Genomic DNA, 70,409 nt, shown 5'->3' with positions numbered 1-70,409 from the left:
ATCAATTGAATTAATTCAACATAACATATGCGCTTGGACATAAACTGAGTGATATTTTAGAAAAAATAAAATTAAAGTTGAAGTTGAAAATGATATTTAAACGAGGAGCGGGATTCCTTTGTCATCAAAAATCGCATTTGAAAACTGAGGTCTCTTTGAAAATGCATTTACTTGAAAAAAAAAAAGTTAATATTTGTGACTGAGAAAAAAATTTCACATCTTCAATAACTACCCAAAAATCATTGTAGTGTATAACCAAAAAATCATCCTAGTAAAAAAATATTAAAAAAATCAAAACGGGCCCTAAGAGTTACAAGATAAAGTAAGAATATACAATAGTTAACCGTAATTGAGTGAAATTTCTAAATTCAATGCATAAATCTACAGTGATATATAACTGTTGTTGGCGTAAATGTTCGTTTCTGAGTATTTTCTTTTTCATGTATGCCCTTTAAATATTTTTGCTTGGTGTCTACGTGCTTAGGAATTAGGATGAATAAATTATTCAAGATCAAACTTAATGATAGTTACAATTCTTGTTTTTGGTAGATACGTATATTAATAGCTTGAAATACAAGAAGCCAAGACATCTAAATATTTACCCTTTTAAATCACATTTTGCTACACATACTTCTAATTATTATATTCATCTTATTGTTTTCCATGACTTTGTTCAACTGCCCCTTCAGTATTTTTGGGATTAAAATTGTTGATAGTGTTTTTATCATGACATTTCAATTTTTTTTCTTATAATCCTTAAATTGAAAAAAGAAATATTCCAACTAGAACAATTTCTCGCCAGGTTCTTTGTCGGTAAAAATATTCCGTACTTATTCAGTCACGTCCTACTTCACATTTATAATAATGTCCCACAAATTTATAACAATAGAAAGATGTTCGTCTACCTAGTATTTATATCTTAATAATTCTATAAACTTCTTGTAGTTGAAACAAAAACTTCTAACTTGCCTCCTAAAGTTGTATCAAATTCACAATAATGGTGTACCAATAATAGGTGACCAAAACATATATAGTGTTATAAATTTGATTAATGAGTTCTAGTTATTATTCATAATTATAAACGTTGTACAAATAGGATTAGATGTACCTTCTTTTGTCAGCTAATAGTGTAATTCAACCACCAGTAATTATGTGTTCATCTATAGTTCTATACCTATTTAAAGAAGACATTTCTAGCCATTCTATATCACTATCCAGGGTGTACTGTCTTGATTCCAAATCTACATTACATTTACATATATCTTCTTCTAAGTTTTAATTTCAGTATATTTTATGATTTTAATTCCTATTCACTGCTTTAGCTATTGGAGATGGCCTTTAAAGTATCAAGGGGTAAGTTGGTAGGAGAAGTACTTTTAGGGGGTAAAATTAGTACGTACTTCAAAGTTTAGGGGATGTGGAATTGATTTAATGGGTTCAACTCAACTTTGCCTCTCCCATTTTTTGTTTACTTGAAATACCCCTGCCACTTCTTTAAGTCCTTCGGTATATTTTTAGTTAATAATGTCATTTTAATTAGTAGGGTAACTAGGTGCACGAAATATCTCGCGTTCATGCGAATGGGGAAATACTGCGGTCGAAGAGGTGTAATATAGGTTGTCTTCGTAATGTTAAAAAAAATGGATGACTAGGCTCATTATCCTCCTAGAAGCTTACATCGAAGTTCTTCCTCCCCTTAATCACTATCGTCGCAGTTCATTTTAAAAACATGTTTAAGTAGAGCGTAAGATATCGATAATTTTATGAGTTAGATTAAAGTCGCCACCTAACAATTACTAAGGTCGCGTGTTATGGTACTTAGATTAATAAATTGTGTTGTCTAACTCCGTTACAGTCTATGACGCTTAAAGACTAAGTAAGAGTTTCAACTTGTAGAAACTATACAATCTTGACTTGTTCCATTCATTCACCAAGAGAGAATATATATAGGATACAATCTTAAACCCTAGTGAAACAAGGAAACTAAGATCCTAGTGAAACAAGGAAACTAACTAATATATGGTAATTATCTCCCTACAAATATGCTACCAAATAATATCAAATAATATAAAGATATTATACCGCAATACCCCCCCTCAAGTTGGAGCATGGGAATAAAAAATGCCCAACTTGGAAAGCAAGAAGTCAAACTGAGTTTTGCCAAGAGCTTTGGTAAAAATGTCTGTCAATTGTGAAGATGTTGAAATGTGTGACGGAGAAATCAAACCTTCATTAATTGCATCACGAACAAAGTGACAATCTACCTCAATGTGCTTTGTTCGTTCATGAAAAATCAGATTTTTTGCGATGTGCAAAGCGGACTGACTATCACAAAACAATTTGATCACCTTGGGATGTTGTATACCTAAACTCAACAACAGACCTCTCAGCCACTTCAACTCACAAGTGACCGCAGCCATGGACCTATATTCAGCCTCTGTAGAAGATCTAGAAACTGTGTGCTGCTTCTTTGTCTTCCAAGAGATGGGAGATTGACCTAGAAATACTAGCCAACCTGTCAATGAACAACGAGTAAGCGGACAAGCCGCCCAATCAGAATCACACCATCCCTGCAAATTCAACTCACTGTCGGCACGTAATAAAATACCCTGTCCTGGTGTGCCTTTCAAATAACGGACCACTCGTAAGGCCGCTTCCCAATGTTCAATCCGGGGTTCTTGCATGAATTGAGACAAAATATGAACAGAATATGCCAAGTCCGATCGAGTGACCCCCAAATAAATCAAACGCCCGACTAATCTACGGTAGACCTCCGGATCCGACAACAAATCTCCATTTGCAAGGCCAAGTTTATGATTTTGCTCAATAGAGAACCCACTTGGCTTTGCACCTAACAATCCTGCTTCAGAGATAATATCAAGAGTATACTTGCGTTGACACAAAAACAACCTTGATGAACTACGAGCTACTTCAATACCCAAAAAATATTTGAGAGACCCAAGGTCTTTCATTTTGAAACAATCACTCAAATAGGCTTTGAAAGTTGCAAGTGCAGCGGAATCATTCCCAGAAATAATAAGATCATCAACATAAACCAAGATATTAATCTAAATATTCCCTCTAGTAAATGTAAAAAGAGAATAATCAGAATAAGATTGAAGGAAACCGTACCCTTTCAAAGCAGTCACCAATTTTGCAAACCAACATCTAGGGGTCTGTTTCAACCCATACAGCGATTTGCGCAAACGACACACCAACGTAGGATCTAGACTTTCAAACCCGGGAGGGAGCTTCATATACACCTCCTCATCAAGGTCACCATGTAAAAAGGCATTATGAACATCCATTTGGTGAAGTTCCCAATTTTTGGATGCTGCAATGGCTAGGAAGGCTCGAACAGTAGTCATCTTGGCGACCGGAGCAAAAGTTTCATTGTAGTCAATCCCCGCTTGTTGATGATTTCCCAACACAACCAAGCGCGATTTGAGCCGTTCCACATCTCCATTTGACAAAAACTTGGTCTTGTACACCCACTGATTACCAAGTGTTTTCTTACCCGGAGGAAGATGTTCCAAAGTCCATGTACTATTGTCTTCCAATGCACGTATCTCTTCTTTCATTAAATGTCTCCAACCTTCGTGTTTCATGGCTTCTTTGAAGGTCTTAGGATCCTTACCCGAAATAATAGCTGCAAGAAACTTACGATAATTTACAGAAAAATTGTCACAATTAATATAGTGTGCCAAAGGATAGGGAGTACCTCAGGATTGATTGTTAACAGGAGTTGTAGGGGACGGAGCAAAAACTGAGTGTGTCACATAATCACGAAGCACAACAGAGGGAAATTTCTCTCGAAAACCACGCCCCAAGCCACCTTCCACATTCGTGACTAGGGTATGATGTTGCTACCCCCCCCCCCCCCCGCTGCCAGTGGGCGCTGGGTTCCCAGCGGGCTGTGCAGTGGCTGTTGGCAGCCGCTCAGCCTCGCTGCCAGCTGGCGCTGGGTTCCCAGCGGGCTGGATAGTGGCCGCTGGCTGCCAGCAGGCGCTGGTTGGGCAGTAGTTTGCGGCTGCTGCTCGGCAGCCTCCGAACTATCAACTTCGCCCCCTAATTCATCCCCGTACACCATAAAATCACGATCAATTTCAGCACCCTCATCAAAAAAACTAGACGAAATATTAACATCTTCCGGACAAGCAAACGGAAACACATCCTCCACAAACTTTACATCACGAGAGACAAAAAATTCCTTCGTATCAAGATCAAACAACCGCCACCCCTTCTTACCAAATGGATATCCCACAAACAAACACTTTCTGCTCCGACTAGCAAATTTGTCACCCTGAGTTTTTTTATTATGAGCAAAGCACAAACACCTAAAAGTACAAATAGTATCAAAAGAAGGAGGTTTATTGAATAAAATTTTAAAAGGAGTTTTATTTTCCAATTTGGGTGTGGGGGTACGATTTATGAGATGAGATGCAGCAAGAACACATTCACCCAAAAAACAAATAGGCAAATTGGCCTGAAATCTGAGAGCCCTCGCAACATTCAACACATGTTTATGCTTCCTCTCTACCCTCCCATTCTGTTGCGGAGTACCCACACAAGAGGTTTGAAACAAAATACCAGTGGCGAAAAAATAATCGATCAAACAATTAAATTCTGTACCATTATCACTTTGTACAACTTTAATTGTTTGATTAAATTGTCGATCAACCATAGCAACAAAAGCCATAAACATCGGAAACACTTCTGTTTTATCAACCAACAAGTAAATCCAAACAGCTCGGGAAAAATCATCAACAATTGTTAAAAAAATAACGAGCTCCACACGACGAAACATGACGATATGGGCCCCACAAATCACAATGTATTTTCTCAAATATTCTAGATGCATTATTATCACTTAAAGGAAATTTGTCTCTAGGATGCTTAGCACGTAAACACACTTCACAATCATTTGCTAAACTACTCTTATCACTACTGACATGAGGAAGCAACTTAACTACTCTCTCAGAAGGATGCCCCAATCGTCGATGCCACAATTTCAATGCGGACGTTGCCACGACAGTAGACACATGTTGCACCACGTCCGGTTTGCTAAAATAGTATAGTCCGTCGGGTTTGCTAAAATAGTATAGTCCGTCCCTCCTAACTCCCGTTCCAATCAGCTCTTTCAGTGGGTCATGAATAGCACACATATAAGAATTAAAAGAGACAATAGTATGTAAATTATCAGTAAGTTGGGGGACGGAGAGTAAGTTGCAACGTAAATAAGGCACATAAAGGACATGATGTAAGGTGATTTTATCTGACAGTCGAACAGAAGCACCTTTTCACCATTAGGCAAACCAATAGGACAATCAACAATATGGACATCAAACAACCAAGATTTCTCACCGGTAACATGATGAGTAGCATCAGTGTCAATAATCCAAGAAAAAACATCAAACTTACCATTCAAGCGATTTTCGGGAATTGTAGCATTACCAAAAAATCCCGTAATAGCCTTCCATTGATCGGAAGTAAAGTGCTGACCGACAACAGCGGTATTTGATGCGCCCTTGAAACGAGTAGGCGTGATATAGTCCCCGGGTCGGTCTTGAGGACCGAGAAAATAGAGAGAATTAGACTCAATTTTGGGTGGTGGTGGAGGAGGTACGGCGTCACCGGCCATGGAAATTTACGATGAAGAGAAAAAAAAAACGTGTGGCCTAATACCATGTAGAAACTATACAATCTTGACTTGTTCCATTCATTCACCAAGAGAGAATATATATAGGATACAATCTTGAACCCTAGTGAAACAAGGAAACTAAGATCCTAGTGAAACAAGGAAACTAACTAATATATGGTAATTAGTGAAACAAGGAAACTAACTAATATATGGTAATTATCTCCCTACAAAAATGCTACCAAATAATATCAAATAATATAAAGATATTATACCGCAATACAACTAAATCAAAAGAGAAAATGTTAAGCACATTTTGAAATCCACATAAAATGGTTCCTTTTTGGGCTCTAATTTGATTTAGGCTCCGAATAAACTATATGCCGCAGGAAATAAATAAAGGATGAAAAAAAGGAGTGGACTACAAAGAAATAATATATCACAGAAGAGATTTGAGTACACATCTTTTTTTTTTAAATGAAAATAAAATTTGACTAATGCAATATGAAAAAACAAAACTGTTTTATAAAGATACCAAATATTTCATTTAAAATCTAAGGCACAGCAAAATAAACATTAATAGACCTAATTAATTAAGTGGGAATTTAATTTTTTTAAGCTTAGAAGATCTCAATTCGCTACAGGTCGAATACAACTTCTAATCCTTCTAGGAATAGAAGATCAGATCACTCACGGTGTTGGTCATCTTGAAAAGGTCATTTTCTTCTATTCACATTGTAAGAGAACAAGAGATTTTATTTCCTTTCTTCACTTATACAATTATTATTGATTAAATTATTTACCCAAAGCGCTTCAAGCCCAAATATTGCCTACCTGTCTCGTTCTATGTCTAGGAGGCATCAAACGTTTGTCTATTAAAACGAGGCCTTCTAAACATTAAGAAAAGGAAAAAGGACACTACTTAGCCATAAGGAGTTTGTTTGACCCATGTTTGGGCTTAGAGCCTGTTTGGATGGGCTTATGTCTATAAGCTGCAAACAGTTTATAAGCTAAAAAAATAAGTTGGGATAGTCTAACTTATTTTTTTTGGCTTATAAGCTGTTTTAGATAAGCTAAGTCAAATGGGCCTAATTATTTTTTTGAGCTTATTTTAAGCACAAAATGACTTTAAGTTGGCCAACCAAACACTCAAAAAACTGAAAACAGCTTATAAGCAACTTATAAGCCAATCCAAACGGGCTCTTAATATAGCGATTTGGCCTTTCGACCCAAAATTCCCAGACGCTAGCCTAGCAGCTTACTAACTACAAAATCAACCTTTTTTCTCGTGACTACAAAAAGATCAGACTTTTTTGTGGCGACCTTGATTAAAAGTCGCCACTAAAGATCGACGAAAAAAATTCATGCTGAGCCTTCAAAAAATATCTCAAAACATGTATAATTAGTAAGTATACGTTGATTGATGCATCAAGAAATATTCCAAAACATGTATAATATGTGTATAATTAGTAAGCATACATTGATTATCCATTTATTACACAAAAACTATACAACAATGATACATTTTCTATACATATAGAGTAGTGATACGCATTCTATACAATAATAATACAGTTTCTATACATATGCTGGAATTAATTAAAAAATGGCTAGAAAATTAAATTATTTTGAAAAGACCAAAAAATGTCTTTTAAAATTCTTGGGCCATCCGGTGTCAATAGTTTCATCCGATGGCCATTTATGTCCTTTTCCCTAAAGAAAAGCCTAAGGTGTTGCTTATGTTATCTTATCTATTAAGCATGAACATACAAAAACACAGGAAAGAACTTAAAACAGTTGGCGCATAATACAGAAAAGCCACCTAAGATGTTAAGCATTCATTAATTAAATTTAGTGATTGAGCTCATATAATGTGAGAATTGTGCCATGCAGGTCTCAACTCAAAAAAACAGGGGCAATTCGCACGGTTGGCCCTATTTTGGGGCGGTCTTTAATTTTTGTCCATCAAATTGGAAATTTTTAATTTTTGTCCTTCGCCTAAAAAATGATGAAAATACCTCTACGTTTTGGGTTTGAAGCCAAGCTCAGTTCAAAAAAAAAAAATCGCAAGACAAGTTTCGCAAAAGTTATGCCTTAAGGCATAACCAAGTTCTGCCGTATAAGACATAATTTGCCTTAAGGCATAACCAAATTCTGCCATATAAGGCAGAACTTTCGTGAAACCTTGTCTTGAATTTTATTTTCTTTTACTGATTTAGGGTTCGCATCAGAATCTTGAGATATTTTTGACCACTTTTTTAAATGAAGAATAAAATTAAAGACCAATAATTTGAGGGACAAAAATTAAACACCAGCGCCTTTGAAAGGCAATCCGCCCAAAAAAATGAAAAAACAGAATAGAGATTGACTGATGGACCAAGCCCACATAACTTTAAAAAATAATTATGTTTTCAGGAGGTGGGCCTGAGCCCAAATTCTGTCCAGACTTCTAAAGCTACTTTACATTTTTTTTTTTTTAAAAAGGAGTAAAAATTACTTCGGGTAGCTTCTAATAGATAATCATTGCTAATAACTACATTTGACAACAATTACATTTCGTAATTATAATTTCATCTCGTAGCTACATGATACATCAAGCAGCCGTGGCTGGAGTGGTTATTGGGTGTGGGCTCAGCCCCTGCCCGCGCAGGTTCGAATCCAACCGACCACATTATTTGGCTCATATGTCTGGTATCTCATATGTATTTGGCTTCTTGTTTTGTATCTGAATGTATTTTTGCTTCTTGGTACACTGATCAGTGCATTCAAATACAACGAAAATATCAAATGGTAGGTATAAATTATAAATATGAAAAAGATAGTTATGGATGATTAGTTTATCCTAAAAGATAATTATTTATGTAGGTCCCCCCTCCCCCCCAAAAAAAAAAAAAAAGGAAAATTTTATTTGTTATTTTATTTGTCTAACAATAATTTTTCAATGATTTGCGCATTCAAAATCATATTTTAATAGTTAAATATAAATTAGTATACAACCTAAAAAATAATACACTTTCTTTTAATTTTAAAAATTATTGATAATACACCATCTAAATTGAAGAAATTATAGGAGTTAATATATCTTGAAATATTAATATAAAAGAACAAATAAATTGATGCATTTAAAAAACATTTTATATAAAAGTCTGACACACGTTAATTTAAGCATAGTATATAAAAATGTATCATGTAATTCTATCAATTTTACATCTAAGGAGAGAATCACAAATATTTTTAAAGAAAATCAATCCTATATAAAAAGTTTCTAAAATATGTACAAAAAGTATATTTATATATCAGATGGATCAATTTTTTTATTTTTATTTACTCTATCCAAATCAAATCAAATCAAACTAAACCAAAACCTAGTTTTTTTTCTTTTTCTTTTCTTTTGTGAGTGATTTTTACACTCTATACCAGTTAGGGTAAACTAATTACCCGATTTAGCCAACTTTTCTTTTACCCACTGTAGCCGGCGGAGAGGCTGCCGGTGAGGTCGTCTCCTTCATCTTTTTCGTTGTACGATAGGATTTATACCGGATCTCCACTGGAGAGGTCTTCTCTTTCATCCTCTCCCTTGTATCGCCGAATCTCCACCGGAGAGGTTTGTCTTCTTCATCCTATCCCCGTACCACTAGATTTCCACCGGATCTCCGTTATTATACAATTTTATACTTGTAGAAGCGTGTATAAACATCTCTTGTATAAATTTGTATAATATTGTATACAAGGGTAAACGTATCTAGAAACACCTCTTATGCATTATTATACACTTTTATACAAGGTTGATACATTGTCTACGGTCAGTGTATAAAGTTGTATATCTTTGTATATTATTGTATATCGTGAAAAAGTGGCTATGCAGATGTAATTTAAACATATTGCCACGTGGATATAATTTTTTATTATTGAAATTTCTCCTTTTTTTTTATGGGTTTGATTTGTCTTTTCAATTGGGTAAGACTTTCGGTCTGATTTGATCATCCTAAAATATATTCAGTACTATAATTTTGAATAAAGTAGAGTTTTAATTATTTTTTCAAAATAAGTTGGTGATTCTATTTTTGCAGCATGGAACACCGCCTAAATTGTCCCTCTTTTGTCTGCCATATTTTGGACCTCTTCCACACAAAAGCAAAGTTGGAAAAAAAGAAAAAAGAGTGTCACTTCCCGTGAAATTTCCTTATTCAAACGCTACTCTTTATTCCTCTCTTTCTTCATTCAATTTCACCCTTCTTTTCCCGTGATCTCTAAAGCTTTTGTAATAATCACTTGTGGGTTTTCATTATTTTCAAAAAAAAATTTTTTTTTTTTTTTTTTTTTTTAGCTTGTATCCACTTTAAAGTTTTCTTTTTTATACTCAAGAAACCAACTTGTTATCATTTCAATGGAGTTTTGAGCTCTCCAGTTACTGTTGATCCTTTTTTCAGGTTTCCACTTCTACCCTTTCTGTATTATATAAAAAATTTGCACTTTTATCTTTTTTTTTCTTCATTCAATTTCACCCCTCTTTAATCTTTTGTAGTAATCTGTTGAAGAATGAAAAAAATAATGAAATGGATGGTCTTTTTATATTCTCATAAGCTAGCGTTGAGTTAGGCCATGATCCATTTTTTTTACATAATCATTTGTGTGTGTGTGTGTGTGTTTTTTTTTTTTTTTTTTTTCAATTTTGACTTTGTACTCCACTTCAAATTTCTCTTTTTTATACTTATATATACAGTTGAAAGAACCTTTCTTGTTTTCATTTCAATGGAGTTTTGAGCTTTTCATTTGCTGTTGATCCTTTTTTTTTTTCAGGTTTATGCTTCTACCCTTTGTGTATATCTGTATGTATGTATGTTTTTTTTTTTTTTTTTTAACAAAAAATTATGCACCCATATCTTTTTTTCTTCTGCTCTGCAAAGCTATTGTAATAATCACTTGTGGGTTTTTGTTAAAAAAAAAAAAAATCAATTTTGTCCTTGTATTCACTTCAAAATTCTCTTTTTCTACTCATATATACAGTTGAAAGAACTTTACTTGTTTTTTATTTCAATGGAGTTTTGTGTTCTTGATCATTTTTTCAGGAATCTACTTCTACCCTTTCTGTATCCCTTTATGTAATATATATATATATATATAATAATCACTTGTGGGTTTTCATTATTTTAAAAAAAATTCAACTTTGTGCTTGTATCCACTTCAATATTCTCTTTTTTCTACAGATATACAGTTGAAAGAACCTTACTTGTTTCATTTCAATGCAGTTTTAAGTTCTTGATCATTTTTTTTTAGGGTTGCTTCTTCAACCCTTTATGTAATATATTTCCTTTTAAATTCATTTTCACCCCTATGTTCTCATGTGTTCTTGAAAGTTTTTAGTAATTATCACTTGTGGGGTTTTATTATTTTAAAAAAAAAATCAATTTTGGCTTTGTAACCACTTCAAATTTCTCCTTACTTGTTTTCATTTCAATGGAGTTTTAAGTTCTTGATCATTTTTTCAGGTTGCTTCTTCTACCCTCTCTGTATCCCCATATGTAAAAAAAGAAAAAAGAAAATTAATTTTACCCCTATTTCTCATGTGTTCTTTAAAGTTTCTGTAATAATCACTTGTGGGTTTTCATTATATTTAAAAAAAAAAAATGACTTTGTCCTTGTAACCACTTCAAATTTCTCTCTTTTATACACATATAAAGTTGAAAGAACCTTACTTGTTATCATTTCATTGGAGTTTTGAGCTCTCCAGTTGCTTTTAATCCCTTTTTTCAGGTTACTGCTTCTATCTTTTTCTGTATACCTTTATATATTTTTCTCTAATTTCATTAAAAAAAAATATGCACCTTTATGTCTTTTCTTCATTCAATTTCACTCCTCTTTAAGCTTTTGTAATAATTACTTGTGGGGTTTTGTTGTTTTCCAATTTTTTTCAACTTTATCCTTGTATTCACTTCAAATTTCTCTTGTTTATACACATATACATTTGAAAGAACCTTACTTGTTTTCATTTTGAATTGAGTTTTGAGCTCTTCTTTTGCTTTTGATCATTTTTTTCAGGTTTCTGCTTCTATCCTTTATGTATCCCTATAGTTATGTTTATCTTTCTTAAATTTTAAGCATCTATATATTTTCAGGTATGTTTGATGTTTACAAGAAGCTACAAATTGGTTGTGTTATATTGGTTTTGTTCTTCTGCTCTTTTGTTAATTGCTGATGAAGTTTATTTATTTGTATTTGGTGAAATCGCTTTGTTGATTTACCTTGTATTAAGTAGGAAGATTTCTTGTTATGCTATCCGATTGAAGAGTTAAATTTAGATATAATTTTTGGCTTGCCCAATTTTTTTTTTTTTTGGTTCTGCTTCTTTTATGTTGTCTTTCTAATAAAAATTGGATGATAAATTGGTGAATCGTGGATCGTATTACATATATATACCTCCTTTTTCTTAATTATGATAAGCTTTATCTTGAAACTTTTGAGTTATTTAGGTGAACCTTCTCTTGTAAAATTGTGTGAAACAAATTAAAACTAAATTGCTTGAGCTTTGTAAATACAGCCAAGTGCCAACTAAAGAGAGATTTTAGATGAAGCAGAAAAATAGGCAAAATGAAAAGAATTCATAAAAGTAGGTATTGATGAATATGCAAGAAATATTAAGATAAGATGGAAAAAAATTTGTGTTTATTATGTTCTTTGAGGTGGTTGTGAGCATTAGTAAAAGATCTAAACTAACTAATTTATCAACATTTATTTGCTTTTAACTTTTGAACAGCTGGCTGTTCATGCTATAAAAGATGAACCACGGTAGACAAGGTTAATCATGTACTCTACCTACTTACAATCCAAGAAACTGCATGATGCTTTTATTCAGCTTGTTATTGCAGTAATGATACTCCCTTTGGTCCAAAATAATTGATGTTTTAGCTTCTAAAAATTGGTCCAAAATTATTGATGTTTCACAAAATCAAGAAGGTATTTAGTTCCCAAATTTGCCCTTAACACATTCCTAATCCCCTTGATAATTATGTCAACCTAAAAGGAAAAGAAAATAATAATTAAGGGTATTTTAGTCAAAACCCCTCTTAATTTTAGGAGTAAGTGAATTCCTCAATCCATGTGCCGAAGCCTAAGACATCAATTGTTTTGGGCTGGAAGCAGAGGCGAATCCAAGATTTCAAGAGGATGAGTTCACCTTGGATTTTTTTTTTTTTTAAAAAAGAAAAGACGCAAAAGTGCATTTTGTAAGGTTCGATCCCACCACCTTAAGGGATTAAACCCAACACTTAACCAGTGCTCCACTTGATCTAGTTTGACCATGTGTTCCTTCAGTTAATGTTAGATATATTTTAAGGATTTTATACATAATATACTGAGTTTAGTCAGGTGACCATGTGTTCACGTGACCCATTTTTAATGCATAGATTCGCCCCTGGCTGGAAGGAGTAGCAACAAAAATGGAGAGGAGATAACGTATTGCAATTAACAATGTTGACGCTTACTTTATCTTAAAGTGTCTGATTTGTTATCTACAATATTTCTAATATTCGCTGTTTGTATCAGGCGTAGGATGCAGGACGCAAGTACCCAGTAAAGTCGCTCTTGTTGATCTTTTGGAGTTGAACATGATCGCTCTCCATTTCGGAGAGTTTCTGATGTACTTTTTAATTTGTGTATTTCCATTTCATATTGCTTTGTTAGAAATGGGTTAGAAAGTTACTGGCCGATGCGTTCAACTTCGTTTTTCTCAGTCTTGTCTAATATTTTTCTAGTGAGAATGGCTAGTTTGCCTGGTAGCAGTGAGATTACAGAGTCAATAGAGGATCCTGCATATAAAATGAATGAAGGTGCACTTTATAACATGAAGCCTATAAAAAAGTATTGTATTGAAGATGATATTAATAAACTGTTTGAGGAGATGGAGATTAGGAATTCCAATAGGGGTGTGATGAGTAAACGTGCGATGAAGAGGCCGATGAGATCTAGCCCCTTTCATGCATCAGGCATAGGAATTTCTGGGCCTGCAAGTTTGAAGCAGGCCTTGAGAGGATTATGTATCTCTCAGGCATCAGAGCTGGCTGCTGTGAAGAAGCAATCATCAAAAGCATCCAGGATTATGCATGATGATGGAGGTATGCGGAATTTGGTGGAGATATCTCTCGTCCCAGAGAGTAGTATGGTGGATTCTTTGCATAAGAGTCCTGAATCTAAAAATGTGCCAGTACAAGAACAATGTACTTTTGCAACTCGTTCTTGTCATCTCTCTGAAGATGCATCGGAACATAAGGCAAGTGAAGTTCCAGCAGAAAGTGAGGTCCTTTGTCAGTCAAATGGCCAGAAAACGACATTGGAGTTACCACATTCTTCGAGTGGCAACTGTACTGATAACGTGGAACTAGTACTAGAACAGATCGTGCCTTCTGTAAATGAAGCTCCAGTAACTGCAATTGTAGCAGACAGGGAGCACGAGCAAGATTTACATTTTGCGTCTTGCTCCTCCTTTTCCGGTGCAGGAAATAAAGTCATTAACCCTACCTCTAGAACCTCTGGTAGTCCAAGTCTGACGAAACCAGTTTTCAGAAGCAAAACCTTTTTCAAGAAGAAAGTTTTATCTTCTTTATCCAGCCGTCCGAAACATTGTAATGGTGGAATCAATAGTGATTGGTCTTGTAGCACAAATGAGTTTCCTTGTCAGACACCTAAATATGCTCCGAGGAATAACTGTAAAGAAGAGGATAAGGAGAGTAGCATAGAAGTTAGTTCATCGGGTTTGAAGTCTGGTGTTGCTAAACTAGGTCTGAGCTCAAATAGTAACAAAGCAAGAAGTATACTTACAAAAGCTGATGAAAGACCGAGGTCAAAGGAAAAGGGGCAGATGTCTCAAAGTTCAAAGAGTAGTATTGGGGATTATAGCAGCAACACAAGTGTTAGCGATGAAAGCTATCTCAGTGGGTCTAGTCGCAGTGGTTATCGGCCTCATATGTCAAAAGATTTGAGATGGGAGGCTATTATTAGTGTTCAAAAGCAGCATGGAAATATTGGCTTAAGTCATTTTAAACTGATCAGAAAACTCGGAGGTGGGGATATTGGGAATGTTTATCTCTCCGAGTTAACAGGCACAAACTGTATGTTTGCTGTGAAAGTCATGGATAATGACTTACTGACCAGCAAGAGGAAGGCGACGAGAGCTCAGACTGAAATAGGAATTCTTCAAATACTGGATCATCCGTTTCTCCCAACTCTCTTCGCCCATTTTACCAATGACAAATACTCGTGTTTAGTGATGGAATATTGTCCAGGTGGTGATCTGCATGTACTGCGACAAAAACAACCAAGCAAGAGTTTCTCCGAACAAGCTGCGAGGTAATTTTTCCTAAATGGTGTACTTATTTCCTGAAGTTATTTCTTTTTGCCCCATTCTCAATATGGATTACAGAATGAAGTGTAAATAAATGAGCAAATGAAATAAAAAAAATTCCTATAAAAACATAACTCCGAGGTTCATTTTTCTTAAGATGTATTCTTTTTGTGACTGAATGACACCATGCACATTTTGGAGCCAATATTAGAGAATGTCTCTGTTCACAGTCTAAAAGAATCTCATTCCATGTCGCACAAAATTACTTTTACTGATAATTTGCTGATGAATGATAGCTTGGTTTTTGCTATCACAATTATTTAATGGATAAGAACTCCAGTGGTGTGTGCTGTTCAAAACGGTGTTCTATAACCTAGCGTAAGCAAGATGAATTGGAAAACTCTCTATTTTTTTTTATTTTGAATTTGAAGAGGCTGAAAACTTATAGTAATTGTTAAAATTCCTTTTAAAGGGGGAAATTTTTGTCCTTAATCCACAGGGCTTGGATAAGTGATAAGATGTCCTCTTCACAAATTTCCCGGATTAATCTATTAAGCCTTTAAAAAGGACTAAAGGTCTTTTTGCGCTAAGTTGTTTTATAAAATAATTGGCCAATCAATTATGTAAAAATCATGTGGGTCATTTGGAAAGAGAGGAATAGGAGGGCATTTGAAGGGTTGGAGCTTGACTATGTAAAAATACAGGGTAGTGTTTTGTCTTTAGTCTCTTTTTGGTGTACTCGCGAGGTCCCAATTTGTATAGAGAATTGTATCTCTTTTGTTGAGAACCATATTTTGTTTTAGGTTCTCTTCTTTTAGTATACGGCTTGTAGACGGGGTTTCCCCCAATTGTTAATAAAATTATTTACCTTATCAAAAAATAAATAAATTGGCCAATCAAAAGTATTAAGTAATTAGTTTGCATTACTGCTGTTTGCTTTTTCTGCTATTAGATTGAATCAAAAGTTGATTTCTTGGTTGCACAAATTGTAAAAATTGAGATGAAGATATTTATTCCCTATAATTTTGGATCTTCATACAAGTTGTGACTTCGTCACGGGAGGTCAATGAAACTACAAAGTCACAAATGAGGGAGGTTTTCTATATTACCTTACAAAAAAAAAAAAAAAAAAAAAAACGAACGAGAGAGTTTCTGCATCTTTAAAATTTTAAGGGTCAGTATGGAAATGTCAGAAAACCTAAGGGGTCCACTGACTTTTCTTAATGTTTGCACTTTTGTATCTTCTCCTTTTTGGTTTTCCCATTTTCTTCCTTAAGCATTGATCTTATGTGTTCGGCAGAAGTCTGTGAATTTCTGGTATTTGTTGCTTTCAGTAGAAGACAATATCCAGAGATTGCTAAATGGTAGCTAGTGACAGGACAGGTGCATATGATTCAGTTCAATGAAGAGGGAGAAAGGAGGAAATTGTAGGAAAACAAATGCTCAAGCAGTGTAGTGAATAAGTGGAAGTAATGAAAATGAGCTTCCATTTTTCCTGCATCCTTTCTTATAACAACACCATATTTGAGTCTTCATCTCTTCAGATATTAACATGGTTTTCCCTGATATTATTTCACGTTTTAAGACGAGAAATTCGAAATAGTCTTAAATATTTTGACCTTTGGATGTTATTTCGATTTTATGTGCAGATTTTACGTTGCTGAAGTTCTTCTTGCATTGGAATACCTTCACCTGCTTGGAGTTGTCTACCGGGACTTAAAACCCGAGAATGTGTTGGTTCGAGAAGACGGCCATATCATGCTGTCTGATTTTGATTTGTCTCTTAGGTGTGCTGTTTATCCTACCTTGGTAAAATCATCTTCACCTATGCTTGAGCTTCCGAAAAAGTCTAGTCCGTTGTGCTCAGCTAGCTGCATTGATCCCTTCTGCCTACATCCATCCTGGCAAGTATCCTGCTTCGGCCCCAGGTTTTTATCTACGGAAGCAAAGACACGTAAGCTAAAGGCTGACCTAGCTGCACAAGTCTCACCTTTACCACAGCTTGTTGTGGAGCCAGCCAACACTCGATCCAACTCATTTGTAGGGACCCACGAGTATCTAGCTCCAGAGATTATCAAAGGTGAAGGTCATGGCAGTGCTGTAGATTGGTGGACCTTAGGAATCTTTCTTTATGAGCTTTTATATGGTAGGACTCCTTTCAAAGGGACAGGAAATGAGGATACACTAGCCAATGTGGTTTCTCAATGTCTCAATTTTCCAGCTAGGCCTATTGTTAGCTCTCATGCAAGAGACTTAATCAGAAGGTTGTTGCAGAAGGAACCCGAGAATAGATTCGGAGCTGTGAGAGGGGCAGCAGAGATAAAGCAACATCCGTTCTTCGAGGGACTTAACTGGGCGTTAATCCGATGCTCTACGCCTCCAGAAGTACCTAGATCATACGACTTGGCAAATGTCGTCCCTGATGCCAACCGACAAAATAAGGAGAGTAGCAAGTGTCAAAAAGAGTTGAGAAATATAGGAGAAGATATTGAGGTTGAGATGTTTTAGCAACACTGTAGTCTGTAGGTATGAGAAGGGATAGGTCTGGCTTTACATTTTACAGATTGTGTCTGATATGTGTAACTAATAGGCAGTTTAACATAGATATAGTGTACATGTTCCACAAAGTGCAACACATGAAGAAACATATAATGTATACCATGTTTCATAAAGTTGTTGATTGTGCTATGTATCAGAGGATGTAACTTTATCAGCCCAATTGAAATGGAAAACTGGAATGTGCAGCGACTCCAGGAAGTTATCAAATATTCCTATTTGGTCATGAATCTTGATTTGTTCCTTCTGAATAGCTTTGCTCGAGTAGTGTTCTACATTTTCACCTCAATGTGAAAAAAGAATTTTACATGAGAGTAGACACTGAGGCACAACAGTCAACTGTAACCAAATGAAGGCTGATTTATACAAATGTTCCCTTTTCAGGCAACTATTTAAATTCTGTTCTATTTTTAAAAGTTGTGCAAATATAACTCTTGGGACTGACCTAATGTCCACAAAATTTCATACCGTGGTCTAGCATTTCTTCATAATTTTTCAGTTTGCTTAAAAGGGATCTCTACTTTGCAAGAGAAATAAAAAATTAGTCATTTATTAAATAGCTATCCTAAAAAGGCACAACTAGCGAAATTTTTTGTCGAATGAAATGGGATTAGAGTGCATTGTGAATCTTTTAATGATACGGAGCTCGTGAATTTTTTCAGGATTTATCCTATCATCAGATGACCGACTTACATCCCCTATATCTTGAAAATCTTACTACATAATTATTAGTTTGAACAATATTTTTATTTTAGAATGGTGTTTTTGATTTTTCAATAATCACTAGGTACTATCCGTAACTAAATATATTAAAATTCAATATCTAAATGACACATTAAAAATAGAATTTCACACATGTTTAAATTTACTCTTTTAAGTATTTTCTCATTTCTTTAATATCTTTAGCTTTTTCATGCCTAACCAGAACCAACCACCATTGGAGTAACCACCATTGGAGTTGAATGATGAGGTCCTTACTCAATAGTACACTCACAATTCCAACTACTTCAAAATTACCAAACTGCCATCACTCTAATTATGCTACTCATCACTCTCTCAAACTCCCATTTCTCAATATTCACATTCCTTCTAATAAATACACATTTCATCTAAAAGAAAGTCATAAAAGAGGAATAATTAAAGCTTCAATGGCATCAACAACAGACCAAAATACAAAACCATTTTCTGTTCTCTTTGTTTGTCTTGGTAATATATGTAGAAGTCCTGCTGCTGAAGGTGTTTTTACAGATTTGGTTAAGAAAAAGGGTCTTGATTCTAAGTTTAAGATTGATTCTGCTGGTACTATTAATTATCATGAGGTATTTTCACTTTGGTGTCTGTAAAAATTGTAAATTTAAGTCTTAAGATTGATTATCATGAGGTATTTCCACTTGGATGTCTATAAAATTTGTAATTTAAGTCTCAAGATTGATTATCTTGAGGTATTTCCACTTGGGTGTTTGTAAAAATTGTAACTTTTTATGGTTTTTGGAATTTCTTGGAGTTGATTCTGCTGGAACTATTACTAATTATCATGAGGTAGGTGTCTGTAAAATTTGTATTTTTTTATGGATTTGGAATGATCTGGCCTGGTACTATTGATTATCATGAGATATTTCCACTTGGGTGTCTGTAAAATTTGTATTTTTGTATGGTTTTGGAATGATTCTGCTGGTATTATTGATTATCATGAGGTATTTTCACTAGGGTGTATGTAAAAATTGGAACTTTTTATGGTTTTGGAATGATTCTGCTGGTACTATTTATTATCTTGAGGTATTTCCACTTGGGTGTCTGTAAATTTGTACCATTATAAGATTGATTCTGCTGGTACTATTAATCTATGTTGATCAGACTCAAAATGCCGCCAAGTGCATGTCGGATCTTCCAAAAGTAGCATTTTCGGAGGATCCGACACGGTGTGGCAGCTTTTTTGGAGAGTCCGAGCAACATAGCTATTTACCATCATGAGGTATTTCCACTTGGGTGTTTGTAAAAGTTGTAATCTGAGGTTGATTATGCTGGTAGTGCTGATTATCATGAGGTATTTCCACTTTGGTGTCTGTAAAATTTGTAGTTTATGATTGATTCTGCTGGTAGTATTGATTATCATGACATATTTCCACTTGGGTGTCTGTAATAATTGTATTTTAAGATTGATTATGCTGGTAGTATTGATCATCATGAGGTAATTTTCACTTGGGTGTCTCTAAAATTTGTGATTTTTTATGGTTTTGGAATGATTTTGCTAGTATTATTAATTTTCATGATGTATTTTCACTTGGGTGTCTGTAAAATTTGTAATTTTTTATGGTATTGAAGGTGTCTGTAAATGATTCTGCTATCACTATTACTAATTATCATGAGGTATTTCCACTAGTAGGCATAATATTATCTTTGTAGTTTTCTGCCCTTCGATTACTTGTTATTATATGCTGTCTCTTGTACTTCGTGTATTGTATTAGTTTGCTGCAGTTACTGCTACTTTTTTTCATAATTCTTATCTATAGTATTTTGCCATGGCTTCCTTACTTTCGTCAATTCTTATCTGAACCATTTTCTCATGTCTTTTTCTTGAGCCGGGGGTCTTCCGGAAACAACCTCTCTACCTCCCAAGGTAGAGGTAAGGTCTGTACACTCTACCCTCTCCAGACCCCACTTGTGGGATTGCACTGAGTATGTTGTTGTTGTCTGTAAATTGTAATTTGAGATTGATTCCGTTGGCATTATTAATTATCTTGAGGTATTTCTACTTGGATGCATGTAAAAATTGGTACTTTTTATGGTTTTGGAATGATTCTGCTGGTACTATTAGTTATCATGAGGTATTTCTACTTGGGTGTCTGTTAAATTTGTTTCTTTTTATGGTTTTGGATTGATTTTGCTAGTATTATTAATTATCATGAGGTATTTCCACTTGGTGTTTGTAAAATTTGTAATTTAAGATTGATTCTGGCGGTAGTATGGATTATCATGAGGTACTTCCACTTGGGTGTCGCTAAATTTGTAATTTTTAAGTTTGATTCTGATAGTACTACTGATTATTATGAAGTATTTCCACTTGGGTGTCTGTAAATGATTCTGCTATCACTATTACTAATTATCATGAGGTATTTCCACTTGGGTGTGTAAATTTTGTAATTTGAGATTGATTCCGCTTGTACTATTAACTATCATGAGGATGCTACGGTGGATGTGTGGGCATACTAGTAGAGATAGGATTAGAAGTGAAGATATCCAGGACAAAGTGGGAGTGGCCTTGATGGAGGACAAGATGCGGGAAGCGAGGCTTAGATGGTTCGGGCATATGAAGAGATGTGCGGATGTCCTAGTGTGGAGGTGTGACAGGTTGACTATGGATGGCTTTAGGAGAGGTAGAGGTAGACCGAAGAAATATTGGGGAGAAGTGATTAGACAGGGCATGGCGCAGTTACAGCTTACCGAGGACATGACCTTAGATAGGAGGTTGTGGAGAACACGGATTAGGATAGAAGGTTAGTAGGTGATAGAGCATTGCCTCACTTTTCTTTCCTTACTAGTAGTCGTAGTATTTCTCATGTAGTTTTTAATCCTTTGATTTCTGTTACTATCCACTGTCTTGTGTTATTTGCTTAGCGTACTGTTTTGCTGTAGTTTCTGTTCCTTTTTCCTTTTTAACCTGTTTTATTTTTGCTTTATCCTGAGCCGAGGGTTTATCGGAAACAACCTCTCCAAGGCAGGGGTAAGGTCTACGTACACTCTACCCTCCCCAGACCCCACTTGTGGGATTTTACTGGGTATGTTGTTGTTGTTGAGGTTTTTCCACTAGGGTGTCTGTAAGATTTGTGATTCAAGAATGATTCTGCTGGTACTGTTAATTATCTTGAGGTATTTCTACTTGGGTGTCTGTAATATTTGTAATTTAAGATTGATTCTGCTGGTAATATTGATTACCGTGAGGTATTTCCACTCGGGTGTCAATAAAATTTGTAGTTTAAGATTGATTCTGCGGGTACTATCAATTATCATGAGGTACATCCACTTGGTGTCTGAAAAATTTGTAACTTTTTATGGTTTTGGCATTTCTTGGAGTTGATTATGTTTGCTGTTTGTTTTTGATTGTCTTAAAGGGGAATGATGCTGACCCAAGAATGAGGGCTGCTGCTAAAAGGCGTGGAGTTGCGATAACTTCTATATCTAGGCCGATTAGGCCTTCTGATTTCAAAGATTTTGATCTCATTCTTGCTATGGATGAGCAAAACAAAGGTGGGTTTTTGCACAGCCCCTTTGTCAAATTCTGGGTTGTGGGTTTCTAGCTCTTCTTTCTTATTGGGTTCTTTTTTTTAATAACCGTGGTGTCGGGTCAACTTGCTTGTACCTGGACTAATTCCACGGACCAAGGCTTGGACAAATACGAAAAAAGTACCTTGTAGTTTTGCCTCCACTTGTTTTTGAACCCGAGACCTCATGGTTCTTAATCCACTTCATTGATCACTAGGCCACACCTTGGGTGCCTTATATTTGGGCCTATCTTGTACATATGTACTGTATCAAGAACTGATTTGTTTTTTTTAACTCACAGCTGATATACTTGGGGCTCTGGAGAGGTGGATCCATAGAGAGCCATTGCCAGCTGATGCAGCTGAAAAGGTTCGCTTGATGTGTTCCTATTGTAAGAAGCATGATGAAACTGAAGTTCCAGACCCTTACTATGGTGGAGCTCAAGGTTTTGAGAAGGTAATGTGTGATAATCTCATAACCCATCTATCTTGTTACGACATGAGAAATAACCCAAAAGCTGGATGATTTTCACATTTTAGATGGCAGAAGGCTTCTTGCTTCTAGCTATAGAGGAGAATCTCACAGTACTTATTTTGTAAACTTTAATGTTGGAGCATTTTCATAGTTATAACACAAAAGATTATGTTCAATTGGTTTGAATTAGGAAGTTAATAAGACTATGCCAAGTTATACCTCAGAAAATACAGCAGCATAATGTTTTTAAAGACCCAGAGCTCTTATACACTGTTGTTAATCACATTTTCATGGAAAGAGTGGATAATAAACAAGATAGATCATTGAGTTTGTCCTCAACACTTTAGGAGAATGAAGAAAAAAACTCTAATTTATGTGTTTTCCGAAATTATGAGCCAGTGACTTACTATGCTTAGTTTATATGTTATCTATCATATAGCCTGCTGTCCTTTTCTTATGGTAGAAGACTACTCTTGCAAAACTAGTGCCATTGAAAGGTGCACAGCATAGCCGCTGTACTTATCTTTACATGCATTAAAGCCCAATTCAATAGAAACTTATCCAGTTTCTCACCTCATATTTCCTTTCATCCTAATAACTTAGGCGGCACGGAGAACAAAAAACAAGGAATGGTCACTTGAGTTATAGCCCTCATATCTAACTCTCCCTTCACTTCTTACCTTCTCATTTTCCCATTCTTCTAACTCACTAACCCTATGTTGCTCGGACTCTTAAAAAATATTGCCACATCCGTGTCGGATCCTCCAACAAATGTACTACTTTTGGAGTATCCGACACGCAGCCGAAGGCATTTTGAAGAGTTCGAGCAACATAGCCCTAACCCTTTCCAGTCCCTCAATCTCCCTGAAGTCATTCATTAACTCCCTTGTCCTAACCTCAAGCCTCCGCAACACCTCCTTGTTCCATTCCCTTCAAGAGCTTCGGTTCCTTGCTAGACAGAATGAGTCAAATGACTTGATAACTGCCTCACCACTGTGACTTTCTACCTCCAGAGCCCCTCATTCAATTACATGTTCAAAAAACGTGAAAGGAATCATGTTCAAAAAATGTGAAAGGAATCTGTCTTCTTCTCACTTTGGTAGAGTCTAGCAAGATGGTAAATAGTCTGAAGCAAGTTTGAGTAAAGGTACTTGAACCATGTTCGGCACCATCTCCTAATTAGTAGAAACCAGGAATGTGTCAAATCCTGATTTTGACCTTGATTTATCCACCCTGTTCCATGTGAACTTTGCACCGCCCAATGGAAGGCTTACAAACTGAGACGTTGGAACTTATGTTATGTTTGCACGAAAGAAATCAAGAAAGTTATATCCCTCTCAATGGTCTTACACTTCTTTCAATATTGTTGTTCTTTTAGTTTGATTTCATAACAAATTTTTATATCTCTATTAGATTATGCTGGCTATGCATGTTTGCCATCTTTTAGAAGAATTTTTGTCAGTAGACTTCAGCCACAAGATAATAGACTTTTATCTCCAGGATATCTCTTCCAGCTTTTCCGCTTCTTGTAGTTCCGTAACAGCATCAGGTTTCTCTGCCATTTCTCAGTCTGATAAATCCCTTTGCTCACATTACGAAAGCCATTATTTTATTCAGCATGTTCTCTTTTTCTCAGGGCATCTGAAGGATTCCAAATACCCTTTTTCAACTTCAACTTCAAATACTCCTTTTCTTTTCTAACTTCAGCAAAATCATATCAAACGTCTTTCACTCCTCAATTTTAATTTAGTAGCTTCAGCGTCCTAGCCAACACATTATCAGGAATCCCCTATCTACAAACGAGTTCCACCAACCGTAAACCATGTCAGCAAACCCCTCGGGACTCCACCCCAGTGGCGGAACCAGGATTTTTATTAAGGATGTTCATACTTTTAGGCCAGGGGATGGGTGAGGAAAAAAAAAGCAGCGCATGAATAATTTGAAGGTGCAAGACTGACCTTTGCCCGAGCAAAGTCAAACACTAAATTCTAAACAGGAAAAAAAAATAAAAAAAATAAAGCAAATTGTAGGAGCCAAGGCGCGAACCCACACCTCTAAGTAAGATTTGAACACCCTTAGCTGCTGGGCTATCTCTCTCTTCTTTGTCAAGGGTGTTCAATAGTTAGTATATGCCCCAAATTACACCTTTGATATCAGGAGTAAGCGGTCGTTGTCAAATATAGAACCCAACAAGGTTGGGGTCGAATCCCACAGAGAATACAATGAAGAAATATACTTGATAAGTGTAACACCTGACTATTAGTCTATATTTCAAGGGGAAAGGAAATATAATAAGAGTTTGATTGTTGTTTGTTCATTAAAAACTGGGAATGGTTATACGATGTAAACAATTGGTAAATGGGACTAAGGTTGTGGTTCCAATGGAAAGTAATGCGATTAGGTATCAATTCAACTTATTTATATGCCTAGGTGCATTAAGCCAAGGGTTACGCGATTCTTGCCAAAAGTTTTCCAACCAAATCAGCAAATTTCATCCTAGGCTTTTCCAAGCCCTAGAATGTTTTATAAGAGAACACCCATGTAGCCTCAACTAGCTTTCCTATTCCTAGCTCAAGCTATTAGATGGATTTAATGACCCACATTGTTGCTATTAACTCTTTTCCTAACCTCTACTTTCTTTTCCAAGCAAAGTAATGGTATTAAGGCACAAGTAATGTTGTACACCATCACAAGACATTAATGCTTGAAGAGTTAATAGAAAACACCACTAGCATATAAATGTAGTATGAATATGAAACCCAATCACATAACTAACACATTTGATCCCACAGCCTTAGCTGAAAGATTAGCTACTAATATTCATTAAAGGTAAAGCAATCAAGTAAAATGTATTCATAAATCTTACAAAAGTGTTGGATGGAGAAGATGACAAAAGCCAAAGAAATCTCTTAAATGCTTCACCAACCAACAATAAATGAGCTCCACAAGAGTCTATGCTAAAAACTGCAGAATAATCTCATCCAAAACCCTAGAAAATCTATTTATAGCATGTCCAAAACGGAAACAATTTCCAGACTAAAATGGCCCTGCGCATTTGGTGCGGATCGCAGATGGTGTCGCATGTGCAACATGCGAGTGGCAGATTGCATCACATCCTCGCAGGTGTCGCGTCTTCAATCATCTGTTGAGCAACATCTGCGACACCAGATGCGATTCGCATGTGCCACCTGCGACTCGTATGTGGTGTCGCATGTGGTGTCTTCTTTGGCCATCTCTATCAACAGATGCTGCACCACCTGCGACTCGCATGTAGTACGTGCGAGTCGCAGGTGATGCCCTGGTTCAGTTCTGCTTCAAGTTGCTTCCGGCACATGTTATTCTACAAATTGACACAAAAACACGAGAAACGACATCAAAAGTATTTACAAAAGACTAAGTAGTTGGCGTCGAATGAGCTGTAATTTCACGACTCATCAACACCCCCACACTTATTCTTTTGCTTGTCCTCAAGCATTTAAAACAGAACTACAATATATGCCAATTGCTAGGTACTACAATGATGATCGTGATCAGTCAAAACATAATAATTCAAAATACGAGTTTCCCTCCCTCCTGTTGCGAGGCATGGTGCCTTTCCTCAAAAGGCGAGCATTAATCAACTGCAGCACTTGATGACACAATGTTATTCTATCTTTAAAAGAAACGACTTGAAATGAAGTGTCAAGAAGTAATTCTTTCGTTGAGCCTAGTAATCCACATGCCCTCACAAAAGACCAAAGAAAGTCCCACACACACATATTCACGAATAGCAACTGGGACAAAAGACGAATAAGGAGAGAACAACTCACACTCAGAAAAGAAAATGTACAAGTACAAAAAATGTGGTGCCATAAGCTTGCCCTTTAAGTATTTCTCCACTAATGTAAACACACTTTGTTCAAAATCAATTAGGACTTGCGGGTCATAGTTAAGGTTCGGGGTTAAGGTGGGGTGAAATTTGGGTAAGAGTGACTTGACGTCTCCCTAAGCATTTTCGAACACGCTTCCTTCACCTAATCCGTCCCTTCTTCAGCATTTAAGCCAATTCGTGCCTCCTTTTGCCAATATCGTTATTTCTTCTCTAGTTTCCCCATTTATTCCTTACGTCACAACCATTATTCACACCCTTGCGTTTACTGCTAAACATACAATTTATATGTACCTATACACACCTTTCTCTATACAAATATCTACATATACTTTTTTTTTTTGCCAGCTACCACCCCCAAACTTAAGCGCTTTAGCCTATTGTAGCGTATTCGATTTGCTTAGGGAGATAGGGTGCCAAAAGGTGGGTAAACAAGGGCAAAAGGAATGAGGCCTGTCACAAGGTTGTAATGAAAGAAAAGAAAAGCAAAGTTACGACTCAAAAATGGGTTAACTAGGATATCAATGCAATGGGTAGGAATTTTTAGGAGAGCCTAATATCCTTTTTCAAACAAGTGTAGTTTAGTATTTCGCCTTGAGATACTTTCCGGGCAAGTTCTGGATCACAATTTTGCACAAGACTAGGACAATAACCTTTCACACACATGACACATGGATTACTTTGCTATCTTCTTCTCAACCCATCATTCTAGGCTTGCAAAATATTTGTGTGTCACCAAATGAGTCATGTTAGTGTTGCTCCTCCCCTCTGAGTACATACGCAAGAATTTTGAGGGAGGGGTGTTATCAAAATACGAAACAAGAAAAAATTTATAAACCGATCAACCATCACTATTATACTTGGCAATGACACACTACAAGTGCACAAACTTAAACATGAGCTATCCTAAAACAATAAAAACAAACATATGACCTATCCTACAACAATAAAAACAAACATATGCAGCGTGAGCTGTCCCACCCCCAACAAAAGGAATATGCAGTGTCCCCAATGCATCAAATGTAGTACAAGGGATGAGTAACTCACGATGGACGCATCAGGCGTCCGATGGTGTCTGATCAGCAGGGAGGACCTCCAACGGAGGTACTATCAATGGGAGCGGTGCAATATCATCCTCCAGCCCGGGTGTCAATATCTCAGGCCCCACAGACGGGGGCAATCGTGTGTCAGCTGGAGGAGCGGTGGATGAACTGGCCTCACCCGCCCTCGGGGGTCGAGAGGCCCCTCTGGATTTCCCGCTCACCTCTAGGGATTGCTGCATGGCCACGTATGTGTCAATCTCAGCCTCAGCGATACCAGCAGCCCGGGCGGAAGTACGTGCCTCCTCAACAGCTGGGTCAACCTCCAGCTCGTCGTCAAACTCTTCCTCACTTTCTTCCTCCCCAGCTGGCTCCTCCACCCCTTTTCCCGAAGGCATGGCAGGCGCTGTGGGCCCAGTGGAGAATAAGGAGGCACCGAATGGTAGAATGGGTGCACTGAGCTCAATATCGGGGACTTTCAATACTCGAATGTCCTCCTTGACCTTAGCTAGGTCCGCCAGAATGGCAGGAAGGCCGCCCGCACTGCCCCCTCAATCTGCTCCAACCGACGATCAATGTGGCGAACATGCTCCTTAATTTTGTCCTGCTCTTTCCTAATATCTGTGATCGCCTGAGTGTAGGGTGCCATTGCTGCCTCAATCGCCTCTTTCACAAAATCGGGAAGCCTCTCAACCAACCAATTAACTTTAGCATCTGCTGCCCGGAGCACTCGCATACCCTCGATAGACACTCCACGAGCTGCTGTGGTGGATGGTGGAACAGGGGCAGCGGGAACTGTAGTGGAAGAACTCGGAGGGTCAGCCCCCGGAGCTTGAGGGGCAGTGCTAGGAGCTGTCTCCGCATCATCAGTGGCCAAGTCTTCGGGCTCAAGAATATGAGCATCAAGTGTTGTCCCCGAAGCTCTTGGCTCTGAGCTCACCCGCTTTCGCTTTCTAGTCCCCGGTTCTAACATGGTGTAATTGATTGTTTGTTCAACCTGTAACATTCTGTCCACCCGGGGAATATCGCGCACCTTTTTTCGGAGACATAATTCAGTGATCAAACAAGGAAAAGGGAGCGATGTGCCTTTTTGAGTGGACTTAGTCTTGATCTCGTCTCGGATTATCACCCCCACGTCGACGAGGTACCCGAACATGAGTGATGCGATGAGAATACACTTTGTAATGGGTATGTCAGTGTTATGCTTGGAAGGAATCACCCGCGATGATATTAGGGATAGCCAAAACTTGGCTTCGCGGTTGAAAGTGTTCTTCTCAATCGAGACAGATAGATCCAGCCATGGTGGAGTCCCTGAGGCAATCACTGAAGCAACCCACTCTCGGTGTTCCTCCGGGTTTTCCATCTTTTCTTCTAGAGGTGGAGGTTTGTCGTGTTACTCGTTTTCCTCCACCTTGAGCTTGATTTGATCGAACCATCCTGCACACATACAAAAATATATCCATTATTTATGGTGTTCGTTTAGCAACAATAAAGAGGTATATATAAGAAAAGAATACAAAAACAAAGCATTGAAGGGTGGCACCACCTGCGAAACACAACATGCGAGTCGCATGTGTGACTCGCAGGTAGTGTTGCGGATGACACTTGCTTACTAGTTCTTCACTATCAACACCTGCTGCAGCAGGTGCGATTCGCATGTCAAACATGCGAATCGCAGATACTGCTCGCAGGTGAGTCACTTGAATTTTTTTTTTTTAACACGCAACACAGATGCACACACACAAGAACATATTTACGTAACTTTTTCCCTCAAGAGCGTTGTCACCCCGTCTATCATTGGGAAAAGCTATATTACTCACTTCTATGTTCAATGGTTGTCCCTCACAAAAGACAATGACACTTTGTGACTCAGAAGGCATCACGGGTCCTATTTTACAGGTAATGTGCCATGGGTACTGCATAAAGTTGTCACCCCGTATCATCCCCAAACAAGTGGCCAAGTTGAGGTTTCAAATAGACAGATTAAGAGCATACTTTCCAAAACAGTGAATGCTAACCAGACTGATTGGTCAAAGAAATTGGATGATGCTTTATGGGTATACCGAACATCCTACAAGACCCCAATTGGCATGTCTCCATATCAATTGGTGTTTGGAAAAGCTTGTCATCTTCCGGTGGAACTCGAACATCAGGCATTGTGGGCCTTGAAAAAGTTGAATGTAGAGTGGGGTGATGCCTCAAACTTGAGGTTGGAGCAGATTAACGAGCTCGATGAATTTCGACTTAAAGCATATGCGAGTTCTTCACTCTACAAGGCCCGCATGAAACACTTCCATGACAAGAAGATCTTGCAAAGAGAGATCAGCATCGGGGATCACGTATTGTTGTTCAACTCCAGGCTCCGGTTGTTTCCCGGAAAGTTGAAATCCAAATGGTCCGGCCCGTTTGAAATCACACAAGTGTTCCCATCTGGAGCAACTGAACTTGTTTGCCCGAGTGGTAATAAAATCAAGGTGAATGGGCAAAGGGTGAAACATTACTTGGGATCTCAGAATGAAGCAAAGATTATCGAGGTCTTCCTCCTCAATGAGCCATGAAAGGGCTGAACCGGTATCAACGTCGTGCTGCGACGTAAAATCAAGCGCTTTTTAGGAGGCTACCCAAGTTTTATTTTCATGTATTGTTGTTTTTACTTTTTTGATGTGTGTAGGAATAAAGTGTGTGCACAAAGAAGAAGATTTTGAAAAACGCCAATTGGCATGACATGCTGCACAACCTGTGATTCGCATGTCGTACCCGCGATTGCACCTGCGAATCGCAGGTGATGCCACAATGCAGCCCATGAAGCCGAACTCTCTGTCAGCATCTGCGATGGAATGGCACAGCATGCGACTCGCATGTTACACATGCGACATCATCTGCGAGTCGCATGTTGTGCAGGTAAGTGAAAATCGCGGGTCGACCCGGCGCGATTCAGTTTTCTTTTAAATAAAAGAATGTAACTGATGAAAATCTTCACTCCCCCTTCTCCTTCTTTCCTCCTATATCACCCCATAATTCCATTGCATTCCAATCATATCTCCAAACCCTAACTGGTGCTTTACTTCTTTTTCCCCTAAAAACAAAGGCTTTTAAGGTTTCCTACTTTCATCAACTCTCAAGGTATATCGATTTTTCTCTTCTTTACATTAGGTGGTATCTACTAATTGCTCAATTCCATGTCATTATCATGCCATACCACTTGTTGTATTTAGTTAGTTGGGTAGATTTATCTTATGTGTTATGTGGGTTGTTAGAAATTGATGAACAATGAGGAATTATTGAGTGCCCATGCTTGTGTAGTCCTTCTAGGAAGTGGTTGTTCATGCTGAATTAGATAGCGACTGGGGAATTCTTGAGTACCCATTTGTTGTAAGAACTGCTAGTTGATGCACGCTCACAACTCATGTGATTAAATGCCTAAACGACCCTTTGAGTGTTTGGATGTTGTGGAAATATGATCATTCGCCAAAATGGGGAATTCTTGAGTACCCATGGCACATTACCTGTAAAATAGGACCCGTGATGCCTTCTGAGTCACAAAGTGTCATTGTCTTTTGTGAGGGACAACCATTGAACATAGAAGTGAGTAATTGAATAGCTTTTCCCAATGATAGACGGGGTGACAACGCTCTTAAGGGAAAAAGTTACGTAAATATGTTCTTGTGTGTGTGCATCTGTGTTGCGTGTTAAAAAAAAAATTCAAGTGACTCACCTGCGAGCAGTATCTGCGATTCGCATGTTTGACATGCGAATCGCACCTGCTGCAGCAGGTGTTGATAGTGAAGAACTAGTAAGCAAGTGTCATCGGCAACACTACCTGCGAGTCACACATGCGACTCGCATGTTGTGTTTCGCAGGTGGTGCCACCCTTCAATGCTTTGTTTTTGTATTCTTTTCTTATATATACCTCTTTATTGTTGCTAAACGAACACCATAAATAATGGATATATTTTTGTATGTGTGCAGGATGGTTCGATCAAATCAAGCTCAAGGTGGAGGAAAACGAGTAACACGACAAACCTCCACCTCTAGAAGAAAAGAAAAGGCACCGGCTGATCCCGTCCCCCAGTCTGAAGAGGGGACACATGGGGCTTCCTCCCCTGAGCCCGAGGATGCCGTCACCAGAGGTCAACGAAGGGAAGCAATGGAGCAACGGTTCACCGTGCCCGGATCCAGGGAACTGTATAAGGCTTGGAATACAATTAAGCCCGATGGGAATCCAGTCCGGGGCCTCATTGTAGAAAAGAGTCACTCTACAGGGGCTGCACGACCAATGTCCGGGCATCATTCGCAAGCTTGAGGCCTTGAGATGGACCTATTTCATGCAGCCTGCTGAATACTGCCCGGCCTTGGTAATGGAATTCTATGCAGCCACATTGAATGCGAAGAGGTCGCGCCGCCAACCAAAGAAAAACATGGAGCACTTGTGTTGGGTTCCAGTTCGGGGAAAAGAGATTGATTGTGCTGCCGATACCATAACATCTATCTTATATGAGCAACGTAGCGAAACAGACCCTGTTGAAGGTTGGCCTCCGGTGAGTTCTGAAGATGGAAAACCCGGAGGAACACCGAGAGTGGGTTGCTTCAGTGATTGCCTCAGGGACTCCACCATGGCTGGATCTATCTGTCTCGATTGAGAAGAACACTTTCAACCGCGAAGCCAAGTTTTGGCTATCCCTAATATCATCGCGGGTGATTCCTTCCAAGCATAACACTGACATACCCATTACAAAGTGTATTCTCATCGCATCACTCATGTTCGGGTACCTCGTCGACGTGGGGGTGATAATCCGAGACGAGATCAAGACTAAGTCCACTCAAAAAGGCACATCGCTCCCTTTTCCTTGTTTGATCACTGAATTATGTCTCCGAAAAAAGGTGCGCGATATTCCCCGGGTGGACAGAATGTTACAGGTTGAACAAACAATCAATTACACCATGTTAGAACCGGGGACTAGAAAGCGAAAGCGGGTGAGCTCAGAGCCAAGAGCTTCGGGGACAACACTTGATGCTCATATTCTTGAGCCCGAAGACTTGGCCACTGATGATGCGGAGACAGCTCCTAGCACTGCCCCTCAAGCTCCGGGGGCTGACCCTCCGAGTTCTTCCACTACAGTTCCCGCTGCCCCTGTTCCACCATCCACCACAGCAGCTCGTGGAGTGTCTATCGAGGGTATGCGAGTGCTCCGGGCAGCAGATGCTAAAGTTAATTGGTTGGTTGAGAGGCTTCCCGATTTTGTGAAAGAGGCGATTGAGGCAGCAATGGCACCCTACACTCAGGCGATCACAGATATTAGGAAAGAGCAGGACAAAATTAAGGAGCATGTTCGCCACATTGATCGTCGGTTGGAGCAGATTGAGGGGGCAGTGCGGGCGGCCTTCCTGCCATTCTGGCGGACCTAGCTAAGGTCAAGGAGGACATTCGAGTATTGAAAGTCCCCGATATTGAGCTCAGTGCACCCATTCTACCATTCGGTGCCTCCTTATTCTCCACTGGGCCCACAGCGCCTGCCATGCCTTCGGGAAAAGGGGTGGAGGAGCCAGCTGGGGAGGAAGAAAGTGAGGAAGAGTTTGACGACGAGCTGGAGGTTGACCCAGCTGTTGAGGAGGCACGTACTTCCGCCCGGGCTGCTGGTATCGCTGAGGCTGAGATTGACACATACGTGGCCATGCAGCAATCCCTAGAGGTGAGCGGGAAATCCAGAGGGGCCTCTCGACCCCCGAGGGCGGGTGAGGCCAGTTCATCCACCGCTCCTCCAGCTGACACACGATTGCCCCCGTCTGTGGGGCCTGAGATATTGACACCCGGGCTGGAGGATGATATTGCACCGCTCCCATTGATAGTACCTCCGTTGGAGGTCCTCCCTGCTGATCAGACACCATCGGACGCCTGATGCGTCCATCGTGAGTTACTCATCCCTTGTACTACATTTGATGCATTGGGGACACTGCATATTCCTTTTGTTGGGGGTGGGACAGCTCACGCTGCATATGTTTGTTTTTATTGTTGTAGGATAGGTCATATGTTTGTTTTTATTGTTTTAGGATAGCTCATGTTTAAGTTTGTGCACTTGTAGTGTGTCATTGCCAAGTATAATAGTGATGGTTGATCGGTTTATAAATTTTTTCTTGTTTCGTATTTTGATAACACCCCTCCCTCAAAATTCTTGCGTATGTACTCAGAGGGGAGGAGCAACACTAACATGACTCATTTGGTGACACACAAATATTTTGCAAGCCTAGAATGATGGGTTGAGAAGAAGATAGCAAAGTAATCCATGTGTCATGTGTGTGAAAGGTTATTGTCCTAGTCTTGTGCAAAATTGTGATCCAGAACTTGCCCGGAAAGTATCTCAAGGCGAAATACTAAACTACACTTGTTTGAAAAAGGATATTAGGCTCTCCTAAAAATTCCTACCCATTGCATTGATATCCTAGTTAACCCATTTTTGAGTCGTAACTTTGCTTTTCTTTTCTTTCATTACAACCTTGTGACAGGCCTCATTCCTTTTGCCCTTGTTTACCCACCTTTTGGCACCCTATCTCCCTAAGCAAATCGAATACGCTACAATAGGCTAAAGCGCTTAAGTTTGGGGGTGGTAGCTGGCAAAAAAAAAAAGTATATGTAGATATTTGTATAGAGAAAGGTGTGTATAGGTACATATAAATTGTATGTTTAGCAGTAAACGCAAGGGTGTGAATAATGGTTGTGACGTAAGGAATAAATGGGGAAACTAGAGAAGAAATAACGATATTGGCAAAAGGAGGCACGAATTGGCTTAAATGCTGAAGAAGGGACGGATTAGGTGAAGGAAGCGTGTTCGAAAATGCTTAGGGAGACGTCAAGTCACTCTTACCCAAATTTCACCCCACCTTAACCCCGAACCTTAACTATGACCCGCAAGTCCTAATTGATTTTGAACAAAGTGTGTTTACATTAGTGGAGAAATACTTAAAGGGCAAGCTTATGGCATCACATTTTTTGTACTTGTACATTTTCTTTTCTGAGTGTGAGTTGTTCTCTCCTTATTCGTCTTTTGTCCCAGTTGCTATTCGTGAATATGTGTGTGTGGGACTTTCTTTGGTCTTTTGTGAGGGCATGTGGATTACTAGGCTCAACGAAAGAATTACTTCTTGACACTTCATTTCAAGTCGTTTCTTTTAAAGATAGAATAACATTGTGTCATCAAGTGCTGCAGTTGATTAATGCTCGCCTTTTGAGGAAAGGCACCATGCCTCGCAACAGGAGGGAGGGAAACTCGTATTTTGAATTATTATGTTTTGACTGATCACGATCATCATTGTAGTACCTAGCAATTGGCATATATTGTAGTTCTGTTTTAAATGCTTGAGGACAAGCAAAAGAATAAGTGTGGGGGTGTTGATGAGTCGTGAAATTACAGCTCATTCGACGCCAACTACTTAGTCTTTTGTAAATACTTTTGATGTCGTTTCTCGTGTTTTTGTGTCAATTTGTAGAATAACATGTGCCGGAAGCAACTTGAAGCAGAACTGAACCAGGGCATCACCTGCGAATCGCAAGTACTACATGCGAGTCGCAGGTGGTGCAGCATCTGTTGACAGAGATGGCCAAAGAAGACACCACATACGAGTCGCAGGTGGCACATGCGAATCGCATCTGGTGTCGCAGATGTTGCTCAACAGATGATTGAAGACGCGACACCTGCGAGGATGTGATGCAATCTGCCACTCGCATGTTGCACATGCGACACCATCTGCGATCCGCACCAAATGCGCAGGGCCATTTTAGTCTGGAAATTGTTTCCGTTTTGGACATGCTATAAATAGATTTTCTAGGGTTTTGGATGAGATTATTCTGCAGTTTTTAGCATAGACTCTTGTGGAGCTCATTTATTGTTGGTTGGTGAAGCATTTAAGAGATTTCTTTGGCTTTTGTCATCTTCTCCATCCAATACTTTTGTAAGATTTATGAATACATTTTACTTGATTGCTTTACCTTTAATGAATATTAGTAGCTAATCTTTCAGCTAAGGCTGTGGGATCAAATGTGTTAGTTATGTGATTGGGTTTCATATTCATACTACATTTATATGCTAGTGGTGTTTTCTATTAACTCTTCAAGCATTAATGTCTTGTGATGGTGTACAACATTACTTGTGCCTTAATACCATTACTTTGCTTGGAAAAGAAAGTAGAGGTTAGGAAAAGAGTTAATAGCAACAATGTGGGTCATTAAATCCATCTAATAGCTTGAGCTAGGAATAGGAAAGCTAGTTGAGACTACATGGGTGTTCTCTTATAAAACATTCTAGGGCTTGGAAAAGCCTAGGATGAAATTTGCTGATTTGGTTGGAAAACTTTTGGCAAGAATCGCGTAACCCTTGGCTTAATGCACCTAGGCATATAAATAAGTTGAATTGATACTCAATCGCATTACTTTCCATTGGAACCACAACCTTAGTCCCATTTCCCAATTGTTTACATCGTATAACCATTCCCAGTTTTTAATGAACAAATAACAATCAAACTCTTATTATATTTCCTTTCCCCTTGAAATATAGACTAATAGTCGGGTGTTACACTTATCAAGTATATTTCTTCATTGTATTCTCTGTGGGATTCAACCCCAACCTTGTTGGGTTCTATATTTGACAATGACCGCTTACTCCTGATATCAAAGGTGTAATTTGGGCGTATTAAATTTTGCCTATATACCCGGAATTTTTTTCCGACGGAGGGTGTTCATCTGACCACCCTTGGGTGTGTGTAGCTCCGCCCCTGCTCCACCCACATGATTTTAAATCTAAAGGCCTCTTTTTGTTCGTTGTAGAACCTACATGTCTTATGAAATAGTCCTACATATGAGTCCTGATGCTTGTCTTTTCATTCCATTTTCTCAGCCTTAGACCTTTTATAGGTATCTTCAAGAAAGAACATAGGACAAAATAGTCCAAAAATTTGTAGGCTATCGACAAGGATCATTTTGAATTATTTGATTAGGAAAATCCAATCAAGGAGGCATTTTGGAGATCTCGCTAAGAACTCGAATGTTGTTACCAGGACTTTATATCTAGAAGAAAATCTAGAAATTCATGTTTCAGATGGTGCACGAAAAGGATTTCTCGGGAAAGCTTAGGCAACCAAATGGAAATTTGGATACACTTGTACTTTCTCAAGGTCTTCTCAATAAGCCAAGCACAAATTGTCTTTTCTTTTCTGTTAAATGATGTCCACAGATAGGAAAACTCTCTTGCAGTGACAAGAGTTTCTACAAGTGGACATTTCTGAAGCTCTTAAAAAGACCATATTATTATCACTGGGTATGTTGTTGTTTGTATTGCGCCGCACCTCAACTAATTCCACGGGACCTGTTACCTCCCACCAACACAGTGCGGCTAATTCCACCGGGTACCTCCTACCTTACACCAACACAGGTACCTGATAACTCTACCCACCAAGGCTTGGACTGATAGGAAGAAGCACCTAGTATTTTGCCTCCGCTGAGATTTAAACCTGGGACCTCATTAGTTCTCAAAGCACTTAATTGACCAATAGGCCACACTTGTGGGTGCTGACCTTATTATTAATTTAATATGATGGTGTTTTGCTGGTACTGTTTGTATATTATGCGTCGACACTATTTACTAGGGTTAGTCATAGTTTGCTTTTGTTAGCGATTAATCTTGTGGTTGATGCTTCCTGCCAGCGACATGTATCTAATGCTCAACTCCAACACTTGCTCACAGGTACTAGATCTGCTTGAAGATGCTTGTGATTCACTGTTGGAAAGCATTGTGGCACAGAACAAAATTTAGGTTCAAGATCTATTTTTATCACCAGTATTCTTACTGCCAACTAGGCAGTTGGTTATTCAAAGCATATAGCATGCACTCTTTGCTCATTGTTTGAACTACCGCGACTTGTATAGTCAGATTCCGGTCTATCTGGCCCATGGTATGCACAGTTTTATGTTGATTGTTTACCTGACAAGTGAAGCAAAGATGTCTACAAATACAAATTTAAAGGTGAACTATGGACCTTCTTGACATTAATCTATGTACTTTGTCCTGTTTCCCATCTCCCCCTTTGCTCTCTTGTGAAGTAGGTCTTGTAGAAAAAATGACCCACTAGCACCTGCCAATTCTGCTGAAAATCTTTGGTCATGAGACATTTTCTTTTTTGCTTTTCCTTATGTGATGGGAAGCAGGGGGAACTAGTTAATCCCTCTAGCTGGAAAGTTATACTGCGCAAATAGAGTAAAAACTAGTTCTTTTGGTTATATAAAAGATGTTCAATGCCCTTGACACACGGGAAAATTCTAGTGACGTGGCAAAGAGGTGCAAAAATTGTTTTAGGTCGTAGGTTTAAATCCAAGTGTGATATTTTTTAATCCCCTTGTATGAAATCCTGGCTCTCGCATGGGTGAGAAGTCCAAAGTACCAAGCACCTATTGAAGAGGTAGACACAAGCTGGCTCAAACACCGCAATTATTGCAAAATAAATAAGTAAATAAATAAATTAGATATGCTGTAGTGCTGACAAAGTTAATAGAGCAAATGTATATCTGCCTGACTGTAGCAGAGTATACAAGCTTGATACGAGAAGCACATGCATTTTTTCAAACCCCAATTACATAAAGCGTGTGAAATCTTATTCAGTCAAGAGAGAACAACATCAGAAACATTGGCACAATGCTTCTTTTGTTTTATGATCACATCTTGACGGTCTTTATGGTAAAGCGTTCTTAATAACACTTGTTAAGTTTGAGCTTCAGCTAAACTTGCTTGTTACGAGGTCCTTATTACTGATTTGGTATCCTCTAAAAATGCCTTCGATACAATATTGACGATCTGACAAAGATGGAACTTGAGTTAGTTCTCCGGGTAAAAAAGATATTGGACATTCCATCTTTCATCAACACTTTTGATGTTATTTGACTGGCCCTGAATCGACATCCAGATTGCTAGTAAATAACTTTCAAATAATAGATAGATGGGAGATAGAAAAATAGAAGAGAATCGAACACAAACTTTTTCAACTTCAAATGATTTCACACGCTTTTAGTTTGGAATAATGAAGAAAATTGGCGAACAAACAATTTGCAAATAATATTTCAATGTTTGCACATATGTCCAAGTGCCTACTAAGATATTCATGTAGGATGAGAAAGAAAACTAGATCTCATTGACAACCAGATCATTATTGTGGAGATAACTACTACAAGCAGGGACAGGGAAGCGAAAAGGAGAAAAGAAAATCAGCTGAAAAGAAAAAAGAAAAATCAGATACAATGTGCTGAGACTATGGCTAATTTATAAGAGGGAACAAAATTTTAACACTCATATGTATATCTCACAGATACAGTAACTATACAAAGACTTCAAGTAACAACAGCAAATAAACTTCAATCACGAGCAAGTTGGAGTCGACCATATGGATCTTCACTGACTATTATCGTTTCATTTGAGCTCATCTCACGCCAGTATTACATGAAGGCTTGATCAAGGAAGACAAATTAAAATTTCATATGATGTAAGACTGTTTGACTCCTTTTCGTGAACGTTTTCGCCTTGGATTCGAACTCAGAATGTTTGAAAAGGCACTTAGAAGATCTGTATCTTCCACATTGATTACCATCTTTGCAGCCTCTGGAGTAGCAATAAGCAGCTTTGCCACTAGGTATCCTGCAATAGACCATGTCTGAAAGAGACGTGCCTGTTTCCCAATGAACCCTCCTCGCTTTGTATCATAGTATTCGGGCCATCTGTCTCTGGATAAGCGTCTCTCCGCAATCTTAATTGCTTTTTCAGCGATTTCAGGCCTCTTCATTTTTATGCATGCCACAGTAAGCTGAAAACAGTTCCACATTTGAATACTCTATATTAGAACATTTTTGTGAATGCGCACACGAGACGACAATATTATTTCAGTCAAGAGTTATATACTTCTGATTGGCCTTATTCTTATATTACATCTAACACATGTATAACTCATCCATTGCACAAATTTTATTAACGTGACTCGAGTGCCAAAGATCATTTCGAGTAGATAATCAAACAAGACATGAAAGCACTAATAAGGGAATCAATTTTCAAATATTTTTATGATTAAATAAAATCACTAGAGTAAAATTGTAAGACCCTGTTTTTGTCACTATAATCTGATGTTTTGATCTTGTCATCTATGGATTTATCGCAAGATCATTGACCACTCTATCTGCTGCTGAAGGCATTTTTAAACTTAAGTGGTAAACAAATAGAACAGACACTTTCCATAACAACCGCACTATATCTGACACCAAATAAAATTTCATTCCAACATAATGCAGTATATTAAACTTGTGAACACCACTCTCATTCATTTGTGCGTGAAACACTCATAGTGGTGACTCTGTAAATCATCGAAATAAGTTGACGGAACACAAGATGAATAGGTGTTTATGTGGACTAGATTCTGATCTGGAGCTTTTACACATTTTGGCCCTATAGATGGAAATGCTGGTGCTACTCCTCCTTATACTACAGATCACCTTACAATATTTTAAAAGGTGAAGCTTAAGACTCATCTCTAGCTTCACTTGACCGTGACCCATGCTCATTTTAAATTTATTACTTTATATAACGCACATACATACATATATCGTATAACATATATATCTTATATCTATAGATACATACATGTGCGTGTGTTATTTGTTTGTAATTAAATTCAGATATTTAACTTTAGCTGTCATACATTTTTTCAGTTCCTTTTGAATTTTTAATATTTAATGTATTTTCATATAATAAATGTCAAATAGAACGTGGAATTACTGAAAGCATGAAATCAGAGGTGTGCACACTAAAGAATGATAACTTACCTGCCAGAGCAAAGTTGGCCAGGATCCTCCATTATGATAAGACCAAGGCCTGCACCAATAGAATAAAAAATTATCAGCAAGGTAAATTACAACGAGGATAGAAAAACAACATACACATTAGAAGAAAAAAGAAAAGAAAAGAAAATAAGGCATTACGTGTTTTTCGGATCACCACCAGTAATAATGCGCCATTCCTGGCCTTCAAGAGCAGGATAACATATCTTCAGTGGCATATCAGCTACTAAGTCCTCCCATTTGGCTTCAATAAGATCTAAAATAGCATGAGACTGATCTATGTTAGCGAGACTGCTTACAATGGACCATAAGTTCCCGAGTGAAAAGAACCGGAAGTCCATGTGAGCTGGCTGCAAGTTTCCGATAAGATAGCCCCCTTTACTAGGCATCCATTCGACCAGCCAGGGAGGAATTTGATCTGGATATATATTAAACTTATTGATTGCGTCGTATGAATATTCCTCTGTTTTGTATCTATAAATCTCGTTCAATTTTGTCACATCGATCCAGTAGTATTCCCTAATATGAAATGACAATGCTAACAGGCGATTGTTAAGTGCTCTAACAAGGTCTGTTGATTCTTCCTCTGGAGAAAGCATCTCCCGTGCACAGAGTAAGGCTGAATAATATAACGCCTGCAAAGCATGAAACGTCATGCACATAATTATGCAGAACCTCCTAGGAAGAGAAGAAGAGATACAAACACATGTCTAGAAGAAGCGATGGAATGACATAAAAAGTTTGTAACACTACCTGGCATATGTACAACTAATAAACATAATGTAACCTATCACACAATATTGGCTATGCAATGTGATAGCTTAGAACCTACAATGAGTATAGGAGTGGAAAATGGGCGGGTCAGATCAGATATGGGTGGTTCGATAACGAGTTAAAGAAAAACGGATAAAATATCTGATTCACCCATATTTAACATGGATAAAAAATCGGTTACTTGATCCACATTTGATCCATTTTTAAGAAGTCAGTTATCCAAAACATGTCTAATGGGTCGGATAGGATAGTTCCTTGTTTTTTTAACCATTTTGCCAGCCCTAAGTGAGTATCTATATCTAAACATGAATAATTTGACCTTTCCTTTCGTCTCCTCCTCGATTGTATTTGTTAATAAAGGTAATTGCATCTGGTATAAATTCTGGGAATAAACTTGCACGTTCTGCTGAGATCATTCCAATGATGGTGGTACTTAACACAAATTTATAGGGGAGGTCATAGACTATGTAATCAGAGAGAACGTGCTCCTCCGTTTCCTAAAAATCAATCAAATAGGCATCAATTTGATATATTAGTTTCATAGTTATCATCTACAGTGAGAGGTTGTCAGGATGAGTATCACCCTCATATCAAAAGTTAGATGTTAGGTCTTTGACATGATTAATCAGAGAGGTCAGATAGGTGTGGGAGGTAACATGTCAATGACAATGTTTCCAAAAACAGGAAAAACATAAAAAGGAGATAGCATTTTAGAGTTTAATACATCAAATAACTGATTTCGATAAAAGATATGACAACCTTGCATGCAAACAGGGAAAATGAAAGACCTGAATTTCCAGAGGGTGGCCATGGATTCCCATGCGGCGATCTATCATGCAAGAACCGTCAGTCACCAGCAAAGTCGGAAACATATCAAAACCATCTGCGAGACATAGCCTGAGGACCATCTTTATTCCAGTTTGGACATCAACCCTCTCCTGAAGAGAAAGATCTCCAGAGCATTTCCCATATGCTCGAAGCAATATAATCCACCACAATCCTCGAATTAATTCAAAAATAATATAAATCTCAAAATCTACAGATAACCATAAAACTTTCTATAAAAAAATGCATCAAAAGTTACTAATGATCACCTGAATCAACAGGTGCAACTCGACCAATTGCTGCCTCACCGAAGTCTGGATCCAATACATCTTCTGTTGCAGATTCGTCATTATCAAGTGGAACCGTACGCACTTTGAAGCTGGCTGGCATAAGTCCTTGACCCGGACTATAGCAATCCATTGTTTTCTCCCAACTCTGTTTGACATAGAAAAAGGTGCTTACAATGCCAAAAACTTATGACAGAAACTTTTTCAACTTCACCAAGTTAAGATAAGTGATTCTCAAAATGAATTTTGCGCAAGTCAAGCATTTTGCTTATACATTGTACTGTAGAACTATTGCTAGTGGCAACCTAAGGTTCAAAAAGAGCTACCTTTCATGTGAATTACATTTCGTTGCAGCTAATCAGACAACATGCAACACATGGAAGTTATATATTATGCATGTTAAAGGAGTATACAACAACAACAACAACCCAGTGAAATCCCACATCGTGGGGTCTGGGGAGGGTAGAGTGTACGCAGACCTTACTCCTACCAAGGTAGGACGGCTGTTTCCGAAAGACCCTCGGCTCAATAAAAGGAGTATGCGGTATGTATAAAAACAAGAACAGCAGTACAAACGAAGTAACTAGGGAATAGCTAAGAAAGTTAATTATACCAGGGGCCAGCAAAGCAGCAGATATACACACAATTGCTTAATTGGAGGGAAATTTTCCAGCAGAGAGACTGCATATATTCTATATTTTGGGGAGTAGAACGTGACAAAATTGTTACTATGAGCACAGAAACACATGATGCTACTGAAAGGAATCCAATTACAACTGAATTATCATCCTCATAAATAAATACAAAAAAAAAATGTTAAAGTGCATTACAACAAACATTGAATTCCAATATGAAAGCAGGCAAAGCTGAACACCAAACAAAGTAGTTGATTGAAATAACTAGAGTCATTTTACCTGCAACTGAAGTGTGTGAAGTATGAAGTTCTTCACGATATCATACTCTCCTTTTAGTAGGAAAGCTATCCCAGAAGGTATAAAATCACGTATAAATACTTGATCATAGTTTAAAATAGTTGCTTCACTTAGATCATTAGCAGCTATAGTTCCAACTGGGGTGCCACAGTAATAAACCATAGCAGCTCGCAAGAAGTGCCACGCTTCATCCTCAAGAGACTCTGTGCTGGTTCTAGGCTTACTATTAACTGCGGCAGCAGTTTTAAAACCTTCATTGAAAGGCCTAGTTCCATTTTCCTGTTTCTTGATCTCTTCATCTGGAGTATGATTTGGAATCTTCGAACTCACTGTGTGCATTGACTTTCCATTTCCACTTTTAATGATTGTCTCACTGACTCTTTCAGGTTGTTGGCAATTACAGATCAACGAATTGGACCGATTATGAGGCTTTTCTCCGCAGAAAACACTATGTAAGCCACGAAAAGAATTTAACCTTGACCAACTTCTCCACTTACTTAAACCCTTTATCTGCATATGCCTCAAGTCCCCGTGATTTATACTTTTAAAACAATGCTCATAACAAAGTAAAGAGTTTGAGTTCACCAAGATTGAACATGTCCTGACTTGATATGAAAGCTCACCGGATAAAAGTTGTAGGGCTGCTTCTGAAGCACCCATTGTCAGTAAGAATCTGAAATTGATGATGCCTTTAGCTTTGCAGCTATTATAATAACTTGTGGATTTAATCAACGCATTTACATAAAATAACATAGTTTAATACAGTAAAAGGGACAACTTTAACATGAGCCAGTCAATTTAGAAATAGGCTAGTTGAAGAATTGAATAAGCAGAACAGACATAACCCAAATTGTTGCAGCCACAACAGTTGCTTTTCTAAATAAACTCAGAGTGACAGCTGCAAATGGTCATCATCATCCCTTAACAAGAAGACCCTTTTTAATGGACATTCCAGCAAAACTGAGAAAGCTTCAATAATAATAAGAAAAGATCCAATCTTTCTCAAAGATTTTAACTTTCAAAACAAAGAGATATTCACTGAGCTAACTGCAAAGGGTCATCATCCCTTAAAAAAAGACCCCTTTTTATGGACATTTCAGCAAAATGATGGAGAAAAGTGGAACCATCCTGCCAGTTTATAAACCAAGAAAGCTTTAAAATAAGGCATTAGGAAAAAACCAATCTTTCTCAAAGATCATAATTTTGCAAAATAAAGAGATATTCACTTAGATAACTCATCATCTCTTAAAAAGAAGACCTTTTTTTAATGGACATTTCAGCAAAATGATGGATAAAACTGAAACCATCATATCAGTTTAGAAGCCAAGAAAGCTTAAATAAGCATAAAAAATGACCCCATCTTTCTCAAAGATCTTAACTTTGCAAAATAAAGAGATATTCACTAAGCTAATTACTGCAAATGGCCATCATTATCCCTTAAAAAGAATACCCTTTTTAATGGACATTTCAGCAAATTAATGGAGAAAACTGGAACTATTAAGAAACCAAGAAAGCTTTAATAATCATAATCTATCTCAAAGATCTTAACTTTCCCCAAAAAAAAAAAAAAAAAGAGAGAGATATTCACTGAGCTAATTACTGTAAATAGCCATTATCATCCCTTAAAAAGAACACCCTTTTACTGGAATTTCACCAAAATAATGGAGAAACTTATAAGAAAGTCTTTAATAAGCATAAGAAAAAATCCCATCTTTGTCAAAGATCTTAACTTTGCAAAACAAAGAGATATTCACTGAACTAATTACTGCAAAAGGTCATCATATCTTAAAGAAAAAAACCACCCTTTTTAAAATTTAATTTCAGCAAAATGATGGAGAAACTAAGAAAGTTTTCAATAAGCATAAGAAAAAATTCCCATCTTTTTCAAAGATGTTAACTTTACAAAACAAAGAGATGTTCTTGAGCTTGCTAAGTGAAGTAGTTAAGATAAACACTATGTTTCCCAAAAAGGAAAGATGCAGTAAAAAAAAAAAAAAAAAAAAGAGCACTGACACAAAGATATGTGCTGATAACTGACAAGAAAAAGTGTTGTTGAATATGCTTACCTAGTTTACAAGATTGGAATATGATTTGTGAAGATGTTTACTTTATTATTATTGAGTTAAAGGTTAAATCTTGCAGAAAATTAACTTGGGGTTTTCTTGAATTTTCTGGGGAAATCTTGAGGCTTTTGCTCTGCTTTAATTTTCAGTGACACTCAGGTAAAGTTTATTGTTTATTTGTTTTTTTGTTTTTTACCGTGAAGCCCACGGCAAGGGGACACGTTTAACCATGTACTCTATTATCCCTTCATGTTAAATAATTTTGGTTCAGTGCCTGTAAAAAAGGGAAAAAATATGGTTTACAAAATATATACATAATATAAATAATATATAAAGTACAAAATATATCTATACATATATGTATAATCAAAATGTATAGACAGTCTATACTTTAGTTATGTTTGATAAACTAGATGACCAAAGCGTACATTTAGGTAAGTTTCCCTATAAATAATGTTACCTCTATTTGGTGGCAATTTATGTGTGTTTAACTAATTAAATGTGAAACTTAAAGAATTTTTAAAAAAACCTTGTGACCAAAATGTGTATTGATATTTGTGTAACTATAAATCGTCTCTGATAAAATGTAATGAAATTTTTTAAATTAAATTATTTTTAAATAATGAAGTACGATAATTTTTATTTTTTTTGTGTAACACATAATTTGGAATAGACAGAATACATTTCTCATCTAAATTAAGTGTAGCTTTAGCCAAATTAATAGGATTAAATTATACTCCATACGCTAACAATGTAAATACTTATAATTGAATTTTAACATGTGATAACATGTTAATTACTATATTTACTGAATTATCATTAACGCTTATAAAAAAATTACTTGTAATTACCTAATAAGATCTAATTATGTAAATACTTTTACACTATTGATGCATTGAATTTAAAATCAAATTATAATGATCTAAAATATGTGTTGCTTTACAAATAAAGAAAGCATTAACTATTTTTTTTCTTCAAAATTATGCAACTGTTGTAGAAAGATTGAGGAGAAATAAATAATAAATGTAGCTTAGTCAAATAATCCTTATTATTAATGCTATTGGATAGTTCTTTTATGCCAAAATCTTATCCCACCCTTATTTTGGATTGAAGAAAGTACTAGACAACATAAAAATTGGAATTACGGATTAAGGAGAATTACATCATTGTTGCCAATTGGCAAATTTTTTCTGTGGCCATACAATTGTTCACAGTATCTATTTGACAAGCTATATATATTATTTTTTTTGGCTTAACATGGTTGGTCATCAAATTAGAGAAAAAGGTTATAACTTTATAACTTTTAGATGACAAATTGGGTCATTTTATGAACGAATCATAAACTGGCTAGTGGTAGTGTACATGGCAGGAAGGTGGTGGAAGGAATACTTTTTTTTTTTTCTATTTGAGGATTGATATTCGTTTTGAAGCCCGACTATCGCATCGCTTTCTATCAAGATTGTTTTATCCCAACTTCTGAGCCTTTTAATTGAAGATGTAGCGATTATATCTATCCCGTCACAATCTTAATGATGATGCTCTAGTAGAATCTCGTAACAGTCTATTCTTTCTTTGATCTTTTTTTTCATTTCCTTCAAACTGGTCCATATGATATTTTTGCATTCTAAAATGTAACAAAATCGTCATTAAAAAAAATGTAAATATATTAGTAAATTTGACGAACACTATTATTAAACGTAACTATAATAACTAAGATTCAAATTCATTAAGTAATGCAAATCTTAAATTTGATGCAATTTTTTGTTCACAAACGTTGAAGTATCTTGTATCTTGTTAAAGTTCCATATTAGTTGAGGACAAAGAAAATATGGTTTCTTTATAGAGATAAGGGTCAAAAACATACCTCAAGTGTCACTTTTTTTTTGTGTTTTATATCTGAACTATCTGAACTGAGACTTTCCTATCTAAACTATCACCAGATAGTTCGCAAAACACAAATTAGTTGAGACTTTAAAGCGGATACCAAATACGGGATGGGATGAGAAATTAGAAAATAAAATGACGGACAAATCCTTGAAGTGAGAAAGGAAATAAAGTTTATAAAAAACAAAAATGCACGGTCTTCAAAAACTGCTTCATTCCGAATAGTTCAAGCCCAAAGTTGACCCGTTTTCCTTGTTTTGGATCAACCATTAGTAAGAAGGATATTTTTAAGCTATTTTATTAGTCAAAGGATATTTTTGAGCCAAAAACGTAACGGCAAGGGTATTCTTGAGCAAAAAAACGTAATAGAAGGTAAAATTGACCTATTTCAAATAGTTCAGGAGTATTCTCACATGAATAAATAAGGAGAAAATTAGTCATCTATTTTTTCTTATTTTGGATCAATCATTAGTAGGAAGGATATTTTTAAGCTATTTGACTAGTCAAAAGGGTATTTCAAATAGTTAACGAGTATTTTTGGCCTTTTGGCATAAATTACTATTATATATAAGAGCAAATGTGGAACTTTTTGTAGTCCTCACATTATGCTTTGCCCTGTGATGCTGCACCATGTGACTGCTTACTTTTGCTTTCTTTCATAGCCATGCCCACTTGGGCCTCTCTAATTGGATCATATGCCTTTTTTTTTCTTTTTTCTTTTGTGGTTGTCTAAAAATATACTCCTTCCGTTTCAATTTATGTGAACCTTTTTAAAATACGGGAGATCAAACTTTATAACTTTGATCATAAATTTTGACATAGATTTTTCAAGTTGGTAAAAATATACTTTATATATTTAGAAACTATATAAAAAATATTATAAGTCATGATACTTTATAATTCAAATAATTTTAAAAAAAAATGTAAGAAAAGCGTGATCAAAGAAGCATCTCGTAGACTCCAAACAGTAAAAGATTCACATAAATTGAAACAGGGGAGTATTTTTTACTTGTTTATTTTAACAAATTACGAAAGCTTTATTAATTCTTCATATATTACCCTTATCATTAAGTAACTATATAGAGTATTAATAATCAAACTTAAATTTTCAAAGCATAATTAATAAGGGTAATTAGTACAGTATATTTTACTCCTAATAAATAATTTCTTAAGAGAAGTGCTGAGTCAACGAGAGACAAGTAAAAAAGAATCAAGGGAGTACCTTTTACATTATTTGTTGTTACATATTTTCCTAAAATTTATGCAACTTTGGAGTCACTGTTTCATTTCAATCAGAGCAGTTATTAGATCTTACTACTTAGTACCCCAATTCTTTTCTTTGGATGTGTTTATGAAGGAAAATATTATGTTAAAACTATTTTTCATCAAAAATAAGTGTGTGCTTACTTATTTCTTGTATTGGCACGTAAGCAAAAAATATTATCTTAAAATCATTTGTATATAATCTAAACAGGTACTATAGGTGTGGGATTGGGGCTGGGGTGCGGTGGGTGGTGGGGATGGGGGCTACGGGGGTGGGGGTACTAAAAAAGAGGTGTATTGGAGGGCAGGAAAGACACAATGAATGTGGAGCTCGATTTTCCTGCTTCTCCTAGAGAAAATGTTTTAAAATAATTTTGACCAACCCAATATGAAAAAATTAAAAAATAGTTTTTGATAAATATTCTTCTCCATATCAAACACACACTTTATTTGTTTTAAACCTCCAAAATTTGCTTCTTTAGTGAATATTGAATATCGTGTCCCTTTATATTTGCTAATTCTCCTTCAAAACTTCCTCATAAATAATTTGTTCTTTAAAATTATTCAATTATGACTAAGAAACTTTAATAATTACCAAATAAGACACGATTAATGTGTTGTTAAATTAAATTAATTATACAATAGAAAAATGTGATACAAATAATTTATATTTTTATAATTAAATTTTATTATTTTTAGATCCTGAGTTTGGGTCCGGACTTAGCATGACCTCATGCAACTAGTAAATAACTAAGGAGAAAATTAGTCACCCATTTTACAAGTGTATGTATACCTCTCAACCGCAAATTACAAGCTTGTGTTGTCAATGGCGCGAGGTTTTCTTATTTCTTCACAGACCAAAACATCTTCACATTTACTCCTAAACTCCATTTATGAAACTTCAAGATTAACAAAATTCCTATATTACCCTTCTTCATCTCTTCGTTTCTCTCTTTCTACTTCTTTTTCTTCTCGGTTTCTGTGCAGTTATTGCAGTCACAGCCAAGAAAATGGCCCAATTGACATGTCAGTATACTCAGACACATTTGCAAAGCGTATGGCTATGGCTGGTCTCAAACCCCATCATCCTATTGGTCAGTTTTACCCCTCCATTACTTTTTTTTTTTTTTACTTAATGAATTATGGGTGCATAGAAAAGAAAAGTGGAAAATTTTGCATCTATGTAGTACTCCCTCGCAAAAAGATTGTCTTACTTTCCTTATCAGTTTGTCCTTAAACAAATTTGCACATTTTTATATTTAGAAATAATTTAACTACCGCCAAACAAATATGTAAGACTTGTTTTGGACTATACATTTCAAAAGTATTTCTTTATTTCTTAAACCCCCTGTCAGGTCAAACTAAGACAATCTTTTTGGGACGGAGGGAGTACTTTTTTTTCATCCATTAGTGAATTGGTGTGCCTGAATTAAAAGTATTAATCTCATGAGAAATTGTTTTATGGGTTTCATGGGGTGATAAGTACCCCTCCATGACCAATAGTGAAGCTGGAAATCTCACTAAGGTGTTCCAGGTTTAATATATATGTACAAGAAGTAATCTTTGAATATACACAGTATAATTTTCTCTATACTGACAAAAATTTTTTTGAGGAAGAGTATTCAACTGACCACCCTTAGCTCTACGTGGCTAAGCCAGTGTCTCGCTCTTCCATTCTTAACCAGAATGTTCGGGTTTGAGCTCTGTGAATGGAGTCGCCTTTGATAGGAAACGCTTTAACCCAAAGTGGGTAAAAGATTGTAGCTTTATAGTACCTTTTTCATTACTTTGTAATTGAGTAGACGTTTGCCAAGCGTATGGCTATGGCTGGTATTGAACCCCATAATCGTACTGGTCAGTTTTTCCCCCTTCATTTCTTTTTTTTTTTTACTTTGTGGGTACATAGAAATTAGAAAGAGGAGTTGAATGTGCGAAAAAGATTGCAGCTTTATGGTATAGTACTATAGTCTGATAATTTTTGGCTGCTATAAAGAATATATAATATATGAAAGGTTCAAATATGCCCTTTCCCACTTGTGGGATTCCAATGGGTATGTTGTTGTTGTTTTCCAAATATGCCCGTAAAGTATTCGAAATTGTACAGATATGCACTTCGTTAATAGTTTAGTTCACATATGCACTTATCGTTCAATTCAGCTCGTCTAGTAATGTTGGTATCTCAAAGGCTTTATGCAGAGTTGATTAAGAGTCAATCAAGTATTGAGCTGCATTTTAATTTATAAATTTAGTATTTGATTGAAATGAAATGGAATTAATGTTTGTTTTCCTTTCTCCCCTTTCCCCTTATTAATCTTCTCTAGGAAAGAAAGAAATATGAGGGCATTTGATGGGGTGGAACAAGATTTTGTAAAATTGCATTGGAGTGTTTTGTCTCTCGTTACTTTTTGGTGTACTCACGAGGTCCCTATTTGTATAGAGGATTGGATATCTTGTTGAGAACCATATTTTGATGTAGGTTCTCTTCTTTTGGTGTATGGCTCGTATACGGAGTTTTCCCAATTGTTAATAAAATTATTTACTTTATCAAAAAACAAATATCTTCTCTATATTCAAATTATTCGAAGTGCCAGAAGTCAAGCTGGCAGGTTCAGTTGGAAAGGTTCAAATTTAACTTTTCTGCTGGACACAACTGTCGTCCTGTGGTGCTGACAAAGTATATGGCGCATTATGGTGTCAACCAAATAAAAAAGAACTAGGACTCCTTAAAGAGGACTTGGAATAGACGCGGGTCAACGATCCAGCTAACTAAGAACAATTTATTATTTCTTGGATGGTCTTTATTGTGACCATGGAGCTGAGTTTTCTTCTTGACCTTTTTTGTAGTTTTGGGCGTTTCTGGTGGCCCTGATAGCATGGCTCTTTGTGTCTTAACTGCTACATGGAAAGCCAATGCCCTTGGTGTTGCTGCACAAAAGAACGAGTTCGTTGACGGGCTCTTGGCTGTGGTAATTGATCATGGACTTCGTGCTGAGAGTAAAGATGAGGCCAGCCTTGTTCATCGTCGAGTCACAAGCATGGGTATATATTCCTTAACTTTTTCTTTCTCTTGAATGTAACAGCATTGCTTAACACCTTTTAATAGAGATATAATGTAGGCCTTGTATAGGAATCAAATGTGAGATTGCTTGCTGTGACTGGTCAGAAGGCAAACCAAAGCAGGGTCACTTGCAAGAAGCGGCTCGCCGGAAGAGGTCATTATGATAGTTTCAAATTTTCTTCAGCGGAATGCTATTTCTGAGCCTTGTCATATTTGTGCATGCTGGTTTTTGACCGACGATATGTTATACATTCAGCCTGATGTTAGTAGTCTTTTCATTAGTGTGAGCAAACAAGTTGTTCTTTTTCATTTGTTCAGGTATGAAATTCTCCAAAGTGCTTGCATCCGGCATCAGATTGGTGTGTTGATGACTGCGCACCATGCAGATGACCAGGTATTGTCATAACAGTGTCTACTCTGTGGATTTTTCCATTTTATGTTTCTAAAAAATTAGCACTTATCAGATGGAAATCTGTTTAAGTTTTGTCATTATATCGAAAAGAGTTTCATTAATGGTATTTGAATACAATTAATGTTGCATCATGCACATGTAAAGGTTTTGACACCATAGACTTAGCAATCGCTAATAGGATTACTCTACAGGCGGAACTATTGATTCTCAGGTTATCTCGTAATAGTGGTGTACTTGGACTTGCTGGAATGGCGTTTGTATCACAGCTGTTCTGTACATGTCCAGATTTAAGTGCTGAAGCGAGTGGCAGCGGACTTTTATTGGTGAGACCTCTCCTGGAGTTTTATAAAGAAGATATGTACAAGGTTAGTTTTTTCAGTTTGCCTTTATGGAAGATTTCCATAGTAGCCTTTGAACCTAAATGACATCTTCTAATCTGTAAGTAGAGTTGTTCAGGTTAATGTTTCAGCACCAATATTAAAATGATTAAACTACATCTGCGCATTTGCTTAAAAGATTCAGGTGGTTATTCCTTTTCCTAGTTCATTGGAAACTTCTAAAGTTGTGTTACCTTTGTATTGCAGATATGTCTAGGTGCCAATCAAGAATGGGTTGAAGATCCCACGAACAGAAGTGCATTATTTGCTCGTAATAGAATTCGGATGATATTGACTGACTTGGCGTCACGTGAGTTGTTTTTCTTGCATTTGACTTAATTATTCACCCTGTGTTTTAGAAAAATCTTGTTAACAGAACCTGTAATTACTGTATCTTGCTCATATAATTTTCAGCTATCTTCAGATCTGAGTTGCAAGCACTTATTGATGCTTGTCGGAGAACAAGGTTGCATGTTGACATAATTTGTTCCAACTTGATGCATCGAGCTGTGACTATCATGCCTGTGAGTTTTAGAGTTTAGTTGGGAATGCATTCTAACCAACGTGCCATTGTCCCTCTATTGATACTTGATAGCCTTCGGAACAGGTTTACATGTTTGGGAAATATCATCTATCTGCATTTGCTTTCAATTCATGCCTTTTTTTTGGGTATATTGTCGTTAGTTTGCAGTTCAGCACCTTTTTCCTTGCATACACAGTTGACATTCCAGTACCTGTTTAGAAAAGAACATGTAACATTTTAATTTAAGTTAGCCTTTTAAAAAAAAAGTAACATCTTAATTCAACCTTATTTTTGTATCCCAACGCAAAATGAAGCCTGTGAGTTGTGTGGTTGTAGGTAGTAAAACAGAAAGCAACAATGTATAAAAATAAGGTATGCAGTTTTCTATTTGGACTGGGGTAGGTTGGTAATTTCCTGTTTTCTTTCTTTGGACTTGTGGTTCGTCATAGTTACCAATTTAAATGTTACTACTTCTTTTCCCCTAGATATCTGAAAGTAAGTCCTAAAGCATTTTAGAAGTCATAGTTTCTAGGCATGCCCTGAAGGGGAGCCTTGGCGTAACTGGTAAAATTGATGCCATGTGACCAGGAGGTCACGGGTTCCTGTTGAAACGGCCTCTTGCAAAAATGCAAGGTAAGGCTGCGTACAATAGACCCTTGTGGTCCGGCCCTTCCCCGGACCCCGCGCATAGCGGGAGCTTAGTGCACCGGGCTGCCCCTTTTTTTAGTTTCTAGGCATGCCCCTTGCATTACTGTTGTTGACTATGTGCACTTCTTCCAAAAATTTAAATTGCAGGCATTCGATGAAGTATTGTCGAAAAGAATTAGTGAATAAATAGATAACTAATCATTTGGAAGAGAAACTTAGTAGGCTTTTGGCCATAGAAACCAAAAAAAAAAAAAAAAATCACTTTTTTTGGAATTTTTGAAGTTGGAGTTGGAGTTGGAGTTGTGTTTGGCCATAGTTTTTGCAAATAATATTTGGTTGTTGAAATGTACTTTTTCTAAAAAACATGAAATATGATTTATACCCCCGAACTTCTAAAAACTTGCAAAACCACCCAAAGCAATTAATAAACATAACCCGTGCGAGAAATATAGCAACTATACTCGAGATCAGCTTATGACCTTATGTAGTGCTCAAGACTGATGGTTTCTTTCCATCAAAAGGCTGCAACTGGGGAGCCTACCCGTGTACACAAAAAATATAGCATCTCTAAATATGGCTTGTTGCAAAATTCCCACCTGCTTCTTTTATTTTAAAGGCTTTTTAGCACATGATGTTCAATGTTTGTTGGAGTGGAGAGCAACTGAGCAACATAACTAGTGAAAAAGGTTGTATGAACTTTTTGGGTAAAAATTGAGCAACATAAAAACTTTTGGTGTAAAAATTGAAAACAAAAAAACAAGAGTGAAGGTCCAAAACAGAAAAAGGAAAAAGTGAAGAACAAGTTTTGGTTGTTTTCCAAAACTTGAAGTTGTATTTGGAATTTTTATGGCCAAACACAAAGTGAAAAAAAATTCCGGAAAAAAGTGAATAATTCTCATTGCCAAACGGGTCCTTAGAATGGAATTCTTCAATGACTACTGGTACTGTTGGTAAATGTATTTTAACTAGAACACACACATGTAATATTTCCTTAGTATTGAATCTCATCTGGTTAAGAGAAACACTATATATTTCTGTACCTTGTCTATAACCTGATGTTCCCTCTCTCTCATTCTCTGCCTCCCCCCCTAATTTTTTTCTTCTGGAAAGCAGGAAGGGTATGCGGTGATTGAGTTAGGAATTCTCAATCCTTCAGAATTGAAGGACATAATTCTCTCCAAGTTTATTGCTCTGTTATTGCAGGTATTGCAACTTTCAGCTTTTACTTTAATCAGTTTATCTCAGACAACATATTTTGTTGTAGATAGCTTTCTTCGACCTCTATCTAATGATAGATACCTACTCATTGCCTCTTGTTTTCGGTATTGATAGTTTGTTTCACAAAGGCAAAGGCCTGTCAGAGGCAGTGCATCAAAATTGATATTAGACTACATTCGGACTTCCCCATGCAAGGTGAATATAATCCAATCTAACTCGATCTTTGCCTTGTGGGCAAGAAATTCCTTTATTTTGAAGTTAGATTGACGATTTTTAATAACACATTGTCGAATGTACATCACTTATGACACCTTGCAGACTGCTGTTACTGCATCCGGTTGTTACCTTTGTCCTGGTCCTGGCTCCAGAGGCACTAAAGTATTGGTTTGCTGCTCAACTGATGCTGATTTGACCTTAGAGTTGTTAAATCCATACTTGACTGAAGGAAAAAACTGCTCTATATCAAATGAGGTAGAGCAAATTGTAGCAAATGGGAGGTCATACTCAGATCAGTTCCCTCAAAGTACACTCGGAATGCAATTTTTGGACTTAACATCTTCTGATACCGTTCTAGCTGAAGCCAAAAGGGAAGGCATTCTTGGTGAATCTACCTACAAGAGCATTATTTCTCTACAGAGAGAGGAAAGCGATAATTTCAAGTCCAAAACTAATATTGTGCTCGAGAACAAGATGGAACAGAAAATAGAATACACAGCTTCTGCTCCAAGCGAAGTTCTCCATCCTAAAAAAGTTGGGTACTTCATGAACAGATTTATAGTGAAGTGGTATCTGAGCAAGCAAAACGCTGATCAACTCCAAGATTTTGAAGAAGAAAGATGGAACTTTTGCAATTCTTGTGTCCTTGGCCATGATCTGGCGGCCAGGGTACGTTACATGGTCGATGCTGATTGGTTGTACCTAGCAACATTATCAAAGAGAGGGGATGGAAGCAACATAAACTTGTGTTCTGCTTGTACAAAGAAATCAGCTGAAGGAGCTCTCCTCTTATTGAAATCCATTCCGGTTGCTGCAAGAAGAGCTTTACCTGTCTTGGTCAATGTGGATGGGGTGTTGCTAAGCATACCAGTAAGTCGATGTCTTTTTTACGTCTTTCTTTGTGATACTAATCTGATAGTATTCTTCCTACAGCTAACAGACCTCCCTGGTACAACTTTTCCTTATCATTTTTTCCTTTTCTGCGTCACTGAACAAAGACAAAAGGCATGATAGCACAAAACTTTCTGGTTATAGCTAGCTAAACCACCACTGACTTGATCCTTCTTCTCTTCCACTCTGCAGCCCTTTGTCTTATCTCCCTTTTCTTTTTCTGGTTCTTTTCGAGATTGAGTGCGCACTTGATCAATTACCATTACATGTCGTAAAATAAAAAGTCACTCGAATAGCTCCCCATTCATTAATATAAATGTTTAAAACATACCTGTCCATATACATATAAGGAGAAAAAGAGAGTGAATGGCAATGTCTGATACTTAAACTGTATGGTTCACTAGACTGGTAACATGCAACTGGTGTCTGGACATGCATACTTGATTTTTCCTTTTCCATTTCTACATTTCCTGCCATTTTTCTCATCAACCTTTCTCATGAACTACCTGATATCTGTGAATATGATTGCTACTATTCTTGTGATTCACAGCCAACCTAAAGTCGGGCTGATTACATATAGGTTTACTAGTTGTGACGGCGTTAAAAGTGTAACCACAATCACAGAAAAACTTGTTTTCTTATTCCACACTTCAGTATGCTCTCTTATCTGAGTATATCAACTGATAGTAAGGACTAATTATTTTCTTTTGGCTTCTGTTTTCTCAGAGTGTGGGTTTCCAGCACTGTCCTTACTTGGTGGCGTCCGCTACGTTTAAGCCAAAGATACCGCTGGGTGGAGGTTACAGTTCATTCCTCTAGTTGTTTTACATTGTAACCAATGTAAACTTGTTTAGTGACTTATCATGATTAGTGTAGCTGGCCCTCCAGTACCCAAGGTTGGAGCAATTCTCTGCTGGAGATGGGTAATTGGAGGGCATTGTTCAATTAGGGTGCAATGACACGTCTAATTAAAATTACCATAGCTACATTTGCATGTAAAATAATTGATAATTAACGTCTTGTAATTCACAACCAAGGGTCGGCCCAGTGGTCAATGAAGTGGATTGAGAATTGGGTCTTAGGTTCAAACTGTAGCAGAGGCAAAAACACTAGGTGACTTCTTCGTTTAATTCAAGCCTTGATGGACAGAGTTACCCAAAACTTGTGCTAGTAGGAACTAGGAAGTAACAAGTACCCTGTGCGCGCGCAGCGTGCAAGAGAAAGAGTTAACATCTTGTAATTCTTGTGGCTGGCATCTTATGCTTCTCTTTTATATATAAATTGCTTTTTGGATATTGTTAATACATTTTAAGAGTTGGGTTAAGGCCGCTTTTTGGATATTGTTAATAGTGTACCATCTTAAGAGTTGGGTTAAGGCTCTGACCTTGTTTTAGTCTATAGCAAAAGCTAAGGTTACAACTATGTCACCCATGGGAACATCAAATAGTTTTGGTAAGCATTGTCCCGGAACAACAGTAAAATTGTCTTCGTATGGCTTATAAATGACATGTTTGAGTTGTGGAGTTAGCCACAACCAATGATGCTTGCATTAGGATAGGTTACCTACACCACAACTTGTGCTGCATCTGTAACTCGAATACTGCATGAACATGGCTTGATTTGTGCGCTGAGTTGCCTTTTTTAACTGTTTGATTTCAAAGTCGCTGAGTTAGGTGTCATTTGAGATCTGTAATATTGCAATAATAGAAACCGAGAAATAATCAATTTGGAATCTTTTAGAAGGTCAAGCTTAATAAAACATTAATTTCCAAATCATAAATTCCAAATCTTTGGAGCATGAAACATATGCCTCCATTGACATCTAAACTAAACAAAACAAAAACTGCCACCCTACAATACAAATCCTATCACATCAAATACATTTTACATGAGAAGGGGAATGAAAATGCAAAATTAACATGGGGCAATTAACTAGAGTTGTACATTGCTTTTTCTATAATAGGCAAAAGAATATACATTTCCACGAATCTAATTACATCAAATTATAGTGTTTAGGCATCATCAGTGTGGTTATCATTGTCATGGTCGCCTTCATAATATTCATCGTCACGCTGGATATGCTTATCTTGGGTGTGCTCTGTGAATTCAAGAGTTAACATAAAGAAAGCAAAATCAGAGTTAGATCACTTGTAGTTCCACATTTGAGCATGTTGTGTGCTTATAGTCAGATTTCTACTTACGATCCACACGCTCATCTGGATTTTGCTCATCTTCATCAAAATCAGGAATATAAAAGTCAGGCGGTACCTACAAAAATATGAAAATTTTCAGACTCCAGGCAAGTCACTATCTTTCACCAGATAACTTCAGCACCCATCACAATCATGGCTAGATGCATTCAATGCATTTATAATGACAGTTACGGCACATAGCAAATGCAGATGGCTCTTTTTTATGCATTGGAGAAGCATTGACAATGATGGTGTATGATTGTCGCATAACAATAGAAAGCTGAAACTGCCCTTTTCATGATTGTGTATTTTCAAGATCAGCATAAATCGCAAAAAGGCAACCACTATATGGAGCAAAACGTATCTCAAGTGCAGTGCTGAGGCATTCCGAGTACATATAAACACAAAACACAGCACGTAATTATGTACACATACCATGTATGCGTGTGTTCTAGATTACTTGGCAACATGAAATACCAAAAGATGCACTTGACTTACCTCTTGCATCTGTACACCGGGAGCATGCTGGAGGCAACGAAGATTTTCCATTACTTGCATTTTTATGGTGCCAATGTACGATTTGCTATTCAGGTTCTCCTGTTCAATCAATGACAGGTTATTTGAGCAACATCATGATGCCAATTTGTTAGCTGTTTTACTACTTTCTGAAAATGCTTAAGGAGACATACACGACCGGATCAAGCAATCTGGTCATCTTATGGTTAATACAACCATAGTGTGACAAATGGATATAATATTGTAAATAGATTTTGAGGAAAAAGACTTCAAAGCTTGAGCGACTAAGATGATGATATGCTGGGCAAGTTAAAAGAAAAGCAACAAATAATTTCAACTTACTATGTGCCCACCAGGAATCTTCAGTGAATAATCAGGGCCAAAATATTTGATGTAATCATTGTCTGGTATATCTGCAATTATTTACAGATTTACTGTGTGAAATAAAATTCTTACTAAAAATATCAAACCATTAAGCTCATTTTCAATAATATTGTATATGCAGATAACTTGAACTTCTTTCTAGAAAATGTGAACCATTAAGCATATTTCCCATAACATCATATAAGCTGATATTTTCTCATTCTAAGTAGAAATCAATTGTTAAACAGCTCAAGTCCAAAGCAAGGAAACAAATTCCAAGAACTGCAGCATCCATATAAACCTTGCAAGGTTATTATCTAGTCACACTTTTGACCAAAATCACCAAATATTAACGTGAATGGTTGAAACTACTACATTTTCTACTTCTTCTTTTTACCAGGTAATAGAAGGTTTTCTAATTTGCGTACACAAGATCAGTTCAGTATATGAAGACTAATTCTCCCTTTCTTTATGTTTTCTGTGAACAATTGCTAAAGACTCGGCTTCCAAGTTTCTGATGAATCCACCCAAGGTGCTAAATGATTAGTTGCAAAGGACGGTTTACTTGGTATCCTTGTATATGATAGTCACACACTTAATCCCCAAAAAAAGTGGGTTCCGATATATGGTTAGCATCCAAAATAAGTGAGGAGTTCCACGATATACCAAATTAACCTTCAACATCAAATTCGCTACACAGTGAACATCAGTCCACTATCTAGCTCAAACATGGAAATAAAGATTCTTCTCTGCACTCTGTCGGTAATGCAATTCCCTTGCTCACAGCCAAGTCGAGCTGCAAATGTTTTGCTCTGTTCGAATCCAAATTATTCCAATACTACTTTTTTCAGAAGCATTCAAATTAACGCAAAATAGTTTTCGGGTTTAAAAATGGAATTTTCAGGTTCTCTAAAACCAGAAGTTCTCTAAATCACATACTTATACCTATACATGCATACAAATCTCGAACCTGACCAAAAGAACTACCTAGTATCAAACATAATGCAACTTAATACCGCGGATATCAGTAAACTGTCATCCTGTTCTGCATAACCACAACAGGGAGATAACCATTTTTGCGTTTGGACCCCGACTAAGCCACTGACAGTCATGAGACATTATAACAACAAGCATAAGAGGCAGTGCAAAAACATCGTGCAAAAGTATAGCCAGCTATTCATACCATTAGGAAGTTCTGTGTCCAAAAGAACTCCTGTTTCCAGAGCCCAACAACGAGCAACATTCTCTTTTGTGTATCCCCCACCTCCAGTTACCTGTAAAAGGTCCCATGCGGTCAAACAGATGCAGGTAATATGTTATGAACCAGAAATGCAATTTGATTTGAGAAACACCCACCAGCAGCGGCAAATTAAATTTCTTCACAAACCTTACACATTCAGCATGTCCTGTAAGAAGTATCCATTGATAGAGATAGATTAAAAATCACCAGAAGACAAACCAATGCATTTACTCTAACCAAGAGCTTAATATTGAGAGTTGAACAACAATCCTAAAAGTGTTTAAAATGAGAAACCAAATACAAGTAAAAAAGCACCATCAATGGAGAGGTTGAAGCAGCCCAAACGATCACCAGCAAGCGAATCTGCTCCACATTGCAGAACAATCGCGCCAGGTAAATATGTTTCGACAACCTTTGAAATAATCTATGAAATGACATGTTGCAAGCGAAATGCTTTAATAAATAACCAGAACATAGTAAAACTAATATGGTAGAAACTTTATTTATGAACTTACTGTTTTGAAGAGTCTATTAAAACTGCCATCATCTATTCCATCCTTGAGAGGCACATTTATGGAATAGAATCTTCCATCTCTTTCCCCTGTATCCTTCAGAATAAAACCACGGTAAGCATAGCTAATGGTGTTCATAAGAGGGGTCTTCCCTAAATGCAAGGGGTAGGAGTTTCATCCTTATGGATGAATTTACACTATCAAGAGCAAACATAAAATTCAGATGCTCCTGTGGTATAAATGAATTTCAATGTTTACCTAGGCTGCGCGCAGCAACTAAAGAGCCAACAACGATTCCAAGTTATTGAACTCTTTGCCATAAATGAAAGGCAGTACATGTGTTTCTCAGGAAAACTCATCTTAGTTATTGGTTTAAGAATTTGGCAATCACAGTTCCAAAAAAAAAATTGGCAATAACAGACAAACTATGCCGGCAATAACTGAGTAGGCCAAAATCCCCATTTTCCTAAATTTCCCTTCTTTAGCATTTTATGATAGCACATAGGGGGGGAACTCCGCCCAAAAAGCAGTGCACAACAGGGCATAACCCAAGGAATGTATAATAATGGCATGTTTGGCATGAATGATGACATAAAAGCTACACAACTTGAGAATGTCTTGATGATGTATATAGTATTATTAGGGCCCGTTTTGTCTGCTGCATAAGCTAATATAATACATGTATTAAACATTAAACAATGTTTAAGTTATACATTGTTCGGTTACTCGTTTTTGTTGTTTCCTAAACTCTGCTTTAGTCATACATTGTTTGGTTACTTATTTGGTTGTCCTAAACAATAATATCCGTATAACTTATGCAGGAATCCTGTTGCCCTAAACAATAATACCCTTATAACTTATGCAGGAATCTATGTATTATTTTATGCAGGATAGAATGTGGAATAAGAGCCCGTTTGGATTGGCTTATAAGTTGCTTATAAGCTGTTTTCAGCTTTTTTGAGTGTTTGGCTGGCCAGCTTAGTCATTTTGTGCTTAAAATAAGCTCAAAAAAATAATTGGGCCCATTTAACTTAGCTTATCTAAAGCAGCTTATAAGCTGAAAACAGCTTATAAGCCAAAAAAAATAAGTTAGACTACCCCAACTTATTTTTTTTAGCTTATAAGCTGCAGGCATAAGCCCATCCAAACAGGCTCTAAGAATGCAGATTGACAATACATGGATTAAAGCTATTAAATGACAAAAATAACCCTTCATGTATGTAGTAACCAAAATTTTATTTTTTCAAAAATCAAAAACACGTTTTGAAATATACACACTGCATAATATTTAATACAAAAAGCTAAAATTTCAATAATAAATTATCTCTAAGAGGAAATCTTTATATTACAATCCCTGCATTACAATCCTTCATTACTAATCCCTATGTTACAATCCTTGTATTACTAATTCATGTATTACCCTTACATTACAATCCCTGCATTACTAGTTCCTACATAACTTGCTTCTAAACAAAATGACTCCTTAATGCAGAGGTAATTTTTTTTGCATACAAGGTGTACATAAAGCTGCATATCACACTAAGCATGTTATGGTTTCTAGATCGATATGAAATGCTTTTCTTTATAATGTTCCTTTGACATCTATGGAGTACCTGAAACCTTTCACCAATACAACGCTTAGGCAGGTAGAAATAATTCATCTACTGTCGTCATTGTTGGGATTCAAACCTTTGTCCCCAAGGTTGTTACTTCCCAACTCTTCGACTGCGAGCCACCCTCAGAGGGCTTACTATAACATCCTTTTAACATTTCACATTTTGACATTTCAAAGATTCTTCTCCTACGTCTTCATCTCTAAACTAGGTAATCTCTTTTAGGAATGGAAGAAGATATTTTTTTATAGCAGAGAAAGATTCTTCTCCTATGTCTTCATCTCTAAACTAGGTAATCTCTTTTAGGAATGGAAGAAGATATTTTTTTATAGCAGAGATATCAAAACCAACTTGCACGCACATCGACCAATCTACCAGATATCTAATACCTTCACCAACAGAGGTATTGGGTATGGGGGGAGTAATCCTACACACTTCTATATCGAATAAATAAGCTTCATAGTTCTTAATCTCCATATATCCAATGGTTGTAGAGTAAGATACAATCACTGTAATAAATAGCACAAAAGAGTCAACAAAATTCAAATGAAGCCATACGAAATTAGCTCACGTAAGTTTATCGAAGTTAAAAGAAAAATCTAGAGAACAAAAAGAAGAATAAACCGTGAATATAGAAGTACCTTCATATCACCAGTTCCAGGAAAGAACTTGTCCCCATACTTGTGGAAACTAACAGTCATAACCCTGCAAAAACATTTACTATTAGAAACTTAAGATTCCAGGTGTAATATTTTGGACTGCACTAATTTTGGTAAATATTTATCCCTAGTTAAACACGTCACCAAAAAAAAAAAAAAAGGTGAACTTTTTACACCAAAAAGATTTATATAAGGCTGACCTTTAACAAGCACCTAGCAGAGCATTAATGCACTTACCAAATTTCAAAGAATAAATAACATTTGAATAAAAATGTCAAAGCAATAGAACATAGTAGCAGCAAAAATATTCCAACTGTGCAGTAAGCAAGCAAATCAAATGGTTAGAAGCCATTTTAAAAATTGAGTATTCAACTGGTGCCTAGGTTCGAGCTTCATACTCACAGCTACTGAATATATAGGCAATTTAATTTTCAAGTGAAAATGTGTAGCTTTAATTTATTCCTATATGAAGGTAAGACAGAGATGCTCCTGAGAGGCCGCATCTACAGTATTATCAAAGAACTTCACCACGGATTTCTTACTGGCAAAGTCGATCGTCATTCAGCTTCTTGGAGTCTCAGTCTAGACCCAATAGCTACTACTTTAAACCTTCATGTAGATATAAGATTTATCCTCAGGCTTGACATTAGAGAGAGAGAGAGAACAGAGAAGGAAAAACAAAAAATTGGAGAAAAACTACAGAAAATAGTGCCACCTGTCAGTGAAATAAAACGCCTCTTCTACACCATCACCGTGATGCACATCAATATCAATATAGAGCACCCGTGGATGATACTTTAGAAGCTCCAATATCCCCAAAACTAGATCATTGATATAGCAAAATCCTGAAGCCGCACACTTCTTGGCATGATGCAATCCACCAGCCCAATTTATTGCAATGTCACAAAGCTGATTATTCAATCTACGTGCAGCATCTGCCACTAATATTTGTTAGCAAGTGAATTTGAGACTCCAACAGAAATAGCATGCTAACAAGGCCGATTTACCTATTGTTCCACCAGCATATATTTGACAAAACTCGAATAAGTTGTCAAATACAGGGCAATCTTCTCCAAGATTATCTGATAAGTAAACATAGGCAATAGTTCAACATCACATTATTCAAACAAATCATCCAAAAAGAAGTGATGCTGAAAGGCATAGTCTCTAGAAAAGATAATGATATCAAAATTAGTTTCCATTTTGATCTTATGGTGAGTAGTTAACTACACCTATTCACCAGACTAGAAAAAGTTGGGAAAAGACCAATTAACCAAGACATAGACGACAGTTCAAGGAGTCCAGCAAGCGTGAACTATGAAGATATACTCCTGAGAAAAAGGGTGGTTCTATGATAAGTAAAAGTACGGCATATTTTCTCTTTATCTCATTAGGTAAATTCTCATCAAGAAAAAAACAGCTCTTTAATTGTAGAAAGTTCTTTAACTCTATCAAAGGTTTGTTGGACTCACTTCTAAAATATGTGATGACTAAAAAAAAGGGCAGCCCGGTGTACTAAGCTCCCGCTATACCGGGGGTCCTCGAAAGGGCGGGACCACAAGGGTCTATTGTACGCAGTCTTACCCTGCATATGTGGAGGGTTATGTAGCAAATTATGGCATGAGAACTGAATGGTGCTTGAAAATTTCCCTTAGACCTCATTGAAGTGGAATATGGAAACACATCAGGGGTCTTTGGCAGAATATTGTGACCAAAGTCAGATTCAAAGTGGGTAGTGAAATGAAGTTTCCTTCTGACATTTTCTGTCAAGTACGCGCCAGAGTGGGAGGTTTTGAATTGGTTTAGAATATAATGGGTTATGCCGAGTTCAATAAAGGAGGCATTGCATACACGAAAGTAACGAAGTTGCTTTGACTACAAAACCATGCATGTCTCTTGGAGCTTCTTTTTTTTTTGATAAGGTAAGATTTTATTAAAAAACAGTATCAAGATGATACTGTGAAAGTACAAGGAAGAAGCAATCTACATTACATTAGAAACCTAAGTACTCTAGCATGTCCACCATATTATCTAAATTCATAACAATATTTCCTTTTGTCCAATAATACAACTGGTGCAAACAACTATATTTCACAGATTGCAACTGCTCCTTTTTGCCTTCAAAACACCTCAAATTTCTTTCTTTCCATATAGTCCAAGCCATGCATGCCTATTGGAGCTAATTGGATGATCGGGCTGAGGGCTGCCCCCTATTTCCCTCACTTTTCCTTTTTCCTAATATGAACCTTGAGTCATCCAAGCTTTTCTGACTCGACCTGGCCTGGTCACCCTAAAAGGTTGGCACTTCAAAAAATCGAAACTCTCAGCCGTAGTTTGGAGACCTATCTTCAGTAGGGGCCCTAGTCTTTTAATTAGAGTAGCGGTCGCGAGAGAAAAAAGCTGGAATTTCAAAAGGAAGAGAAAACACAATGCATGAGATGTAGCCCCCACTAGCTATTATATGGGTTCTGGGGAGGAGGAGGAGGATATGAGAGCTTTTGAAGGGGTCAAGAGTCATTTTGTACATGTGAGGAGTGGTCTCATGTCTCTAGTTTCCTTTTGGTGCACTCATGAGGTCCTTGTTTGTATAAATGAGTGGGTGACTTTTGTAAAGAACCATATTTTGGACTAGGCTTCTCTACTTTGTCGTATACTTGTATAAAAGACGGGCCACGGAAGAAAATGTAGCAAACCAAAGACCATATAAGGTGGTAGCATGGTTCTCATGGGTAACCACTCATGATATGTCTCATTATGGACAACCTGCAAAGAGGTTATCACTTATACAGATGCTACTTGTGTGAAAAAGAGAATGAAGATACCTAGTTCCAGCTCACTATCGACTAGTTTGGAATACTTTTGGGAATGCAGTAGGCCACCCCTAAGACAACCAGAAAGTTTCACCCGAGCTGGAACATAAGAGGACTGAACAAGGAGCAAAGAAGAATGTGGAATTCAATCCCCGCATATAAATGGAGTGCATGGAAGGAGAGAAACTAGACATGGTATGAAGGGAAAGCTGACAATAATTAGGATGAAATCAAAATATTTATATTTACTGGATGCCTGGTGTAAATCAGAATGAATAGATGAAGTTGACAAACTAATATAGTTCATTAGGTCCCGAAATTAGTAGAAGGGACTACTTTTGTACATCGTTGTAGTATTTAGCACCCTCTTACTAAGTGGGATGGTGGTAGTTGTTCCGTATGCTCACCTCCATCCTGCCTCCCTTCAATCTCTAGAAATCTATGAAGACTTAGCGGAAACTAGAGCACAAAAAAAGATTAATTTAGGTGGTACCAATTACATGGATCAAGGTCTGGTCATGTCCGTACGTTCTCTAGCAAGAAAGCTTTTTTGTGCTAGAGAACCTAATTTTTTATTATTCATTGAGACATGTCTGAGTGGAATAACATGGATACTGAGGACTCAACTAGCTTGGTATTTAGGTCTAGTTGTTGGTGGTGGTGGCGTGCTTGTTTTATCAAAGATGATGATTACTAGTGCAGCAAAATTCCTATGAATAAGTACGCAGCTCAAAGATGATATTTTAATGAAGAAGAGATGAAATAAGACAAAGTTCAACACTTACATCTTGCCATTTCACTAGGGAACAAGTGCTGAGTATCTGGGGTTATTCGGTTCAAGAACTCTACATAATCAGTTGAATGAAACTGCGCTAGCTCCACTGGATATGCTTTATGAGGCCTCTACACAGTGCAATAAAAAATGTAAACCCAAAAAAAAAAAAAAAAAAAAGTTAACGGTCAAAAACACACCTGAACTGTCACTTTTTCGCGAGTTTCACACCCCAACTACCAGTTGTTCTCTTTTCCTGTCTGAATTCTATGTATTAAAACACACCTCGACTAGGCCAACTATTAGCTGTTCCATTTTCCTACCTAAACTATCACCATCTACTCAACTAGGTATGTTTTAATACATAGACAGTGATAGTTTTTTTTTTTTTGGGGACAAGGTGACAGACATAAACAGTGATAATTCAGGCAGGAAAAGGACATAAATGGTGATAGTTCAGGTAGGAAAAAAGGGAACAACTGATAATTGAGGTATGAGATTCGTGAAAAAAGTGATCATTCAGGTGTTTTTGACCATTATGTCAAAAAATTTATAAACTTCACAAACACAAAAGAGAAAAGGTAAGAGTTACAAACATAAACTTCCATCTTGCTGTGTAGACCATAGGCTAGAACCAGATGATGAGTCATACACAACCTGTGTGGCTTCATTGGATGGTTTGGACCAAAGTATACGCTTCCGACATCACCTGTAACAAAAAATCAGCTTACATAAACAACAACAACATACCCACACAAGTGGGGTTTGGGGAGGGTAGAGTGTACGCAGACCTTACCCCTACCTTCGTGGGGTAGAGAGGTTGTTTCCGATAGACCTCGCTCAACGACGCAGTACCAAAAACAGGTTAAACGGAAAAAATATCAGCAACAACGTGGCAAAATAAACACACCAATGAAGCGACAGGTAACAAATAAAAACAAAGTAAGGAATACTACGCAAGTACTAAATGTAATACTACTAATACCGAGAGAGGAGACCAGCCCCCTGTCTCTCCCACATAAAGTTGCTACAACACTCGGCTACCTACTAACCTTCTAGGGGCGAATCTAAGTATAAAAAATGGGTCACGTAAACCCATGGTCACCCGACTAAACTCAGTATATCATATACTCCCTCCGTTTCAATTATGTAAACCTATTTCCTTTTTAATCCGTGTCAAAAAGAATGACCTCTTTCCATCTTTGGAAAAAAATTTACCTTTATGCAATGATTTATAGTGACACAAAATATATATGCCTCATTTTACACCACAAGTTTAATAATCTTCTCTTTTTTCTTAAACTCCATGCCCAGTCAAATAGGTTCACATCAATCGAAACGGAGGGAATATATAATACTTAAAATATATCTAAGATTAACTGAAGGAACACATGATCAAACTAAACTAGACTGAGTGGAGCTAAGTGCTGGATTTAATCTCTTAAGGTTGTGAGATCGAACCCTACTAAATGCACTTTTGCGTCTTTTTTTTAAAAAACAAAAAAAATTCTAAGGTAAACTCATCCTGTTGAAATCCTGAATTCGCCTGTGTAACCTTCTACCCTAATCCTCAGCCTCCAAAGGTGCTATAACAAAAAAAATCAGCATATATAAACAACATAAATGCTAACATACAAAATGAGCAGGATTTTAGGGTTTTCGATTTTCGAGATTGTGAAGAGAAAACTATACCGTCATAGAAGTAGGAGATTTTGTCCTTTGACCGCATTGTAGACCACCGGAAATTTCGCCGGCGGGAGAGATTCTCCGGCGTGCAGTCGGCAATTTGCTGTGAAATGAACGATTGTGGGTTTATATCTATCTGTGTATGTAATTCGGAAAAAGAAAAGCTCATTGAGTAATACTATATTATTATTATTATTATTATTATTGATAAAAAACTTTGCTAATTAGCTACTACTATTATTTAGCTTTATGTTAAAAAATCGGAATTAACTTAGTACCTGTAACTTGTAAGTTGTAAGTACCTTAAATTTATGAAATCATGTTTGTATTCATTGTTTTTAAAATTATGTTGTATGATGTCATAAATTCATGATTATATAATAATGAAAAAATTCAATTTTCGTAACTACAGATTTGGTGATTTTTGCGTGATTGCATATTTTATTTCTCCATTATACCCTTACCCTCCACCAATCCCTAACTACCCCCACCTACTACGTCTTACCACCACCTAACCCCGCCCCACAACCACTCACCCGCACCCTACCACTACCACCCATTACCCCCACCCTCATCGATCCCACAACCATCCACCCCTCTACCACCCCCACCACCCACTAATGACCATCCCTACCTACCACCTACTTATTTTTGAAAGTTCCTATTTCTCCTTTATCTGAATTTTATTAATATAAATATATATATATATATTAATTTCTAATTAAGAGTTAAGGGATATTTTAGTAAACTTACATGTTATTATACAATACCAGACAGTCAAACCAAACAATAAAAATGTTCTTAAACCACAACAAATGATATAGTCTATCCAGACAATGTGTTCATTAATACGACACAATACAATACAGCACCATATTGTACCATACCATACTGTACATTAATGAACCACGGGAAACAACCATCCAAACTGAGTGTAAAATAATTTGGATTATATTAGATTGATTAATTGAATGCCCCTATCTCAGGGGTGGTGTTTAATTTTTGACTCTATTGGGATCAGACCCAGAATTTCTGGTTTCATAGACCAGTGAATAAGGGGTTTGGCCCATAATTTTTTATGAAATGAGAAGTAGGGATAAAAATTAAAGTCGTGCAAAAAATTGTATTAAATTCAACATATATTAGTTCAAATAAATAAGGCCCTAATTATTGCAAAACTAACTGAAATACCCCCCAAGAACAAAATAATTACCCGCCCCATGCCCCTTCTAAATTAATTACCCGTCGTACCCCTCGCCCAAAACTATTTACCCGACATGCCCCCCTCGCCCAAACCCCTTCCTCCATGATATCATCGCAGTATATTTATATATCATGATGGTATCTTGAAGGACTAAGAGAACGAGTGAAGCAGACCTATATGATACTGTCTCAGTATATTTATATACCATGATGATACCATGGTCTGAGGAGTGTCTCATTGAAGAACTGAAGCAGTCCTTCATGATACCATCATGATATATGTATATAAGATGATGGTTTAGAAAGTTTTTTTCGAGAAAAGTGTGTCATTTTTAATAAATGACATGATCATTCATAATACCGTCTCGGTATATTTATATATCATGGTTTTTGCGTGATTACGTATTTTATTTCTCCATTATACCCCTACCCTCCACCACCCTCCACCAGTCCCTAACTACCCCTACCTATTACATCTTACCACCACCCAACCCCGCCTCACAACCACTCACCCCCACCCTACCACCCACTACCACCCGTTATCCCCACCCTCATCGATCCTACAACCACCCACCCCTCTACCACCCCCACCACCCACTAATGACCATCCCTATCTACCACTTACTTATTTTTTAAAGTTCCTATTTCTCCTTTATCTGAATTTTATTAATATAAATATATATATATTAAATTAATTTATAATTAAGAGTTAAGGGATATTTTAGTAAACTTACATGTTATTATACAATACCAGACAGTCAAACCAAACAATAAAAATGTTAAATCACAACAAACGATACAGTCTATCCAAACATTGTGTTCATTAATACAGTACAATACAATACAACACCATATTATATCATACCATACTGTACATTAATGAACCACGAGAAACAACTATCCAAACAGAGTGTAAAATAATTTGGATTATATTAGATTGGGCAACTGAATGCCCCTATCTTGGGGGTGCTTTTAAATTTTTGACTCTGTTGGGATCGGACCGAGAATCTCTGGTTTCGTAGACCAGCGAATAAGGGTATTTTGGCCCACAGTTTTTTATGAAATGAGAAGTAGGGATAAAAATTAAAGAGCAGTCTGTATGAAGGGTAATCCGTGCAAAAAATTATATTAAATTCAAGATATGTTAGTCCAAATAAATAATGGGCTAATTATTGGAAAACTAACTGAAATACCCCCAAAAAATAAAATAATTACCCGCCCCATGTCCCTTCTAAACTAATTACTCGCCGTACCCCTCGCCCAAAACTATTTACCCGACGTGGCCCCTGGCCCAAACCCCTTCCTCCATGATATCATCATAGTATATTTATTTATCATGATGGTATCATGGAGGACTAAGAGAACGACTGAAGTAGTCCTATATGATATTGTCTCAGTATATTTATATACAATGATGGTACCATAGTCTGAGGAGTGTCT

At 37.0% G+C, this 70,409-nt stretch overlaps 7 protein-coding genes across 11 annotated transcripts; 4 read left to right on the top strand and 3 right to left on the bottom strand.

Annotated features, from left to right (window-relative positions):
* Positions 1 to 9,703: 9,703 nt before the first annotated feature.
* LOC132600552 (serine/threonine-protein kinase D6PK-like) lies at positions 9,704 to 17,741 on the top strand. Of its 2 annotated transcripts, XM_060313786.1 has the most exons (3): positions 9,704 to 10,068; positions 13,181 to 14,980; positions 16,625 to 17,741. In XM_060313786.1, exons 2-3 carry the CDS (start codon positions 13,344 to 13,346, stop codon positions 17,481 to 17,483), a joined length of 2,496 nt encoding a protein of 831 aa, XP_060169769.1. In that variant the 5' UTR covers positions 9,704 to 10,068; positions 13,181 to 13,343; the 3' UTR covers positions 17,484 to 17,741. The 2 variants fall into 2 exon arrangements, with proteins under 2 accessions (XP_060169769.1, XP_060169770.1); XM_060313787.1 differs by lacking the exon at positions 9,704 to 10,068 and having other exon boundaries at positions 11,468 to 14,980.
* A 713-nt stretch (positions 17,742 to 18,454) lies between these two features.
* Positions 18,455 to 37,230, top strand: LOC132600551 (uncharacterized). Its single transcript, XM_060313784.1, has 4 exons — positions 18,455 to 18,850; positions 21,641 to 21,776; positions 22,093 to 22,247; positions 36,905 to 37,230. The coding sequence occupies exons 1-4, from the start codon at positions 18,494 to 18,496 to the stop codon at positions 36,971 to 36,973; spliced, it is 717 nt and encodes a 238-aa protein (XP_060169767.1). The 5' UTR covers positions 18,455 to 18,493; the 3' UTR covers positions 36,974 to 37,230.
* Positions 25,552 to 28,536, bottom strand: LOC132599682 (uncharacterized). The gene is made up of 2 exons (XM_060312963.1): positions 27,181 to 28,536; positions 25,552 to 25,605 (listed from the first exon to the last, which is right to left on the bottom strand). The coding sequence occupies exon 1, from the start codon at positions 28,534 to 28,536 to the stop codon at positions 27,682 to 27,684; it is 855 nt and encodes a 284-aa protein (XP_060168946.1). The 3' UTR covers positions 25,552 to 25,605; positions 27,181 to 27,681.
* Positions 31,142 to 35,204, top strand: LOC132600550 (uncharacterized). Its single transcript, XM_060313783.1, has 2 exons — positions 31,142 to 33,080; positions 34,656 to 35,204. The coding sequence occupies exon 1, from the start codon at positions 31,725 to 31,727 to the stop codon at positions 32,577 to 32,579; it is 855 nt and encodes a 284-aa protein (XP_060169766.1). The 5' UTR covers positions 31,142 to 31,724; the 3' UTR covers positions 32,580 to 33,080; positions 34,656 to 35,204.
* Positions 37,231 to 38,315: 1,085 nt separating the features above from the next.
* Positions 38,316 to 45,083, bottom strand: LOC132600549 (alkaline/neutral invertase E, chloroplastic-like). Of its 3 annotated transcripts, none has more exons than XM_060313779.1 (7): positions 44,917 to 45,083; positions 42,833 to 43,978; positions 41,901 to 42,066; positions 41,595 to 41,806; positions 40,174 to 40,667; positions 40,018 to 40,066; positions 38,316 to 39,008 (listed from the first exon to the last, which is right to left on the bottom strand). In XM_060313779.1, the coding sequence occupies exons 2-7, from the start codon at positions 43,601 to 43,603 to the stop codon at positions 38,682 to 38,684; spliced, it is 2,019 nt and encodes a 672-aa protein (XP_060169762.1). In that variant the 5' UTR covers positions 43,604 to 43,978; positions 44,917 to 45,083; the 3' UTR covers positions 38,316 to 38,681. The 3 variants fall into 3 exon arrangements, with proteins under 3 accessions (XP_060169762.1, XP_060169765.1, XP_060169764.1); XM_060313782.1 differs by having other exon boundaries at positions 42,833 to 43,523; positions 44,917 to 45,081; XM_060313781.1 differs by lacking the exon at positions 44,917 to 45,083 and having other exon boundaries at positions 42,833 to 44,817.
* A 3,755-nt stretch (positions 45,084 to 48,838) lies between these two features.
* On the top strand, positions 48,839 to 56,696 carry LOC132600548 (uncharacterized). Its single transcript, XM_060313778.1, has 11 exons — positions 48,839 to 49,154; positions 50,905 to 51,099; positions 51,188 to 51,272; positions 51,437 to 51,512; positions 51,722 to 51,895; positions 52,115 to 52,217; positions 52,322 to 52,431; positions 54,192 to 54,281; positions 54,411 to 54,491; positions 54,615 to 55,382; positions 56,130 to 56,696. Exons 1-11 carry the CDS (start codon positions 48,887 to 48,889, stop codon positions 56,220 to 56,222), a joined length of 2,043 nt encoding a protein of 680 aa, XP_060169761.1. The 5' UTR covers positions 48,839 to 48,886; the 3' UTR covers positions 56,223 to 56,696.
* A 425-nt stretch (positions 56,697 to 57,121) lies between these two features.
* On the bottom strand, positions 57,122 to 67,930 carry LOC132600547 (histone deacetylase 9). 2 transcript variants are annotated; one of them, XM_060313776.1, is made up of 14 exons: positions 67,773 to 67,930; positions 66,677 to 66,789; positions 66,094 to 66,211; positions 63,506 to 63,580; positions 63,214 to 63,433; positions 62,481 to 62,544; positions 60,230 to 60,322; positions 60,030 to 60,138; positions 59,831 to 59,880; positions 59,658 to 59,748; positions 58,454 to 58,524; positions 58,094 to 58,192; positions 57,605 to 57,671; positions 57,122 to 57,501 (listed from the first exon to the last, which is right to left on the bottom strand). In XM_060313776.1, the coding sequence occupies exons 1-14, from the start codon at positions 67,807 to 67,809 to the stop codon at positions 57,416 to 57,418; spliced, it is 1,293 nt and encodes a 430-aa protein (XP_060169759.1). In that variant the 5' UTR covers positions 67,810 to 67,930; the 3' UTR covers positions 57,122 to 57,415. The 2 variants fall into 2 exon arrangements, with proteins under 2 accessions (XP_060169759.1, XP_060169760.1); XM_060313777.1 differs by lacking the exon at positions 67,773 to 67,930 and adding an exon at positions 66,877 to 67,736.
* Positions 67,931 to 70,409: the final 2,479 nt, after the last annotated feature.

This window comes from Lycium barbarum, chromosome 6 (assembly GCF_019175385.1).
Source record: "Lycium barbarum isolate Lr01 chromosome 6, ASM1917538v2, whole genome shotgun sequence".
Lineage (NCBI taxonomy): Eukaryota > Viridiplantae > Streptophyta > Magnoliopsida > Solanales > Solanaceae > Lycium > Lycium barbarum.
Note: the sequence above shows the minus strand (reverse complement) of the source record. Positions and strands in the feature narration are given on the sequence as shown.

Coding starts and splice junctions, on each gene's coding strand:
- LOC132600549 (XM_060313779.1), bottom strand. CDS start 43,603: ATGTTATTTTATGTAAATGCGTTGATTAAATCCACAAGTTATTATAAT. Junction 42,067..42,832: donor TTCACACACTTCAGTTGCAG/GTAAAATGACTC, acceptor TATGTCAAACAG/AGTTGGGAGAAAACAATGGA. Junction 41,807..41,900: donor AGTTGCACCTGTTGATTCAG/GTGATCATTAGT, acceptor AATTAATTCGAG/GATTGTGGTGGATTATATTG.
- LOC132600547 (XM_060313776.1), bottom strand. CDS start 67,809: ATGCGGTCAAAGGACAAAATCTCCTACTTCTATGACG. Junction 66,212..66,676: donor ACAGCAAGATGGAAGTTTAT/GTTTGTAACTCT, acceptor TGCACTGTGTAG/AGGCCTCATAAAGCATATCC. Junction 57,502..57,604: donor TCCAGATGAGCGTGTGGATC/GTAAGTAGAAAT, acceptor TTGAATTCACAG/AGCACACCCAAGATAAGCAT.
- LOC132600550 (XM_060313783.1), top strand. CDS start 31,725: ATGGAAAACCCGGAGGAACACCGAGAGTGGGTTGCTTCAGTGATTGCC.
- LOC132600548 (XM_060313778.1), top strand. CDS start 48,887: ATGGCGCGAGGTTTTCTTATTTCTTCACAGACCAAAACATCTTCACAT. Junction 49,155..50,904: donor CAAACCCCATCATCCTATTG/GTCAGTTTTACC, acceptor CCTTTTTTGTAG/TTTTGGGCGTTTCTGGTGGC. Junction 54,282..54,410: donor TTATTGCTCTGTTATTGCAG/GTATTGCAACTT, acceptor CGGTATTGATAG/TTTGTTTCACAAAGGCAAAG.
- LOC132600551 (XM_060313784.1), top strand. CDS start 18,494: ATGATGAGGTCCTTACTCAATAGTACACTCACAATTCCAACTACTTCA. Junction 21,777..22,092: donor TATGGATGAGCAAAACAAAG/GTGGGTTTTTGC, acceptor TTTAACTCACAG/CTGATATACTTGGGGCTCTG. Junction 22,248..36,904: donor GAGCTCAAGGTTTTGAGAAG/GTAATGTGTGAT, acceptor ACTTGCTCACAG/GTACTAGATCTGCTTGAAGA.
- LOC132599682 (XM_060312963.1), bottom strand. CDS start 28,536: ATGGAAAACCCGGAGGAACACCGAGAGTGGGTTGCTTCAGTGATTGCC.
- LOC132600552 (XM_060313786.1), top strand. CDS start 13,344: ATGCGTTCAACTTCGTTTTTCTCAGTCTTGTCTAATATTTTTCTAGTG. Junction 14,981..16,624: donor TTCTCCGAACAAGCTGCGAG/GTAATTTTTCCT, acceptor TTTTATGTGCAG/ATTTTACGTTGCTGAAGTTC.